Below are 72089 nucleotides of genomic sequence, written 5' to 3' on the forward strand. Positions count from 1 at the left end.
ACATTTCATCGTTTAATAACGATATGAGTTCGGGAGTGCAATTGACATAAGAACTCACCTAAGTAGCGAAGCTTAGAAATCCAATCCTTATTACCAGGTTTGCAATTTGCTCATAACCATATTTACTTTATCACCTCTAAAATTAGAAGTTGGAACTTTGAATAAGCTTTAGTGGAGAAGAGAGAAAGAATATGTTTTGTTGAAGAGGAAAATGAAAGTTAAAAAACGAATGTGCATAATTTTTGAATTAAATATAGGGCTTGGATGAAAGAGTAGCAGAGTCAATTCCTCCCCCGTCGCGTCGCTCGTTTTAGATGGCATGAGCGCGCTCCTTCTCCCTTTCCGGATCCCCGGGGGCGCCATAAATTATGTACTAAATATGCATATTTTTTAGGCTGAATGTGCACTTTATATATATATATATATATATATATATATATATATATATATAGATAGATAGATAGATAGATAGATAGATAGATAGATAGAGTACTAAGTGAAGTGTACTTGAAACATATATTTTGAGATAGGAAAAGAATTGTTCGTTCTATTCGCCTATTAAACTTTTCATTTGAATAATCAAGCTCAACTTTTGTGCCAACTACTTTTCATAATAATGACATTAGAATTCATCTTATGCAATGCACAAAAATTAAGTCAATACCATAGGACAAGAAATTCTGAAACTTTTTTTATTAGTTTGTTAGTTATTTAATTTAGATCAATTGTAGATTAATTTATGTAATATCTTAATGTTTAGGTCAAAATTTGAAAATTAATCTCATCGATATTATTGATCTCATAAGTATATAACAAATCCCATTAATCGAATCACTTTTTCGAACCTGATTGGCGGTTTTAGGGTCTGCTCTCATTAACTGAAATGAGCTGAATTGAACTTATTAGAGCTGAACTGAACTAAACTAAACTAAACTGAAATGAATATTTTATGAGAGAAGTAAATTAAGAGCCGAACTAAACTGAAATGAACTGAACTTATTAGAGCTGAACTGAACTGAAAATAATCTGATGAGAACAGGGCCTTAGTCTCTTCCCTGGACATTCACTAGGAATAAATGCATGTTAGGGTTAGGATTATATTTTCATTGAATAGAGGAGGGTGACACATGCAATATTATGAAAGGCTATCTTTTTACAAGAATTAAGATGTAGATAAAGATGGTTTTGTAAATTAATTTTGACAAGTAAAGTTTAGCTAATCAAAATAGAATTAAGAATACATATGGACTACTTTTCCAAAAACTTCATACATATCGTTCACGTCAATGCTGTGTAAAAAGCTATTTTAATTTAACAAATTGCAAACGAAATTAACCATTTTATGAAGAAAAAGCCCCTAACTCGATTAAGGGTTTACCTACTCGCATTAACTACATGTGAGTATGTGACTTTGAGACATGACTTCAAGCAAGTAGATTCAATAATAAAACTAGGGTTTGTTCAATATCACTGCAATTTTCAACTTTTAGAAAAAATATTAAAAATAAAGTCATATAGTATACGAAGTATTTCATAAAAGGAGTCAAAAATTAGTAAAATTTATTAAAATTATCTTGATTTTAAAACTTACAACAAAAATATACAGACATTTAAAAAAAAAAAAAAACAAAAAAACCCAAGGTACATAAACAATTTATTCACTTTTTTGGCATAAAGAATATTTAAAATATATGAAGTATTTCGAGAAAGAGGCATTCTTGAGGAATGAACTTTTAGAGGAAAATACAAGTTTATCTCCCTAATAAACAAAATAGGTTTATCAAATGGCAAAAAAATAATTGAACAACTTTTTATTGAAAATGAACCTCACAATAGTTGATTTATTTACAGTCATGCAATAATGACTGAAAAATAGGCCCCACAATAGTTGATTTATTTATAAATAAGTCATGGTGATTATCAAGAAGATAAACTATTTTATTTACAATTTTGCCATTTGACAAACTAATTTTGTTTATCAAGAGATAAACTAGGGCTTCCTCAAACTTTTAAACCTTTATCTAGCAAAATTGTTGCTGGTATTTATGTACGAGAAGACCTAATTTGAATTAGTTTGGGAGTCTAAGGTAAAGGGATAAATTCAATTAAGCCATTGTAGGCATGAGCAGTGAAATTAAAATCATGAAAATGGAGCACCCTCCAACTCTCCAAGTATGAATTTCACAGAGATCATTAAAGTGTAAAACCAATTTAAAATTACTCATTCCACAACTTATTCATGTACGACGTAACAACTCTCTTAAAATTGAAGAGATGCATTGAGCGCAAGTTCAGCATTTTGCAGGTATACAATTTTCTGCCAAGTATATTCAAGATCAGCCTTACAGATCAGTGTATCTGAGACGAAAAAAAGCATGAAAAAAAGAGGCAAAAATTAGAGCAAGCATAACATAAAATGTAAGGGGAGGGAAACCAGGAGGGATGACCAAAACAAAAGAAAAAAGATGCAACAGATCAATTTAATCTCTTAGCTTGAATAAACATGTTGCTATAAAATTCTTCAATCAAGATAAAGGGTAAAACATAAATCAGATGGACATTACAATCAGAAATTCAGTTAGACCAAAAGATTAATGGAGATATTGAATGGGATAGTTGGCTCCTTCAACCAGGCGGACATCTTCCACGGCTCATTTAGCAATGTTGTCCAAACAAGTTCATTACCTTTCAAAAGCGAATCCTGTCAAAACCAAATAAACACTGCATTAGAGCCACTATACATGATACATTTATTTAATGTAATACAATCATAAAAATAAAGAGAATGAAAAAGAAGTCACATTACTTGCATATTTACTAGTAGATGAAATCACATAGGCGTACATGATCTAACTTTGAATTTTATTATACTAAGTTCTGATTTAAAGAAACTAAAAAAATATTGCAGAACAAATTTCATAAATTGGGGGGTATAGTAGATGTCTAATCTGATCAGCAAAGCATGGGTGACAGGGAACACTAACTAGAATGGCAGCATCTGTTAATACAATCACATTATTCAGTGCATATGTGTGGGTCGATGCAAATTCATATTCCAGATATTAGGTTTACATGCTTGAAAGGAGAACACTAAAAGTAGGGCCGGCCATATGCAGTAATTCAATTTTCAAACAAGCACACAGCCAATTAAACCTACAGGCCACAGCTAACCGTGCTACGAGGAGGAAGGTGTCGATCTTAGAAAAGCTAAAAAGATCAAATACACAGCCATGAAATAATCAAAACACTTACTATTATCTCAAATCCAATCCAGCAGTCCTGCAGACAAAAACAACAAAATGAGTTAGCACAAGCTACAGTTGCTACAGCAATGATATAACTAGTCAAATGGGAATTCAAGAGAGCTACCTGCCCTGCTATTTAGCGATAAAATTTGGCACTGCCCCTTGCATGGATTGGCACCTGGATTTGAGGATTGCCAAGAATAGATCTATCAGAATGCACACCATTTTCAGCAGGAACCATCAGAGGCTGCTGGCCAGACCTTGTCTCATGGCCATTGCGTTCCAAAGAATCTTTTGACTTGCTCAAAATTTTCACATTGGACAGGCTTCCAGAAACATAGCCAGAACCATTAGAATGACGGCTCTGCATAGCTGGTGAATGTGAACTGTCAACAGAATTTCTCAATGGTTTAGGTTCCAAGGACGATAACTTCTTAACTCGACCAGCATCAGCCATTGGCGTGACAGCCACAGGAGGAAAAAAGGATGAGTAAGGAGATGACGCAGCAGCTGCTGCAGCGACTTTTGCCACTGCTGCTGTAGCAGCAATAATTCCTTGTGCACCTTCACGAAGTTGTATGTAATCCCCTTCAATTAAGAAAAGCTACACACACAAATGAACTGTGTAACCACCATATTCCAGTTTGCATAAAGACAAAAGTATTGGATAAGGGACTTACTTCAGGGTGACTGCTCACAAAATCATCAAGTTTACCATACTTCCTCTTGTAATCATGCCAGTGAAGAGGAGCAAGCATCTTTCCAAGTCTATTTGGAAGCTGTATCAGCATCAAGTTCAATGAAACCACCCATTAGGCTTAAAATTTCTCAACACTTACACCAAAGTAAAAGTAAATTTGACTATTTAGCCCATTTACCGTTGAACTAATACGAATTTTGCCTCCTGCTGGGATAGTTCGAACAATGCAAGCTAACAAAGCTCTTTCATCAAGAAGAGGAGACTCTGATATCTTTCTAGTCGATAACCCATTTGACTGATCAGTTGAGACAAAAGATTCAGTTGAAGCAACGTCATCAGCATTGTTCACAGTAGCTTCAGCAAACGGCACAGTGTGAGCAGATGATTCAGATGGTGATTGCTCGACAGCAGAGCAAGGTTGCTCTGTCACGACATTATGCATTTCAGTCCCATTGTTGGAAATGATGTTCCCAGCATCATTATCGTCGGTCTATAAAAACATGATAAAAGCAAGTAATTAGTAAACTTCTAACACCTAAGTAAGTCCTTTTCCACAGAGTTCACTTAAAATAAATAATCAACTTTATAAGCTTCACACAAAAACAAGAACGAACCTTAATTTCACTAGTTTGATGGAGAGGGTCCAAACGCAGTGCCTCTTGGAAGTGTGAAGAAATCTGCTGTAAGCTGTGCTGAGTGTCAGGGCCAACAAAAAAGCTCTTCTCCACAGATTCAAGAGTCTGCATATTGAAATAAATAATTGTGAATTTTTATATTAAGAAAACAATACATACGAAATCAAATTTGTGAGTCACATATCCCATAGAAATACCTGTGCAACCTCGTTAGATGTAATTTGGCAGTTAGGATCAACTCCTTGGCTGAGATGAGCATTAAGATAATCTGGATGCACGCTTTGTCCATTGACAGAGTACTCATAGCCATAACTCGAATCTGATCTTGAAGGGTTTTCTTCTGCTTGGGACAGTGAGTATTGATTCTGAGAGTTGATAGAATGACCTTCTGAGACGGCCTAAAAATGATATGAACAATGGATAAAATAATATTTTCACCACACCAATTTGATATACAAGAATACAACAAAAATAAGCTCATACCTGTTGGTTCTGCCACTGTTGGAGAGAATTCAGTGCTGGTACTGATTGAAAATGCCCAACATGGGACTGAGGAACTTGTGATGCTACATTGTGGTTAGCTCCTTGTTGATGCATGATATATGGATGCATTGCAGTTACCTGTCCAGGTGGAAGATAGGAAGGCATCCCCATAATGGATGGAGTGAGAGGAAGACTAGGAGCATGATTGGTCTACAAGGAAAACAGGGAGTTGCAGTTAATAACAAAAAGGCCATGAACTCATACAACATATTCAATATCCTTCAGTCATCAAAAAGAAAATCAAGACAAAGCATTCATTGCATATCATCTGATAACACAAACTTGAGGTAGTAGTGACTGATACTATCCATCTTCTTTCGTCCCTACAAACTCCTTTACTTATCAGCACCACACACACACTACTCTGAGTCTCTAACATAATTGGTACCTTAAAAATATTCTAGCTTGCTTTAACTCGAATCCAAAACGTTCTTATGAAGGGTAGAGGTACCCATATTTATGATGGGGGAAGGAGAGAGTTCATTTGCTAACGCTCGATTTAACCTTAAACCCAACTCAAGCTGGCATCAGTGGAGATAGGATTATAATCTTTTTATCTCAAACAAAGTGGGCCAGTTCCCTTCCAAGCTATTTGTGGGTGCTTAAATAGAATGTCATTGATGAATCACTAATCAAGCAAGAAACTACAACCTAGTTGTGGGCAAGCACGTACTTGTAGCCTAGTGGATCACTGGGTCCACATGGTGAAAACGAAGGGTCAAAGTAGAACTGCTTAAAAACAATATAAGTAACATCTGAATGGTCTAATACAAAAGCATTACTAGGCAACGTATAGAACCAACAAGGCAAACAAAGGAGTCCTAGAGCCTAGCGCGAAGCAGAGTTGTGAGGCACATAAAATAAGAATTACTCGTAACTCTTAAAAAAAAGATGATTTGCTCCTCACTGTGCCACTTTGAAGTCACCCCACCTAACCCAAAAAAGGCACTTGACACCTATCACCTTGAGCCTCATTGCCTCGAGCGTGCCTTTTATACACTTTTTAGCAAGTTGAAAATCACTATAACATTACAGCAATTTGCCACTCCATAAGCAGACATGTAAACAAATTAAGTTGTCCATATGGTTCTTCCTTTTAGTGTATAGGAAAGATAAAGCGAGAGGACAAAAGAAGATGGATAGTATCAGATATGTTAAACTGCAAAGAAAGTTGAAAACTCTAAACAGATAAAATAGCCTTACCTGTGAAGATGCATTGCCAGAAGAAACATATGATTGAGAGTTATCTGAATTCCCATTAGGAAGTCCTCCAGAACTATTTGATGCCCCACCACCATTGGCTTCAACGCGAGTTCCACTGTTTGGTCCAATTTGAGAACTATCACTAGAGGTATTCTGTGATTCAGCACTATATGTTCCGCTATTTCCTCTGACACCAGACAGCTCAAGCTGCTGAATGGCCTGCACATGCACCCTTTCCATCTCTGCAAACTGAATTTTGACATTTTCAGATCAGGTTACAATTAAAAACTGCAGAAAGGGCGCATTCAGAACCCCCCCCCCCCCACCTCTTCCCCTAAACACACGCTGTGAGATTGTTGACAATCAAGTTACACATGCATGCAGCAATCTGAATTAGGAACTGGCTAACATGAAACTAAGCACCTAAAACAACTAAATAACCTAGAAAGAATATGATACAGCACTTGTGCAGGAGAACAGAAATGACAAATCAAGAGCATAAAATAATTTCTGAAATAATTATTTTGACTCAAACAATTAAGCAATTCTCTAAAATCAATATAACCTAAATGGCTATCTAAATCATGCTAGACATTATTAAAGTCAACCTGTCTTTGACAACCCAACCAGAGTTGGTTATACTGTTCTGTACGTTCCCGTAGCTCAGCTTGCAAATTACTTGATTGCAAGGCATCTATTTCCTGCACTCGTGCTATCCAAGTCTGTGCATCCCGTATCTGCTCATCCTTGTAGAGGATTGTCTCTTGAGCTACCCTATGCTGTCAAGTAAAATATATAACAGAATCAGAAGTATGCATAACATCAGCAGAGCTTACTGTAAAGAATTGCGAGATGCAGCAAACAGCTAGCTATTTCCTACACGGCTACACCCCCAACCATAAGATAAAATCAAAGAAATTATCCCCTCAAGGTACTTAAAGTAACTTTATTGGGATCTATTAATGAATAAGAACGTGCACATTATTGTTAATGACAACAAAGCATTTAACGGGAAATTACACCACACCTGCTCTTGCAACTCCAACATCTGTCTCTCTTTATCCTGAATATGTTCTTGAAGATCATGTATCTGTTGTCTATGGTGAGCTCTCTCAGCTTCAATGTTATCACGCTCCCTCCTATTCAATGAAGAAAATACATCAATCTTCTAGTGTCACTTAAAGGGGGGAATATTCATCTTGGAGAGAGATGCCAAATTAACCATCTTGAGAAAACACAACTTATTTCATGTTTCATCTATATGGATGATAGAAACAAAGTCAAAGAGCATCAAACCAAATGGATGATAGAAGCTAAGTTAAAGAGCATCAATCCAAATGGTGAGGGAGAGGCAATGATACCATCCTTTTAGTGAAGATAAAAGGTGAAAACAATTTGGAAGATGTGTAACAGAATCTAATCACAATGCACAATAAAATTCAGAAATGAATAGAATTGAAATTGAGAAGCCCCACCTGAAGTTCGCTATTTCTTGGTTTTGCTCCCTTAGAAGATCTTCCTTAGCCCAAGCCTGTCAAAAAGATTATTCAACAAACAAACCTCTAAGCAACACAACCAAAAAATAAATAAATAGACAAATATCCACAGGTAGTTTTTTTTTTTCAAATCAAACTGACCGCTTCATTATCCAATCTCACAGCATGTAACTCTCGATCTTTCTCCTCTATCTTCCTCTCAAGTTCACGCATCGATTGGTCTCTTTCATGAAGTTGCTCCTGCCAAACCAAAACTACCCAGTTCAACACAACACTACAACAAAACAATTACAATACTACAAAATCAAAAGTCTTATTTCAATCAAAACCTGAAGCCTTGCGACAACAGTGTCTTGTTCTTTGAACCGAGCATCAAAGCTATTCTGCATTTCCACAATCTCGGATTTAGCAATCAACTGAGCCCTAAGTTCTATCTCCATTTGCTGCATCTCTTCTCTCTGTCTAGCCAAACTATGAATTCTTTGCTGCAAAATCCCATCTTCCATACCCATAATCCCGTCCATTTGTATTGAGCAAAAGTCTACCCCATCAATGGGCTCTTGTCCCTGCTGTACCTTAACCCAAGTGAAAAAACGAACCACGCTAAATCACTTGTTCACTGAATTTCTCAATACAAGCTCACAAAATCCATCACAACAAACACATAGATTACCTCGTATATAGTCCTTTCATCAGATTGCCCTAATTTCGACCTTTCTAAGTCCTATAAACGAAACAGATGAGCCAGATCATAATCAAAACCCTAAATTTGGTCCATTCAAACCCTAATTTTTCGATTAATTCCAGAAATCACATGCAATTACCCAAACAAACAAACATTAACACCAAATTAAATTCAAATAAAGTACCTCAGTTCCAGAGCTTCGAACGGATTGTTCCGAAACGGCACGCCATTGCTTACGAGATGGCAACTGAGACGCCGACTGAGACAGCGAAGCGCCGCGTCCAGCAGCGGCCGCAGCCTCCATACTTAGGTCAGAAAAAATCGCGAAAAATCAACGGAAAAAAACCCTAAATTTCGGAATTTAATTTTTTTTCAGATAATGCGAAAAACCCTAGAAATCGGGTACATCGAAAAGAGGAATCAGAATCGATAATGCAGGTGAGAAATCGGCGAAACACAGTGAAACAACGACGAAGAAGACGACGACTGAGAAAGAGGAGAGAGAAAGTAAGAGAAGAAAAGGAAGAGAGAGAAAGAAGAGAGAAGATGGTGTGAGTGATTAAGTGAGGAAGTTACAGGGGTTTATTTGCAAATTAAGGGTTTTATAGGGAGTTGAGGAGTGTAAATAATTAAGAAGATCGTTGACGACAAAAGCAAAATTAGAAGAAAATGGTGAATTTTGGACTCCCGCCATTTATAGTGTTAAAGCCCTTAAAAGGGTTTGGCTTGGTTTGTTGTGGTGGCGCTTGAGGGTGTATTGATATTTTTGCATTTCCACCGTCGTTTTTTTTTGGCGTCCTTATGTTAATCAGATAAACACGTATTATATTGACGATGGCATGTTAGGATTGAAAAGTTATGGGTGAAACATATGTTGTAGAACAAGATTGTTTAATCGGATATCTTAATTAACAGAGTAATAAATTATTGTGTTGATATTTTTCCATTTCCACCTTTTGATTTTTTGGGTGTCTTTATGTTAATCAGATAAGCACTATACTAACGGCAGCATGTTAGGTTGGGGAAACTATGGGCGAAACATTATGTAGTAACACAAGATTATTTGATCGGATATCTTGAATTGATGGAGTAATAACTTGTTGTTTTAAAGGTTACATCACTACAGGGGTTGTGGTTGCCCCATGGGTTTTTCCACCTATAAAGTGTGTTGTTTTGTGTGGGTAACTGAGTAATGTGTTAAATATACGATTCACAAATATGTGTCTTATATGTTGAGAAAGTCACTAATTGCAACTAACAATTTAAGTAAAACGGGTGAAAAAACAACTCGCATAGTGAAAATACAATCATAAATGAAGATATAATAGGATAGAGAAAAAAAAAATAGCATAATATGAATACTCCATAGCTTGAAGGCAGCAAAATAACACTTAATCATTCCCATGATCATTAAAGAGTCGTCTACATAACTACAAAATGAGTACAGTAAATTGGTAATACTACATTTTGACATTTTGTTAATATCGTGAATGAAAAAAAAAAAAAAAAAAGCCTTTGAAGTGTTCTAGTATAATGCATAGCATTGTTATTAAAATCCCAATTTAAATCTTAGAATCTTACGATTTTACGATTTATGTAGGTCATACGATTCGATTTACGATTCTACCCGATTCTACATATTTCTCTTAACTAGCGAAACATTATAAGTTTAAAACATGCCTACAACGTTATTTATAAGTATATATTGTCAATTATTGGTTGTTTAGTGGATAAACAACTATTTTCTATTAATAATTAGGCTTAAAACTTAAAATTTAAAAATTTTCAATTAAATTTGGATATGACGTCTTGATTATACATGTCCGTAGAATCTTACGATTCTACGATTCGATTTTACGATTCGATTCTGAGAGGCCCTTCCGATTCAAAGTAGAATCCCGATTTAATAACCTTGATACATAGAACCACACAAACTCTCATCTGCATGATTGCTTGTTTTTATGTTAGACACAAATTAGTAGAAGATTGTTTAATTGATTTATTAAATCACAAGATTAATAACATTACTAATAGGTTACTCTTTACGAGAACTGTGTTTTCCTAATGTGGTTTCTACCTATAGAGCGTGTTGTATTAAGTGGATAACAAAGTAATTTGTGTACACATGAATCGCGAATACGTGTCTTACATGCCGATAAAATCATTTTTAATCACGTTGTACAGTTAAATATAACAGTGAAAAAAACCACTTACACTAATTGAGATAGATTAAGAATAGTATAATTGCAAATTGTTGGTAACAAAAACATATCGGAATTCACATGATTTTCGAATTTCCTAATCAAATATAGTTGGCTACAAAATGAGTGTGTTAGAGACTTAGAACTTAGAAGTATATCTTTTTTAGAGCACCGTTAAATAAGTTTGTCACAAGTGTTAAACTTTCATATGTATGATTGCTTGTTTATAAACTAATTTGTTGAGACATACATCTCATAAATTTACTACCCGCTCGACAACATTATTATTGTATTTATATTTATATAAACTAAAAATATATTTTGTTTAATTTCCTATACTATATGCTGGTGGTGCTCACTCATTGAATGTCAAGAATTTCATCAGTTTTAATTATTGATAATTTATGCATTTTAATTGATATCTAAAATACTAGAGTAATGAATTACTAAAAATAGGTCACCTTGAACTTTGTATAAGATTAATGTATACGCACCTTGATTTTTAGGTATAAAAAGTATTGTATTGCGGGTGGGTGAAATATACCTACACGATGCGGGGATGGGATATAAGTTCTTAAATCAAACCATTTTACCATATAATATCACCTTGATAGGTGGGTTGGGACACAAGTTAAAAACAAGTGAAATCGGTTTGCATCTTGCATGTTGACAAAAACTCACAAAAAAAATACAGTTTTGTACAAATATTTCTCAAGTATGACTATATGTTTTACATGTCGAGAAAGTCATTAATTTCAATTAAAAAGCGAACAACCAAAACACGTTGTGAAAAATTAGATAGAGAAAGAAAGAGTGTAATAATAAATAACTTGTTGGTATAAAAAATGAGTAAAGTTTTATTTGTCCGTTCAATTGTTGACAAGCATCTTGTAAATAACACTTAATCATTCCCATGATCGTTAAAGAGTCATCTACATAACTACAAAATGAGTACAGTAAATTGGTAATACTACATTTTGACATTTTGTTAAGGAAAAATTGGCTGCAACACCCTGAAGTATGACTTAGGTGCACTGAGCACCCTAAACTTTGCGTAGTAGCTAAAACACCACCAATTATGGTGATAGGTGCAATGGTGCCTTAAATGAAAATTTTTGGCCACTTATTTTATCGGAGGAGGTGAATCCATGCGTGCTAAGTGGATGGAAGACTACATAACTGTTCTAGAGAGTGAAGATTCGCCTCCTTTCGGTGAAATGAGTTCCCGGGAATTTTCATTTGTGGCATGCGTTGCACCTAAAACCATAGTTGGTGGTGCTTTGGCTACTACGTAAAGTTCAGGCTGCTCGGTGCACCTAAGTCATATTTCATGGTGTTGCGGCCAATTTTGCCTTTTGTTAATACCATAAATGAAAAAAGTTTTTTAAATGTTCTAGTATAATACATAGAACCAAACAAACTCTCATCTACATGATTGCTTGTTTTTATGTTAGAGACAAACATGTCAGTAGAAGATTGTTTAATTGATTTATTAAATCACAAGATTAATAACATTACTTTAACAGGTTACTCGTTGTATTACGTGGATAACAAAGTAATTTGTGCATACACGAATCACGAGTACGTGTCTTACATGCCGATAAAGTCATTTTTAATCACGTTTTATAGTTAAATATAACAGGCGAAAAAAACCACTTACACTAATTGAGATAGATTAAGAATAGGATAATTGCAAATTATTGATAACAAAAACATCCCAGAATTCACATGATTTTTGAATTTCGTAATCAAATATAGCTGGCTACAAAATGAGTGTGTTAGAGACTTAGAACTTAAAAGTATATCTTTTTTAGAGCACCGTTAAATAAGTTTGTCACAAGTGTTAAACTTTCATATGTATGATTGCTTGTTTATGAACTAATTTGTTGAGACATACATCTCATAAATTTACCACCCACTCGACAACATTTTTATTGCCTTTATATTTATATAAACTAAAAATATATTTTATTTAATTTCCTATACTATATGTTGGTGGTGTAATGAATTACTAAAAATAGTTTACCTTGAACTTTGTATAAGATTAATGTCTATCCACCTTGATTTTTAGGTACAAAAAGTGTGTATTGCGGGTGGGTGAAATATACCTACACGATGCGGGAATATAAATTCTTAAATCAAACCATTTTACCATATAATACCACCTTGATAGGTGGGTTGGGCCACAAGTTAAAAACAAGTGAAATCGGGTTGCTCCTTGCATGTTGACAAAAACTCACAAAAAAATACAGTTTTATACAAATATTTCTCAAGTATGACTATGTGTCTTACATGTTGAGAAAGTCATTTATTTCAATTAAACAAGCAAACCAGCGAAACACGTTGTGAAAAATTAAATTAACACATAGGTATGTAGGGGTGTAAATGAACCAAGCCGATCAATATACTAGTCGGGTTCAAGCTCGATTGAAGCTCGTTCATGTTTGTTTAATTGATAAATGAGCCGAGATTGAACAAATTTTAAAGCTCGTTTAATAAATTAGCTTGAACACGAACATAGATATGCTCGTTTAGATAAATTCATGAACAACTCGTTTATTTATGTCTGCGAACTACTCGTTTATTTATATTCATGAATTATTGATATATTTACAATTGTTAATTTAATAATTAAGATTTAATTTTTAGGTTTATAATTAGGATTTAATTATATGCTATTTTTTGAGATTTTCAAATGTTAAAGTACAAAGCTCGTTTATTAGAGAAGCTCGTTTATTACTAAACTCATTCATGAAGCGCTCGCTTATAAACTCGTTGAATAAACGAGCCGTTCACGAATCGTTCGCGAACATATAGTGTACTAAGGGCCTGTTCTCATTGACTGAACTGAGTTGAACTGAACTGAACTTATTAGAGTTGAACTGAAATAAATATTTTATGAGAGAAGAAAATTAAGAGCTAAACTGAATTGAACTGAACTGATTAGAGTTAAACTGAACTGAACTGAAAATAATATGACGAGAAAGGGCCTAAATGAGCCAAGCTTGAACAGATTTTTGAGCTCGTTTAAAAGCTCGGGATTGTGCTCGGACTCGCCTAAATTAAATAAACTTGAACATGAACATGAACAAGGTAGTACTCAGCTCGGCTCGGCTCGGCTCGGCTCTTTTACACCCCTACAGGGCTACAGGTATGTAGATAAAAAAAAAAAAAAGAGTATAATAATAAATAACTTGTTGGTATAAAAAATGAGTAAATATTTGTTTGTCCGTTCAATGGTTGACAAGCATCTTGTAAACTTATTATATCTACTATAATTATCATATTTTTAAAAATAATGATGTTAGTTCTATGCGTTATCCATTTACTATATGATTATAGCATTTGTCCACTTTATCGTTTTTTTTTATATTTTTTTTTATTTTTTTTCTTTTTATCTTTATCTTTTATTGGTTCTTATTAAAATCTATTCTATAAAAACCCAAGAAAAATCAATACATATATTTTAGTTCATTCCCAATATATCTTCTCTATATGCTTGCAATATAATTTTAAACTTAATAGATACAAGGGGTACCTGTAACAATATAATCCCTAAGTCAAGTATATTAACATACACATGCATCATCGATCAAATTTGCTAGAAGTATTTATCTACCTTAGCATTTAAGATCTATATGCACAATATAAATGCGTAACATTATGAAAATATACAATACAATTTGTTCGGCACTGCCACACTAGCTAGCACTGAACAAGTGAAAATCATTTTATTTAGAGAAATTAATCATACACATGCGTAAAACTAAACGGGTCAATTTTTATTTTTTAAAAAAATGTCAAAGCTTTTATGCATCATGGTGATTATTGTTATTATTATTGTTACCCTAATGAACAATCTATTATATTAATCACAAATCACAACCATATTTTTTCAATAACCCGTACAACATTCATTTCAACTTAACATATCACTTGGTTCACATGAACCCATAAATTTCTTATAAATATTAATGCATTGTATTTCATTTGGTTATGCGGCCCATGGCATTATGGCTAAATTATCAAAAAATTAATTGTATCAACAACACATGTTGTACTAGACTAGTAACTTTACATATGGTTATTGTGTGATTTGCAATTTTTCAGTCTTACACATATGTTGATCATTAACTAATCTAGGTTTATTTTTCATTAAAATCCGTTGTTACACTCGTATAGAGAGAGCAGGTGAAAGTCTGAATTGTGAAACACGTTCATTATATCTAACAACGATGTAAGTTGATCATCAGTTAATGTCTGTTTATTATTCAATCGGTTATAGCGATCTGATCCACTATTCTTACTACATATAAAAAGTAGTCAATATACATTCATTTCATTCAACAACACAGATCAAACGTATTACTGAGTAATAAATTTACATAAATTTTGACAACTAGACAAATATTAAAAACACAACAAAAGCTCACACACGCTAACCTCATCACCCCAAAGTTTCTACATGAAGCATGGAGTTACTATAAACAATTGCTATGAATCTTACAAGAAAGACTGAATTAGTATGAAATCAATTGAGTATACGAATTAAACAACTAAACTATAATAAAATTGTCAAAACAGCCGACCATCCCTAACATACAATACCTTCCTCCCTTTGACCATTCACATAACAAGACCCAATCAAATATCAGTCAACCCCCCCCAACCTCACACATCAAACGGTGCAAAACCCATCATTCACCAAAAGTAGGTCACCGCCATGTCACCTTAAAAAATAAAGCTCCAAACTTTAAATGTCAACAACTTCAACTTCTCCCTCTACTTTGAAAAACTCTCTTCTTTAGCTCACTTTCTCTCTCTAAACAAAAAATTAAAGATTAAAACTTTTTAATTTTTTTTTTCATCTCATTTGACGTGATTTTCAACAAATCCTGGCCGTTCGATGGGGCTCTGTTACAGCAAGAAGACTACTTCAGTGGCGGTCAACGACGCCGTTTCATCCGCCGTTGAAGAACCAACTCCGGCGAGTGTACAAACGACGCCGTTTCATAGCCCTTTCCCCGCCGGAATCAACCCATCTCCGGCGAGAACTCCGGGAAGGAGAATGATGAAATGGCCCTTTCCGCCGCCGTCTCCGGCGAAGCCTATAATGGCGGCGTTTCGGCGGCGGAGGAAGGAGAGTGGTGGGGTTACGCCGGAGAGGACGGTGGAGCAGGAAGGTGAAGGGAGGATGAGAGAGACAGAGTTAGAGAGAGAAAGAGAAAGGGGTTTAGACAAGAATTTTGGGTATTCCAAGAATTTTGGGGCAAAGTATGAATTAGGGAAGGAAGTGGGTCGAGGGCATTTTGGTCATACTTGTTGGGCAAAGGGTAAGAAAGGGGATGTTAAAGGTGTTTCTGTTGCTGTCAAGATTATTTCTAAAGCTAAGGTGCGGTGGTATGTGGCATTTTGGTTTGTTTGATTTTTGATTTTGATGGTGAAATGAGGACTATGTTAATGTATGTTGGATTGTTGGTGGTTTCGAGTTTGCGAGGTTGTTCATGTGTGCGAAATTGATCAATTTGAATATTAACATAGGGTTTCTTGTTGGATTGTGTTTGATTGTTACATTTTTGTCTGTTTGTACCTGGGGTTGGAATTTTTGGTGGGTGTTTTGTTTTTGAGTTTTTAATTATGAGATTTGGACTATACTTATGAGTATGTGTTTGATTTGGTTGTTGCTTGTTTAATTGTGTGACTATTTGTTTATTAACTGATGAAATGTGGTGTGTATGCATATATAATTTTATATGTTGATTATGATTGATGGTTTTGTAGCATTGTTAAGAAATTCTTTGGTAAACTTATTTTGTATGGCTGCAGAATTTGATTTAGGATCTCTTTTTTTGTAGTCAAGTAATCATTTGATTTGATATTCTAGATTAAAGGGTTGTAATGGAAATATAAATGAGGTTGGTTTCGGTCATGTATAGTGAAGGGAATTAGAAATTATCTTGATGAGCTTGGGGCTCATATGGAGATTTTTGGTTCCCAAAGCTTCATATTTGTCTTGTATATCTCGAGTTCATTGGTTGATTTTGTCATTGTTATTCTCTAAATGCCAAGCTAATGCAAAATCAGTACAATTTGAGGGTGCATTTTGTTTGGTTGCTTGTATATCGTTCGAAAGTTCTAACTACATCTGTGTGTGTAGCAATTGATATATGTTTTGGAAATGCTGGGCTAATATAACAGACTTGGAACGTCTTATTAATTCAGTGGCAACATCATGATACAGGGATCAGTTTATGTTTTGCTTCTATCTTGAGACTCTTAACCTTCGATGATCTCCATTGATGGTAGTTTCTAGTGGAGTTCTATTGATTTGTAGGGTATAATTTATGAAGTAGGTTTTAGTATGATTATTGTTGTTTTGTTTGTACAATTTTTTTATTTTCTAGTTCTTCTTAGATTAATGAGTAATAATGAATGATACTGATGCCTTTGAGCAGATGACTTCAGCAGTTGCAATTGAAGATGTTCGCAGGGAGGTGAAAATGTTGAAAGCATTGTCTGGCAACCCGCATATGCTCAAATTTTATGATGCATTTGAGGATGCTAACAACGTCTACCTAGTCATGGAGTAAGTGCTTCCTGCATTCTGTATGCTTTACGCTTAACGCATGTTTTGACTTTTGAATCAGTTGCTATTGTATATGCTTTTGGCATTTTGTTAGATTTCGCATGACAACATTTTATTGGGATTTGCTGACAATTGCAGCATTCTGTAGACTTCAAAGAAATGGTGTCTAATTTTAACTTGTTTTATCTTCTATTTGTCAACCATTATTATCTAAGATGCGATGTCCTCTCTTTCAGAATCACTGAGGATACAAGTGACTTGAATAATAAAACAAGAATCAATACAGTTATAAGGCACTTAGACACTTATTTCTAATACATTATGACACATCTATAAATCTATTTTGGCTTGCAGATTGTGTGAAGGTGGTGAGCTATTAGATAGAATTTTGCAAAGGTAAAGTTTTTATGCAGTCTCACTGATTCCCAGGAAGATTTTATTTTTTTATTTCTTTTGGCAGGTGGGTGGGTGGGGGGGGGGGGGGTTATATGAGTTTCTTCTATAAGCCTCATTTTGCTTGTTTAATTCTCCAGAGGTGGGAGATATGTTGAGGAAGATGCCAAGGGAATCATAGTGCAAATATTATCCGCAGTTGCATTTTGCCATCTTCAGGGTGTTGTGCACCGTGATCTAAAACCAGAGGTATGGAATTGTCATTGTGGTGCTTTTAGCTAAGGAATTACTTGGAGGTTTGTTAACCACAGGACTTTTCTTGGCAGAATTTTCTTTTTGCTACAAAGGATGATGATGCGCTCTTAAAGGTTATAGATTTTGGTCTTTCTGATTATGTTAGGCCAGGTAATGACAGCTTCATCTTTTATTATTTGCAATAACTACTACAAAGTAAATAAGATTTGAAGTTCTACTTTATAACTTTGGATTAATCAATTTTGGAAAGTTTGACAAGAATAATTCCTACCTTATGGCCATCAACTTTGAATAATTCCCAAAATAGACTTTAGTCGGAATTAATTGACCTCCCACTACTTAAACTCAGCTCTTTTCCACCCCTCACTCTCAGCATTTGGTACCCCATGCCTCCATGGTAATAAAACTGAACCGGCTGAATGGAAAAGTCATCTGTAACTAAAACAACAATATATAAATCAACAAAAAATAGAAAAGGTTGCAAACTTTTACAATTTTATATTCAAGATAAGTGAAAGATAGAATGATGATAATTAAGTGGAAGGTGAGCATATAATTAAGTTTGGGTCATACTATTTGGAAGCGCCACAAAAAAACTAATATTGTCTCTGTGATTGATTGAAGGATCATTAGATCCATTACTAATAACTGAACTCAAGTGTCCACAAACAAAACTTTTAAGCTGCATTAATAAAGTCAAGGAAGCTGTAGTGTGAGTTAAAATGAGAAATCTAGCTAAGTCACAATATGGAACAACAAAGAGCCCTACTCCCCAAATAAATAAAAAAAACCTATTACTATGCTTAATAAAGATTCAAATAAACTATGTGCTGCTTACACTAAAAATACCTTCAAATCAGCCTTCTGCCAACCAATGGCTTTTGAAACTGTCATACGAGTGTTTCTCAATGAATTCAGAAGCATAGTCATGCTTGAACTAAATTGAGGAAGTTGCTTATATTAGTTCATTGTATCGCAAGATTCGCAACTTATAGAGCTGCTGATATTAAAAAAAGAGAAGAAATCACTTATGCTACCAAAATCTGGCATCTGAGCTGCTAGGGTGAGAGTGGATTGGTGGTTGCTGGGGAGGGGGTTAACAGTTTTTTTTTTTTTGGTTGGGGGAGGTGGTGAGGCTATATTAACCCAATTGGAGATATAAGTTGTTTTCTGTATTCAATTAGGACCATTTGTGAGGACACCCCCTAAAGTTAGGAATCTAGGAATCTTTTTACGGAGTATTCAATAATCAAGTGATGGAATTTATTTATAGCTGATGTCTTAAAGTTCAGAAGTTGATATTATTCTTATTCAAAAAATGTTTAATGTTATTACTTATGACCCAGCTGCTGTGGCTTAAGGTTGATCTGATGTGTTAAATATTTGTGGACTAATTGGTGGACTTATTTTACATTGAGAATTGATTCATAGAACTTATGATGTGCAGATCACAGGCTTAATGATGTAGTTGGAAGTGCCTATTATGTTGCACCTGAAGTGCTGCATAGATCATATAACAGTGAAGCAGATATGTGGAGCATTGGTGTCATAACGTACATCTTGTTATGTGGAAGCAGACCTTATTATGCACGAACTGAATCAGGAATATTCCGTTCTGTGTTAAGGACTGATCCTAATTTTGACGATATACCTTGGCCCAATATATCAGCAGAGGGCAAAAATTTTGTCAAAAGGCTACTGAACAAGGACCACAGGAAAAGGATGACGGCAGCACAAGCACTAGGTGAGTACTATCTTTTGCTTGGGTTTATGTAGATGGTTTATGGCTTCCTTATATCTCACATGCCTAGTTACTTTCCTGACATAACCACTGATGACATTGCTTGCAGCTCATCCATGGTTAAGAGATGAAAACAGACCTCTTCCTTTAGATATATTCCCAATCAAGCTAGTAAGGTCATTTATGCGGGCCACCCCTCTCAAACGAGCAGCTCTAAAGGTGAGAACCTTTATCTCTGATGTTCACCCACTTTTGTAGGTTTGGCATGTCATAGGCTAAACTAAACTTTGTCCCACATCGGAAGGGAATCATTAGATCTATAATGACTAGCATTTGCTCTCATAAATAAAGAGTTGTCAGCATTCAGCAATGTGTCTATTAAACACATCAACTCATTTGAGTGCTGAATTGCTACTCTATCTCAACACGATCAAGGATGCTAATTCTGTGAAACATTTTTTGTGGTCCGGTGGTCCCTCAAGATATTGGTAGGCTGTAACAGATGACCGTAGTAGTAATGAATCTGCATGTAAATTTGGAAAGTTTTTCCTATGAGTTAATGACAATGCCCATAAATATAGAAATTGATCTCCCCTTAACTTGTACGTCGTATCACTCTGCATAAAATCCGTTACCATTCAATAACTATATGCGTAATTGCAGGCTCTTTCAAAAGCTCTGACAGATAATGAGCTATTTTACCTCAAAGCACAGTTTAGGCTCCTAGAGCCAAAAGATGGGTGTGTGTCTCTCGAGAATTTTAAAGTGGTAAGTGCAACCCCCACCCTCAGATTTCCGACTGGTCTACTCAGATAGATGAAAATTCTAATTGAGCTTACTTCTTTTTTCTTTTTATTTTTTGTTTTAATCATGTCACTCATTTACAGGCCCTCGCGAGAAATGCAACCGATGCCATGAAAGACGCCAGAGTTTCTGATTTTTTGACTATTGTAAGACAGTTTGATATGTCAAAGATGCCTATTAGCTAATGTTTATTTACTTGATACGTTGACAAACTAATTATATTAATGTGACTTAAGTTACATTTTTAATCATTAATTACATTAAAACCAAGTAATTTTTTTAGTACAAGCTTACAACTTGACCCTATTATTGTAGATGGAACCATTTTCATCCAAGAAGATAGATTTTGAAGAGTTTTGTGCTGCGGCAATCAGTGTATATCAGCTTGAGGCTCTTGAAGACTGGGATAAAATTGCTACCACGGCGTTTCAGTATTTTGAGCAGGAAGGTAACCGGAGGATCTCAGTTGAGGACTTTGCAAGGGTACGTACTTAGTTAATCAACTTTCTCCTATTCTTTCTGTGGTTTCAAGTTCTGATCATTTTTGCGCATTATGTATAGGAATTGAACTTGGGCCCGACAGCTCATACTTTAGTCAAGGATTGGATACGAAGCTCTGATGGAAACATTAATTTTATCGGTTACACCAAATTCTTGCACGGTGTTACAATACGTGGCTCCAATACAAGACGACAATAGCTTTTTGAGTAGTCTACTAGCAGGGTATGCAGTTTGTACCATCACAAATGAAATTCTGTTGGATTCTAATACGGTTTTACCTGTTATTTGGAGTGATGGGGTTATGGAAACCCCTTGGCGGGGAGCAATTGAGCTCCCCCACCTCCACCCCTCAATTTTTTAACCCCTGATGTTGTAAATTTTCAATATGGGGGGTTGCATATATAGTGACAACCTTGCAAAATCTGATTGTAAAACATTCAGCTGTTTGATACAGCCTGTATATTAGTTGTTTCAGCATAGAAGATTAGAATCTGATGCTTGAAGGCTTCCTGATTTACTCAGAATGTTTCATACTTTAAATTTGCTTTTGTAGTTCCCTCTTGTACACAGGAATTCTTCGCTATCAGCAGATGATGATTGTATGGGTAGCCCCCTCCAATGTTGGTGTTACTTGGCCTGTCTGGCTGTATCAGTTTATGCTGATGTTCAATTGTTCAGCGGCTTCTAATAATGGAGTTATACTCATGTAGGGCCTTGAATGGCGAGTACAACATTGTTAAGGTTCTATTGAACATTGTAGGTAAAACTCTAAAAGGAACAATCTCCACACAAAAATGTACTCTCTCTTTTTTTTTTTTTTCTTTTTTTTTTTTCTCCAAGTGGCCCACTTTTCAGAAGCGGCCGTTTTTTTTTTAAGTACTCCTTTTTCTATATTTAAAAATTTCACTCACATTATATATTATTTCTCTCTTCCCTTTGACCCTATATAATATTTTCTCATTCTCACATTAATACTATGTTTGGATAGAGAAATGGAGGGAAAGGAAGAGAAGATTAAAGAAAGGATGTATTATACTTTGTTTAGATACCTAATGCAAGGAGGGAAGGGGAAGGAATTAAAAGGATCTATTTTCCTTCCCCTTTTTATAAACCAAATCTCTTCTCTATTGTTGGAAAATTTAGAAAGAAAATAAAAGGTCAACTTGTTCCTCCCCTCACCTTCCTTTCCCTCCCCCTTTTTCCTTTCCCTCTCTTCAGTATTATTATCCAAACATAGTGTAAAGCTAGTGGTCTTCTACTCCTCCATTCATATATCTCTATATTACTTTTCCAAAAGTTTTATTCCTAATCATACTCTACTTATATAGCTCGTATTAATTTCCTCTTTTGCCTAAATCTCTGCGCACACCTCAAATACTTAGAATGTGTTCGGTACCACTTTCAAATACTTAGGCTGTGTTTACTTTGAGAAAATACAAACATTGTAATTTTCATCTTTTTGGTCAAACATACCCACTTTCTCTCTCCTCAACAATAGAGTTTGAGGAATTTTTTAACAGTGGAGGGAACACGAACACCTACCATTTGAAGTTAATCATGCTATTAAATTATACTTTCTCTGTTTCTATTTACTCCATCCGTTCCTCAATAATTGCAACACTAGATGTTGCACAAAGTTTTAGGAAATTGATAATGTGGGGATCAAAAGGTGAATTTTATAATATAAAGTATTGTTAGTGAGGATATATATAATTGTTAATAGAAGAGAAATAATAAATAAAAAAAATATACTATAACTAGGGTTGGCAGGAGAGAGAAATAATAAAATATTAGTGGATGCTTACCAAATAAGGAAGTGTTACTATTATGAAACAGATGTAAAAGAAAAGTATTGCAATTAGTACAAAACGAATGATGTACTTAACTAACATCATAATATACTATGGGCCTATTCGAATTTACTAAAAACAACTGAACTGAACTAATTAGGGTTGAACTAAATTGAACTGAATAGAGCTTAAATGGATTGTTTATGAAAGAAGAAAATTAGGAACTATACCGAATTGAAATGAACTGAAATTAAGCTGAATATAACAGGCCATATATCTGGTAAGCTTTTGGGAGATAAATTATCTAAATTACTCTTATAAAATGCATGTGTGGAATATATCCCGAGGTAATAAAATAAACCATGTGCACAATTTCTTTCATCTCCTTAAAATTTATGCCTTGTGGGTCAAGTAAAAAAAGTTTGAGGAAGTATATTTTTCTTAAGATTTTTTTGTTAAATTGCGAAATCACCAGGTATTGGTGGGGCTCAACATGGTGTTTGTTAGAGCATTAATAATGCACTAGTTCTTAAAATGTAGTACTTATTCTCTTTCTTATTCCACGTCATCAATAATGCACTAGTTCTTAAAATATACTTCTTATTCCCTTAATGTAACTTAAAAAATGCACTATTTCTTAACACAGGCCATTTTCTCTACTAAAGAAAGCTTTTACTTTTTAAAAAAAACATAAGCCATGCAAAACACAAGAAATGTAGTAATAGCAAATGCCGTTTTGAGCCTAGTCAGCAGTGGTTTTTAATATTAAGAGCTATTCCTTATTTTTGAACCCCCAACCCCAATTGCTAAATAAGAAACTTCCATTTCTTACCTAAAAACTAGTTCTTAAATTTTCTCTCTCCTTAAGAACCACCTAAGAACCCCAAATGTTAATGCTATTATGGTATTGGGTTCGTCCGTCATTGATGATGAGAAAGGTCGGAAAAGATAAGAAAGGTCGAAAACGGGATGATGACGAAGGTAAAAGCTGAGTCAGCAGAAAAACAATAAAATATTAAAAAGCTCGCCACATTGAGAGAAACTTAAACATAAATGTTTCTCAATTCTCATATTGAGAAACATAAATGCAATTATGAGAAACATAAATGCAAGTCCTTTCTTTTCTACTCGAACTTGAAATACTGGAGTAATAAAATGCTAGATTATCTTCCAAAGATTATAGTGTCCCAAATTACCAATCCATCATACAAATACCAAACAAGCTTCAAACTTTAATTGCCAACAACTTCAACTTTTCCCTCTACTTTGAATTACTCTCTTCTTTAGCTCACTTTCTCCCTCTAGTATTAAGATTAAAACCTTATAATTTTTTGACGTGATTTTCAACCAATCCTGGCCGTCCGATCATGGGGCACTGTTTCAGCAAGAAGACTACTTCATTGGCGGTCAACGACACCGTTTCATCCGCCGTTGAAGACCCAACTCCGGCGAGTTTACAAACGACGCCGTCTCGTAGCCCTTTTCCCGCCGGAATAAGCCCTTCTCCGGCGAGAACTCCGGGAAGGAGAACGATGAAATGGCCCTTTCCGCCGCCGTCGCCGGCGAAGCCTGTAATGGCGGATTTACGGCGGTGGAGGAAGGAGAATGGTGGGTTTACGCCGGAGAGGGCGGTGGAGCAGGAAGGAGAAGGGAGGATGAGAGAGAGAGAGAGTTAGAGAGAGAAAGAGAAAAGGGTTTAGACAAGAATTTTGGGTATTCCAAGAATTTTGGGGCAAAATATGAATTAAGAGAGGAAGTGGGTCGAGGGCAATTTGGTCATACTTGTTGGGCAAAGGGTAAAAAAGGGGATGTTAAAGGTGTTTCTGTTGCTGTCAAGATTATCTCTAAAGCTAAGGTGCGGTAGTATGTGCCATTTTGGTTTGTTTGATGGTTAAATTGTCAATGTATGTATGTGTTGGTGGTTTCGAGTTTGCGAGGTGGTTACGTGTGTGAGATTGATCAATTTGAATATTAACATAGGGTTTCTTGTTGGATTATGCTTGATTGTTACATTTTTGTATGTTTGTACCTGGGGTTGGAATTTTTGGTGGGTGTTTTTGAGTACTAAATTATGAGATTTGGACTATACTTGTGACTTTGAGAGTATGTGTTTGATTTGGTTGTTGCTTGTTAAATTGTGCAACTATTTGTTTATTAACTTATGAAATGTGGGTATAATGTATTTGTTGGATTATGATTGATGGTTTTGTAGGCTGTAGCATTGTTAATAAGTCCTTTGGTAAACTTATTTTATTTGGCTGTGGAGTTTGATTTAGGATGTCTATTTTTATAGTTAAGTAATTATTTGATTTTATATTTTAGATTGAATGGTTGGAATGGAAATATTTACAAGGTCGGTTTTGGTGCTATATAGTGAGGGGAAGTAGAGATCATCTATATGAGCTTGGGACTAATATTACGAACTTAAAACATTCTAATAATCCAGTGCCAACATCATGATACAGGGATTGGTTTATGTTTTGCCTCTATCTCGAGACTCATAACCTTCAATGATCTTCATTTATGGTTGTTTCCGAGTGGAGTTTTATTGACTTGTAGGGTATAATTAAAAAGTACAAGTATATTTTAGTTTTAGTATTTGTATTGTTTTTTAGTTTTTTTTTTTTTTTTTTTTTTTTTTTTTTTTTTTTTTTTATCTAAATCTTCTTGACTTTATTGAGTACGGAGTAATAATGAATGAAACTGATGACTTTGGGCAGATGAATTCATCAGTTGCAATTGAAGATGTTCGTAGGGAGGTGAAAATGTTGAAAGCATTGTCTGGCAACCCGCATATGCTCAAATTTTATGATGTATTTGAGGATGCTAACGAGGTCTACCTAGTCATGGAGTAAGTGCTTCCTGAATTCTGCACGCTTAAGTGCTTATCGCATGTTTTGACTTTGATTCAGTTGCTATTGAATGTGCTTATGGCGTTTTACAGGGATTTACAGATGATAGCAGATTGTAGAATTCATAAAATGGCGTCTAATTTTAATTTGTATTATATTCTATTTGTCATCCATTATTACTTAAGACATGATGCCTCACTAAGGATACAAGTGATTTGAAAAATTAAAAAAGAATCAATATAATTGTACTTAGTTTGGCACTTAGGCCTTTAGCTATATTCGAGTTTTCTGATCAGTCTTTTTGAGTGGTGAAGGAATTACTACGTAATATATTATGACACATCTATTTTGACTTGCAGATGGTGTGAAGGTGGTGAGCTATTAGATAGAATTTTGCAAAGGTAAAATTTTGATGCAGTCTTATCGATTCCCATAGGAGTTTTTTTTTTTTTTTTTTTTCTTTCTTTCTTTTTTTCAGGGGGGTGGGGGGGAATGGCGGGCTTGTATGAATTTCTATACTTATTTTCAATTTTAGAGAGAGATATGTCGAGGAAGATGCCAAGGGAATTGTAGTGCAAATATTATCTGCAGTTGCATTTTGCCATCTTCAGGGTATTGTGCACCGTGATCTAAAACCAGAGGTATGATATTATCATTGTGGGTTTATGCTTTTAGCTATAAGAAATTACTTGGAGGTTTGTTAACCACCAGAGGACCCTATTTCTTTGCAGAATTTTCTATTTGCTACAAGGGATGATGATGCGTGCTTAAAGGTTATAGATTTTGGTCTTTCTGATTATGTCAGGCCAGGTAATGGCAACTTCATATTTTTAGTATTTGCAATAGCTACAATTAAGTAAATAAGATTTGAATTTCCTCTTTAACTTTAGCTTAATAAAATTTGGTAAATTTGACCAGAATAATTCCCACCTTATGGCCATCAACTTCAAATAATTCCCAAAATGGACTTATTGACTGCTATCTTACATTGAGGATAGATTCATTAAGCTTCTTTTGATGTGCAGATCACAGGCTTAATGATGTACTTGGAAGTCGTTTTTATGTTGCACCTGAAGTGCTGCATAGATCATATAACACTGAAGCAGATATGTGGAGCATTGGTGTCATAACGTACATCTTGTTATGTGGAAGCAGACCTTTTTATGCAAAAACTGAATCAGCAACATTCCGTTCTGTGTTAAGGGCTAATCCTAATTTTGACGATATACCTTGGCCCAATATATCAGCAGAGGGTAAAAATTTTGTCAAAAGGCTACTGAACAAGGATCAAAGGAAAAGGATGACGGCAGCACAAGCACTAGGTGAGTACTTTCTTTCGCTTGGGTTATGTAAATGGTGTATGGCTTCCTTATATCTCATAAACCTAGTTACTTTCCTGACATAACCACTGATGACATTACTTACAGCTCATCCATGGTTAAGAGATGAAAGCAGACCTCTTCCTTTAGATATATTCCCGGTCAAGCTAGTAAGGTCATATATGCGGGCCACCCCTCTCAAACGAGCAGCTCTAAAGGTGAGAATCTTTATCTCTGGTGTGCACACACTTGTGTAGGTTTGGCATGTCATAAGCTAAACTAAACTTTGTCCCACATCGCAAGAGAATCCTTAGATTTATAATGACTAGCGTTTGCTCTAATAAATAAAGAGTTGTCAGCAATGTGTCTATTAAAAACTTCGAATCATTTGAGTGCTGAATTGCTACTCTATCTCAACAAGATCAAGGATGTTAATTCTTTGAAACAACTTTTATGGTCCCTCGAGATATTGGTAGGCTGTAAAGCCCGTAATAGACAATGATAGTAATGAATCTGCATGTATATTTGGAAAGTTTTTTCTATGACATGCCTATAAGGCTATAATTATAGAGATTGATCCTCCCCCTAACATGTATTACTCTGCATAAAATCCGTTACCATTCAATAACTATGGGCATAATTGCAGGCTCTTTCAAAAACTCTCACAGATAATGAGCTCTTTTACCTCAAAGCACAGTTTAGGCTCCTAGAGCCAAAAGATGAGTGTGTCTCTCTTGAAAATTTTAAAGTGGTAAGTGCAACCCCCACCCTCGAATTTCCGACTGGTCTACTCAGATAGATGAAAATTCTAATCGAGCTTACCTTTTTTTTAAAAAAAAATCATGTCACTTTTTTTACAGGCCCTCGCAAGAAATGCAACTGATGCCATGAAAGAAGCCAGAATTTCTGATTTTTTGACTACCGTAAGACAGTTTGATACGTCAAAGTTGCCTATCTAGCTAATGTTTGATTACTTGATAATTGACCAAACTACTAATATTAGCGAAACTAAAGTTAACATTTTTAATCATTAATTACATTGGAACCAAGTATTTTATTTAGTAAAGGCTAACAAGTTGAGCCTTTTAATGTAGATGGAACCATTTTCTTCCAAGAAGATAGATTTTGAAGAGTTTTGTGCTGCGGCAATCAGTGTATATCAACTTGAGGCTCTTGAAGACTGGGATAAAATTGCTACCACGGCGTTTCAGTATTTTGAGCAGGAAGGTAACCGGAGGATCTCAGTTGAGGACTTTGCAAGGGTATGCATTTAGTTTATCCACTTTTTCCTATTCTTCTTGTGGTTTCAAGTTATTGTCTCTTATCATTTTCGCGGCATTATGCATAGGAATTGAACTTGGGCCCAACAGCTCATACTTTAGTCAAGGATTGGATACGCAGCTCTGATGGGAACATTAATTTAATGGGTTACACCAAATTCTTGCATGGTGTTACATTAAGGGGCTCCAATACAAGACGACGATAGCTTTTTGAGTAGTCTACTAGCAGGGCATGCATTTTGTACCATCACCAATGAAACTCCTTTTGAATTCTAATACTAGATTATCCGTGATTTAGAGTGATGGGGTTATAGAAACCCCTTGGTGGGGAGCAATCGCGCTCCCCCACCTCCACCCCCAAATTTTTGTAAATTTTCAGTGTGTGTGTGTGTGTGGGGGGGGGGGGGGGGGGGTGGTTTGCATATATTTTGACAACCTTGGAAAATCTGACTGTAAAACAATCGGCTGTTTAGTTCAGCCTGTATATTAGTTGTTGCAGCATAGAAGATTAGAATCCGATGCTTGAAGGCTTTCTGAAAAACTCAGAATGTTTCATACTTTGAAGTAGCTTTTGTAGTCCCCTCTTGTATGCAGGAATTCTTCGCTTTCAGCAGATGATGATTGTATGAGAAGCCCCCTCCAATGTTAATGTTACTTGGCCTGTCTGGTTGTATCAGTTTATGCTGATGTTCAATTATTCTGCGGCTTCTACTAATAAAATTGATACCCATGTAGCGACTTGAAAGAATTTCGCGAGCACAAGAATGTTACGGATCTATTGAACATTGTAGGTAAAACTAGAGGTGTCAAAAGAACACCTGACCCGATCTGAAACTGATCCGAAAAATATCCGATTTAGATTTGGACTCGCGTTGACATAACAATTTAGTATGACTTAATTTTAAAAATTTACCCGATCCGATCATCCGAATTGACACTCCTAGGTAAAACTCTAAAATGTACAATATCCACAGAAAAATGTACTCCCTCCACTTATTTTTTTCAAGTGGCCCACTTTTAAAAAATGACCGGTTTTTTTTTTAAGTGTCTTATTTATTAATTTAGAAATTCCACTCACATTATATACGTAGTATTATTTCTCTCTTCCTTTTGACCCTATTATTATTTTATACTCGGCAATATTTTCCCTTTTCAATTAAAGTGATTAAATCTAGTGGTCCCTCTTTTATGTTTCTCTTTCTTTTCAAAAGTTTCATTCCTAACTATACTCTACTTATATCGAGTACTTCGTATTAATTTACTCTTTTGCTTAAAATGTTGCACACACCCCAAATACTTTTTTTTTTTTTTTTTTTGACAAAGGATACAAACAAGGAATTACACATTAATACTAAAGCAAATAGAATTAACCGCCGCTTCTCCAGCAATTAGATGAGCCTTGTGGACGCGCTGACGATCCGCCTTATGAATTCGGCAAACTCGAAACCTAGAGGCAAGTTGTAGAATTTTCAGAATAAGCCAAATATAATCGATATAACCTTGCCCCTCCCCTCGAAGCAGGGAAACGAGAAGATAGGAATCAGTAAAAACTGCGAGGGACATAAAACCTTGAGCAAACGCCCACTGTAGCCCATACATGCAAGCCAACGCCTCCGCATGTAAGGCCGAGGAACACACCCCGAAGTGGCTACCTCCAATAATCCTATCATCCAGAGAGTCTTCATTATCCAGGCACCATCCCATTCCTGCACGTCGAGAAACTTTGGCCCAAGCACCATCTATCTGAAGAGAAAGAAGAACACTCCCATGCGGAGTCAGGCCAAGCTGAGCCATGTAAAACCCGGGCGGTAAAGAAAGCCCACCCGCTGTGGCCGCAATAGAAGGGATGCTAGAAGTGGCATCTGAGGCGACAAAAATTGCATGATTATCCATTACCTCCTGAAACAGAGACTCAAAAGGCCGAGCCACAGAAGAATCCCTAAAAATCCTGGAATTACGACATAACCACAAGCTCCAAAGCGTACCAACAAAGGTACCTACGCGAGTACTAGAAAGACCATCCTGACTGATAAAAAGTCGGATATAATCTTGGATCCAATCTGAGAGAGAAAGGGCTCCATAAAATTCTGAGCGAATGCCGAGGCATCCACCCCTCCAAACCGAACGTGCATTAAAGCACATTCTGAAAAGGTGTTGTAAATCCTCCGGTTCCGAATGACAAAGGTCACAGCAGACATCTTGAATCGGAACTCCTCGATGATTGAGTTCTACCTTAACCGCAAGAGCGCGGTGTAGCACTTTCCATAAGAATAACTTCCATTTAGGCTGCACCGGAAGAGACCAAAGAACCTTCCAGAATGAATTAGAGGCGGAAGGTATTGAAGGAAGGGAAAGTTGTTGTTGAAGCATAGCATACCCAGTTTTAACCGAGTATTTTCCAGAAGGGGTACCCGACCAAAAGCGAAAATCAGCCCGAGTCGTATCAGGGGCCTCCATAGCCAGGATTGTAGAAGCATCCGCAGGAACAAACCAATCAACAACTTTAGTAGTATCCCAAGCCATGGACTGAAAATTGATGAAAAAACTGACAGTGGGAGGGGGCGAATGTGGCATAAGAATTGCTGGTTTGAATTCAGGAATGCTGCCGTTAACCCACTTGGCTAACCCTGCTAGAGTGGACTTGCCATCACCAGTTTTCCAGTTACAGCAGGAATTCAGCAGAGTGTTCGCCTTGAGCAAACCCCGAAGGCCGTAGGAGTGGTGTCCAGAATAACGCGGCCCAGAATTAGGGGTGTTGGAGAGAAAGGTCGTGCGAGCACTAAAAACTTTAGAAACTAGCAACTGCGGGTTAGTAAAGAATCTCCAAACTTGTTTCATGAGCAAGGACTTGTTTAAGGACGACAAGCAGCGGATGCCCAAACCACCGAGGCCACGAGGAAGGTGCATGGTATCCTTATTTACCCAATGCATACCTTTAGTATCAGAGTGCGCCCAGAAGAAACGCAATAGTAAAGAGTCAATTTTCCCAGTCACAGAGACGGGTAATTCATAACAGGCGAGAACATGGGAAGCCATAGCAACAAGGATTGAGTTAATAAAAATTAACTTCTGCGTTTGGGAGAGGCGTATGGCATTTAAACAATTAATTCTGCCCGTAATTTTGTCGATGAGAAACTGAAAGTGATCTTTCTTTCTTCCAACGAAGTCAATTGGAGCCCCCAGATGATGATCGAACACCCGAACATGCTTCATTTGAAAAAGCGATTTGAAGCCCTGCTGGGCCGCCAAACAGATATTAGGGCTAAACTTAATCAAGGATTTCGACAAGTTTAGTTGTTCGCCTGAGATCTTAGTAAACCGCTGAATAATGTGCATGATATTTGTACAAGCTGTAGACGAAGGGTGGAAGAAGATGAGCGCATCATCCGCAAAGAATAAATGGGAGATAGTAGGGCTCCGTCTAGACAACTTGATTCCTTGAAAGAGCTTCAAATCCTGTCCCAAATGCAGCATACGAGAGAATATATCCATGCAGAATAGGAAAAGGTACAGGGAGATGGGGTCACCCTGGCGAAGACCACAATGTGGTTTAAAGGTTTCCGATGTGGTGCCGTTAATCAAGGATTTGTAAGACACCGTGGCAAGACATTGCTGGATAATCTGTAACCAACGATCCGGAAACCCATAGGCTTTAAGAACCTGCAAAAGAAAACACCAGTGGATTCTGTCATAAGCCTTGCTCATATCAATTTTTATCGAAGCGAGCCAATTTGTGCCAGATTTCGAACTATTAATTTTCTCCATTAGCTCATGACTCATCAAAATATTATCCGTCATGATGCGGCCTTGAACAAAGGCATGCTGAGAATCTGAGATGAGAGAGGGAAGATAATGGCGCACCCTTGCCACCAAACACTTAGAAGCACATTTGTACAATGTATTGCAAAGGCTGATAGGACGTAAATGCCCCACCTCTGTTGGTGTACCAATCTTAGGAATCATAACAAGAAGGGACTGATTCCATTCTTTTAGTAGAAACCCCGTGAGGAAAAAGCTTTGAATGGCAAAAACAACCGAGTCACCCACGGCATCCCAGTGGGATTTGAAAAATTCGACTGTAATTCCATCCGGACCCGGAGACTTACTATTCCCTAAAGAAAACATAGCAGTGCGAATCTCAGAAGAAGAGAAGGGACGATCCAGGTTTGCAAGCTGAGAAGAATTGAGTCGTGGAAGATCTAATTCTCGTAGAACAATATCAATCTCCGGATCATAGGGAGGCATAGAATCACATTGAAAGGTATCTTTTAGGGATTTCACTACCACACGCTGGACATCCGTCTGGCCATACTGAAGAGTTCCTAGGTCGTCAAATAAGGAACTAATCTCATTCTTCTTTTGTCGACATTTAACCTTCGAAAACAACAGTTTCGAAGGACAATCGCCTTTAAGAATCCAGTTTTTCTTACAGCGTTGTCTCCAGAATTGCAACTGCAACAAAATACTATCTTTTGAAGTAACAATATTGGTCATGTAGAGAGAGGCATCAGGGAGAGATTGAACTAGCTCACCCTCAGTAGCAAGATTCTTCGTAAAGTTTTTCCAATCTATACCCCAAAATTTCTTGTTGTTGAGACACCAGTTCCTAATAAGAGACTTGACATGTTGCATGTTCTTAGAGAGAATGAACATTGGCGAGCCATTGATATTGCGCTGCCAAGTAGAACGAACAAAGTCATGAATATCTTGATATTCCAAGCACCAGTTGTCCAGTTGGTAAGGACGGTTAGACAGTTGAATGAACGGAGAGTCATCAAAGAATATAGCAGCATGATCAGATATTAGAATCGGTTGATTGATTAACCTACTATCAGGATAATTATGAAACCAATCAGAAGTCATGTAAGCCCTATCCAGTCGCTGTAAAATCAGTTGATCGTCATCCCTATTATTCGTCCACGTATACGGAGGACCTTTAAAGGGAGTAGCAAGTAAACTTGATTTCAATCTAAAATCAATAAAGGAATCCCAACCTTTAATAATATTAGACCCCCCCAACCTATCATAGTGATGCTCTATTTGATTAATATCTCCAATAATCAAACAATTAGGGGCAATTGCAAGTAAATCTAAAATCAGACCCCACACCTGAGGCCTATCTTCTAGAACAGGAGCACCATAAACAAACATCACGCATTTACTATTTCCATTAGTAAGTTTGACATTACAAAGTACAACATTTGAGCAACAAAAAACACAAGTAACATCATCCGCACCATAACCAAAAACTACTAAACCCCCGCTAGTACCTACTGCATCAACCCCAAAAACTGAAGTAGGACTAGAAGTACTAAGATAGCTAGTCACAAAAGCCACTGAAACCTTAGTTTCACAAAGAAAGAAAAAGTTAGGAGCAAAAGAGTGTAAAAGCCAAAACACATAAGGAAGCTTAGGAGAAGTTTGATCATTTAGTCCCCGGCAATTCCAGGATGTGATCTTCATTGAACCTTGGGGGGCTGTGAAGGGCCAGCCGCCGAACCATAAGTAGTAGAAAACCCAGAAGACAAAGGCAGCGATTTGGTGGTAGCACCATCACCAACCTTAGACGAAGTAAACCCCTCCAAAGTTTGCTTGCGGATCTTTAAGGAAGAAGAGGTGCTAGAGTGTGTGCACTTCCTCTTGCTGCCACCAATATGCTTATGCTGTGAAGGTCGGCACGCAAATGCAGCGGAAGCGCAACCCAAGTGAGCAACTAAGGACACATCCGAGCAGCTCTTGTGAAGAGGCTGCCCACGCAAGTCAGAAGCAGGCATTGTATATCCATCTTTGTTATGCACATTAAGAGCTCGAATTTTGCGTCGTTTCTGAGACCAAGCTGACCCGTAATAGCCAAAATAAGGGTCCTGATCATATGATCTGGAACGGGGAAAAGCATTCGAGCAAGCCCGTTTGGAAGGCCCACTGTCCGAGCAAGACGGAGCTTTCCCTTTACCTGTTATATCTTGCGGCAGGGGAGCAGCAGCAGCTCCATTTGAAGAATGTTGTGCCTCTTTTGTATCCTACAAAGACAGATTTTGAAAAGTGGGAGGAATAGCAGTTAAGGCAGGTAAAATATAGCACTCCAAACAAGCATCTTCATCTTCAGAACTGCTCGAAATCAAGCTCTCCTCCAAAGCAGCAGACATTCGAAACCCCCCAGCATAGGAATTGCGTGGTTGGGCTCGAGTAGGTGGTCGAGTAAAGGGATCGTATGGGTCACCCTGAGGAAAACCAGCCCCCTGCTGCTGCTGCCGCGCCTCCTCTGCGCGGTTTTCTTCAGCGAACCTGGTGGAGTATGGGTTATGGTATGATTCAGGCGTAGTAGGATCGGTTTTCGAGGAAGCGCTGCTCGCATTCCCCAGTTCATAAGCAGAGCCGTACAGAGAGTGATCCGAAGAAGAAGGAGAAACCCCATGAATTGGATGTGACATATACCCATTCTCATAAATCCCATTAATTGGGATAAATTCGGGTTCAATATTGTCATTATCATCGCCATTAGAAGCAGCGCCATTCCCATTACCCTCTGGCTGATTATCATCATCCCCACCCGAAGAATCAGAGCCCGAGCTTTCAGAATCATCGTGCTCCCCATTCGCATCCTCACCCAAATCATCATCCCCATCTTGATTGGAATCCGAAGTATGGTGGTCTTCCCCATCCGCACCTGAGTCACCATCATTATCATTGCCATGGTTATCATCAGCATCAGAATTTCCCGAGTTGCTGCTCGAACTACTGTCATCATACTCAAAGTCCTGAGCTAGGATGAGCAAATTTACCCTGGTATTGCGAGTTGTAAAAACATCCTGAGTACCCTCTATCATGTTGGTGTAAAAGGGTCTAGTGTTTTGATTATATAAGACCGTGTACCCTTGTGCCTCAAAGGCTTCCAAACGAGAATGAATCTTCCTAGTAGCCGCATAATCCGAGGAAAGACATATTTCTTTATCATGACCCACAAGTCCACATTTTTTACAAAACCGAAACACACCTTCATAACGGAAATAAATCCAAAGCGGCTCAGCTTCACCGGGCACAAAACAACCTGGAACTAAAGGCTTAGAGAGATCTATAAGCTGTTGTCCCCTGTATTCCGGCTCCTCCGGAAGGCCATCCCCATCATAATCTAAGGTTTCTACAACCCCCACCAGCTTGAGCGTTTCGACAGCCCATTCCGGGTCAAGTAGCCCAAAAGGAAGACCATAAACCCTAACCCAAAGCCTAGTAATATCAAAATTAACATTCCCAGGAACAGTAAACCTATTGCACCTACGAACGTTGCAAATACGACCATCCAAAACGAAAGTGTGTTGCTCAAGTAAGGCCTCTACGTCCGCCAAATTTGAACATGCAAAAACATAGTAGCAACCAGTACGATGAACAACAATATTACCTCGTGAGAGCCACTGAGTATCGACCATCTGTTGCACCATGGATCGACTTGGAGGAGTAGGCCCAAAGAAACGACCAAGAACCGCCTTGTTCCAATCGATATTTGTTAAATAATGCTCCAAAGGCTGATTTAAATAGACCCCCGATTGGTAGACAGTCCAATAATTGACATGCGCCATTATGACGAGGACAACAAACTACAACTACAAGCTAAAGTAATAAAGAAGAGTAGTTATTGAAGTATGGAGTAAGGAAAACAGAGAATATTGAGAAAGTGATAGAATGAGCTGAGAAAGGATGAGAAAAGAATTAATTCCTTATAATTCCTTATTAAAAAAACCCCTAAGGGACACTAATCACTTCCTGGGCCTTGTACAATTACACGTGGTAATCAATGGGGTAGGATTAGTAACCAAGAAGAAAGGTGGGGCTGAAGAACTTAACCTTTGGCGGCAAGTAAATTTCGTACTAGGAAAGACGAATTAAAAAAACCTCCAAAAAAAACTGATTGGAGCATGGAAATAAAGAATCCTAACAAAGAGATAATAAAATATAGTAGACAAAGGATCTTTGTGGACAAAGAAGGAGTGAAAATAGTGTGGAAAATCAAGAACACCCAAGAACAGACTTCGAACCCTAGAAACCTAGGAAAACGGCAGTGGAAAGTTGAGAGGAAAAAGAGCTGCTTGCTTGGGTTATCCTTTTTTAGTACAGGAAACAATTGATGACCCCACCCCAAATACTTAGAGGTTGTGTTTTGTATCACTTTGGAATACTGAAGCTGTGTTTTCTTCGAGAAAATACAATTTTATCAACATGAGAAACATTGTAACTTTCGTCCTTTTGGCTAAACATACATTTACATTAGAGGTGATCATTTGCGGGCTTGGACGGGTAGCGGGCCGGGCTTATGCTTATTTTTTTGTCCAACGGGCTTTATGTAGCAAACCCGAACCCTTTTATGCGGGCTTGATACTTTGTCCATGCCCGCTTGTTAAACGGGCCGGGCTTGCCCGCGGGCTAACGAGCCTTAATTTTTGTTTTATTTTTTATAACACTAACTAATCTTTTTATTATTTACTTGTGCTAAAATTATTTTGGTATAGTTGTCTTATAATTTTTTGTTCACAAATGGTAATAGAAATTTTAAAAAAGGTTGAAATTATGACATATGTTATAAATATATGTAAGATAAAACTTATTTAATAAATGTTAATGATAAAATATAAAATTAAAATTAATAATTGTAACTAATAAAAGCTTATAGTTCAATATAGTCTCTTTGTATTTATTTTCAAAAATACACAAAGTATGTCATAACTAACTAACTAAATAAAATTATTAAAATAAGAATGTTATTATTATTATTATTATTATTATTATTATTATTATTATTATTATTATTATATATTAATAAACGGGCCGGACGGGCTAGCCCGCGATACATATTTCTTGTCCATACCCGCCCATTTATGTTAACGGGCCGGGCCTAGCCCGCCCAAATATCCAATTTTTTTCAAAAAGGTTGTCCAAGCCCGCCCTTTTTGCGGGCCGGGTTGGGCGGGCTTAGCGGGCCGTCCTGCCCATGAACAGCTCTAATTTACATACCTACTATTCTCTTTCCTTATCAATGGAGTTTGAGAATTCTTTAACAAGGGTGATCTAGGAATTCTTCAACATTGGAGGGAACACTCTCAAACAATGACAAATACTTACGACTTACCATTTGGAGTTAAACATGCCATTAATTTAAACTTTTTCTATTTTTATTTACTCCATCCGTATCGTAATAATTGCAACACTAGACTAGATGTTGCACAAAGTTTTAGGAAAAATATAGGATGAAGAATATAGAGACCAAAAGGTGAATTTTATAATATAATGTATTGCTAGTGGGAATATATAATTGTTAATAGGAGAGATAAATAATAATAATAATAATAATAATAATAAAAGTAGGATTGGTAGGAGAGAGAAATAATAAAATAGTAGTGAGTATTTACTAAATAAGAAAGTGTTGCAATTATTATGAAACGGATGTAAAAGAAAAGTGTTGCAATAATTATAAAACGGAGGAAATACCTCCTAAAACGTAAATGTCATACTCCATATTATTTGATACATATTATACTTCCTCCATTTCTTATTAGTTGACGCGTTTTATTTTGGCGCGTATATTAAGGAGGAGTATTTGGTAAGATTTTGGGAGATAATTAAATAACGATAATTAAATAACTCTTATAAAGTGCATTTGAGGGACAAATTTTGGATAAAAAAGTATAAAGAAATCTTAGAAAATAACACCACAAAAAAACCCAAAATTGGATTATAACGCTATAAAAAAAAGTTTTTATTATAACACCATAAAAAAAACCCCAAAATTTGATTTGACCACCACTCAACGGATTTTTAGATGGAATCCGTTAGTGAGGCCATTAATTGATATGTGTCAATAGCCTATTGGTTTAAAAAATTAAATTAAAAAAAAAGAAAAAGAAAAATTAAAAAAAAAAATTCTATTCCCTAACCCAGCTAGCCCCACCACCGGCGCCACCTGTCGCCGGCACCCCTGCCTCCACCAAAACCGGCGACATCAGCCCACCACCCATCCTTACCTTCCCCCTCTCCGAAAATCCCCCCTTGTCCCTCCCCGAAAACCACTTCCCCCTCCCTGAAAACCACCACCTACCCAGCCCTGCCTAGCCTCACAACATCAACAACACCACAGCCGCCCCCATAACCACCAAACACCCTCACTCACCGCTCCAACCCACGCAAACCCCTCAACATCACCAATCGTAACATCCCAGCACCGTAGCAACACCGATTTGTGCTGGGTTTGGGGTTAATTGCAACCCACGAATCGTTAATTGCAACCTCGATTATGGAGGAAAAGGGTGGTTTTCGGGGAGGAGGAAGGGGGGAAGGGGTGGCTGGGTTGATTCTGGCGGTTTTAGTGAGGGTAGGGGGTGTCGGCTGCTTGGGTTAGGCTGACGGCGGCAGGGCTGGTGGTGCCGGTGGTGGGGCTGGCTGGGTTTGGGTATTTTTTTTCTTTTTTTTTAATTAATTTTTTTTTTTAAAAACCAATAAGCATTTGTCATGTGTCTATTATGACCCCACTAACGGATTTCATCCAAAAATCTATTATCAGGTGGAGAAATCAAAATTTTGGGTTTTTTTATTTATTTATTTATTTTTATTTTTTTTTAATAAAAGTTTTATTTTTTGTGGTGTTATAATCCATTTTTAAGGTTTTTTGTGGTGTTATTTTCTAAAATTTCCAAAGTATAATAATGTGCACAATTTCTCTCCTCTCTTTAAATATTGTGTCAAAAGCTACGGGTCAAGTAAATTGACTAAGGGCCTATTCTCATTGAGTGAAATGAGTTGAAGTGAACTGAAGTGGATTGAGCTGAACTGAAATGAAATGAATATTTTATACGAGAGGGAAATTAGGAGCTAAACTGAAATGAACTGAACTTATTAGAGCTTTGAAGTGAACTGAAAATAATCGTATGAGAACAGGTACTAAGAGAAAGTATATTTTTCTTTTGGTTTTTTTTATTAAATTTGACGGTGAAGGCATCAGAGATGGTTATGTTAGTGTTGGTTTTTTTTTTTTCTTTCTTTTTTTTTTTTATGGTGTTGGACATGATGTTTGTTATGGTGTTAGGGTTCGTTCGACATTGATGATGAAAATGGAAGGAGGATGAAGAAGGCGAGTTAAAAAAAACAATAAAATAATTAAGAATTTGCTATTATTTACAATATTTGCCATTGTGAGAAACATATACTACCTCCGTTTCTTTTTAGTTGACACGTATTCCTTTTAAGGAAGTTTTTTTTTAGTTGACACGTTTCCTTTTGGGGTAACTTTTTTACCTTGCATTTACAAGGTACCCCACTTGCTTTTTCATTCTCTCTCACTCTCTCTCCTCTCCTTAATATATGTGCCTAAATCAAACGCGTCAACTAAAAAGGAACGGAGGAAGTACATAGACAACATAGTACATAAATGTTTCTCATGTTGAGAAACATAAATGCAAGTATGAGAAACAATGAAACATAAATGCAATTCCGTTCTCTTCTACTCGAACTTAAAAATTAAAATACTGTGTGCTCCTTAAAAAAAATTGCTAGATTATCTTCCAAAGATTATAGTGTCCCAAATTGTCAATCCATCAGACAAATACCAAACAAGCTTCAAACTTTAAATGCCAACTTCAACTTTTCCCTCTACTTTGAATTACTCCTTCTTTAGCTCACTTTCTCTCTCTAGAAAAAAGGTTTAGACTTTTTAATTTATAATCATCTCATTGGACGTCTGATCATGGGGCACTGTTTCAGCAAGAAGACTACTTCACTGGCGGTCAACGACGCCGTTTCATCCGCCATTGAATACCCAACTCCGGCGAGTGTTCAAACGACGCCTTTTCCTAGCCCTTTACCCGCAGGAATGACCCCTTCTCCGGCGAGAACTCCGGGAAGGAGAATGATGAAATGGCCCTTTCCGCCGCCGTCGCCGGCGAAGCCTATTATGGCGGCGTTTCGGCGGCGGAGGAAGAAAAGTGGTGGGGTTACGCCGGAGAGGACGGTGGAGCAAGAAAGAGAAAGAGAAAGGAGTTTAGACAAGAATTTTGGGTATTCCAAGAATTTTGGGGCAAAATATGAATTAGGGAAGGAAGTGGGTCGAGGGCATTTTAGTCATACTTGTTGGGCAAAGGGTATAAAAGGGGATGTCAAAGGTGTTTCTGTTGCTGTCAAGATTATTTCTAGAGCTAAGGTGCGGTAGTATGTGCCATTTTGGTTTGTTTGATGGTTAAATTGTTAATGTATGTATGTGTTGGTGGTTTCGAGTTTGCGAGGTGGTTATGTGTGTGAGATTGATCAATTTGAATATTAACATAGGGTTTCTTGTTGGATTATATTTGATTGTTACATTTTTGTCTGTTTGTACCTGGAGTTGGATTTTTTGGTGGGTACTTTTGAGTATTAAAATTATGAGATTTGGACTATACATGTGATCTGAGTATGTGTTTGATATGGTTTGTTGCTTGTTAATTGTGCAACTATTTGTTTATTAACTGATGAAATGTGGTGTTTATGTGTATAATATTATATGTTGGATTATGTTTGTCTGTTGATTTTTTTTAAACATTTTTAAGAAGTCTATTTGAGCCAAACAGATATTTTCGTGACAGTCCCAAGCCTGGATAAAGGAGGAGGGTTACGGTAGGCCAGTGACAGCCAGTATAAAACTTCGTCACATCCCATGACATGAGCCAAACAGATATTTTCGTGGGGGCGTTCCCTACTCAGCGACGCGCTGCACTTCCTAGACCCGGGTGTAGTGATAAGTATGCAAGGGTTGCTAGGTCGTCGCCCAGAAGCGACGCGCCACATTGCCCGAGTGTGGTGTCAAATGAGCAAGGGCGTGCCATTGGGGCGTTCCCTACTGAGCGACGCGCTGCACTTCCCAGACCCGGGTGCAGTGATAAGTATGTAAGGGTTGCTAGGTCGTCGCCCAGAAGCGACGCGCCATATTGCCCAATTGTGGTGTCAAATAATCAAGGGCTTGGAGTTGGGATCAGGAGGGAGCGTGGGAGAAAAGAATTTAGTTTGCGGATTGGTTCTTGGAATGTGGGGTCTCTTACGGGAAAATCAGCAGAATTGGTAGAAGTAATGAAAAGACGACGCGTGAACATCATGTGCCTCCAAGAGACAAGATGGACAGGAGAAGGAGCTCGAGGCTTGGTTTTGGGGTATAAGGTATGGTATGTTGGGCAAGAAACGAGCCACAGAACAAGGAATGGTGGAGCTAGGAACGGAGTTGGTGTGGTTCTCGATGAGAGGTTGGCAAAAGAGGTGATCGAGGTCTATCGGAAGAACGATAGGTTGATAAGGCTGAAGTTGCTATGTGGCAAGGAGATTGTGAATGTTATCAGTGCTTATGCTCCCCAAGTGGGTTTAGATGCAGAAGAGAAACGACAATTTTGGGAGGACCTAGACGAGGTGGTGCAGGGTGTCCACCACTCAGAGAAGTTATATATTGGAGGGGATCTAAATGGGCACGTTGGGGCGAGCCGAGATGGCTATGAGAGTGTCCATGGAGGCTTTGGGTATGGGCAGAGGGACGCCGGTGGTGAAGCTATTATGGATTTTGCCCAATCATATGATTTAATTTTGGCTAATACTTGGTTTAAGAAGAGGGATTCACACTTGATAACTTTTCGGAATGGCGCAAATGCAACTCAAATAGACTTCCTGCTCACAAGGAGCATAGATAGACAAAGTTGCATAAACTGTAAGGTTATCCCAGGGGAGAGTGTGGTCACCCAACACCGGCTATTGGTAATGACTATTCGTCTGAAAGAGAAGGCGAAGAAAAAAGTTAGACAAGAAGAACCAAGGATAAGATGGTGGACCCTAAGGGATGCAAAAGCTAAGGTTTTTACAGAAAAGGTAATTGAAGAAGCGGATTGGGATGGAGAGGTGGATCCGGACAAGACTTGGTTACGAATGAAGAACTGTTTCCTAAGAGTGGCCAAAGAGGTCTTAGGGGAAGTAAGGGGAAGAACTTCGGTACAGAGAGATACTTCGTGGTGGAATGAAGAGGTGAAAGCAGTAATTAAGCAAAAAAGGGAATGCTATCAAGCCTTAGGAAAATGTAGGAGTGATGAAACCTTTGCAGCGTATAAGGAGGCTAAGAGTAAGGCAAAGGCAGCTGTTCGCCAAGCAAAAGAAAAGGCATATCAGGAGGTTTATGAAAAGCTTGATTCCAAGGAGGGAGAAAGGATCATTTATAAGATGGCAAAGAGAAGACAAGAGGCAAGGAAGGATATTGGCATGGTGAAGTGTGTCAAAGATAAGAACCAAATGGTCCTAGTGCAAGAGGAGGGCATCAAGGACAGGTGGAAGGGGTACTTCGATGAATTATTTAATGGAAGTAATGGAGTTGTGATAGGAGATACCTCTATGAGTGATGAAGAAATCAACATGGAGTATGTGCGAAGGATTAGGAGAGTAGAGGTGGAGATTGCACTGAGGAAGATGAAACCTAAGAAGGCGGTTGGCCCTGATGGGGTACCGATAGAGGTGTGGAGGTGTTTGGGTAAGATTGGTATTGATTGGTTAACAAACCTTTTCAACAAGATATGGACGGCTACAAGGATCCCACAAGATTGGAGGAAGAGCACCTTGGTCCCGGTTTATAAAAACAAAGGAGACGCTCAAGATTGTTCTAACTATCGAGGAATTAAGCTTATGAGCCATACTATGAAGTTGTGGGAAAGGGTGATTGAACAAAGGTTGAGGGCATGCACAAGCATTTCAGATAACCAATTTGGTTTTATGCCTGGGAGATCTACTATGGAGGCAATCCATTTGATAAGACAAATGATGGAGTTTTATAGGGTAAAGAAGAAAGATCTTCATATGGTCTTTATTGATTTAGAGAAGGCATATGACAAGGTGCCAAGAGAGATACTTTGGTGGGCAATGTTGAAGAAAGGTATCCCACGAAGGTATGTAGACCTAGTTAAGGATATGTATCGGGATGTGTCAACAAATGTGAGGACATGCGGAGGGTTGACAAAAGATTTCCCTATTACAATCGGATTGCATCAAGGGTCTGCATTAAGCCCTTTTCTTTTTGCAACGGTTCTAGATGAATTAACTAGACCAATTCAAGATGAGGTTCCATGGTGTATGCTGTTCGCAGATGATATCGTTTTGGTGGATGAGACTAAGGATGGGGTTAATGTCAAGTTGGAGCAATGGAGGCAAAGGTTGGAATCTAGAGGGTTTAAGCTAAGTCGGAGTAAGACTGAATATTTGGTATGTCGTTTTGGCACTCAGAGGGGGACAAGCAATGAAGTGGTGAGTTTGGATGGAAAGGATTTGACCATGAGTGAATGTTTTAAGTACCTAGGGTCGATCATCCAGAAGAATGGTGACATTGATCAAGACGTGACCCACAGGATTAAGTCAGGGTGGCTTAAATGGAGAGCGGCCACGGGAGTGTTATGCGACCGCAGCATTCCCTTAAAGTTGAAGGGAAAATTCTACAGGACTGCCATAAGACCAGTGTTGCTCTATGGTACAGAATGTTGGGCTTCTAAGAAAGAGCATATTAAAAAGATGGAGGTTACGGAAATGCGCATGTTAAGGTGGATGTGTGGAAACACTTTAAGAGATAGAATCAGAAATGAGGTTATTCGCAAGAAAGTAGGTGTGGCGGGCATTGTAGATAAATTAAGGGAAAATCGTCTGCGTTGGTTTGGACATGTAAGACGGAGACCCGAGGGTGCACCGGTGCGAAGAGTGGAAGAGTGGGACCATGGAGGGATTAAACGAGGAAGAGGGAGACCAAAGATGACTTGGTTGGAAGGAGTGAGGAAGGATATGAAGTGCATGGATTTACGTGAGGATGAAGTTTTGGATCGTAAGGGATGGAGGAGAAAGATTTATGTTGATGACTACACGGAATAATCAAATTTGGTTCATGTTAGCCGACCCCACTTTTGGGATTAAGGCTTTGATTGATTGATTGATTGATTATTTGACAAACTTATTTTATTTGGCTGTGGAGTTTGACTTGGGATCTTTATTTTTGTAGTTATGCTATCATTTGATTTGATATTTTAGATAAAAGGGTTGAAATGGAAATATTTATGAGGTTGGTTTTGAACTTTTGATGCTATATAGTGAGGGGAAGGAGAGATTATCTATGTGACTAAGCTTGGGACTAATGTGGAGATTTTTGTTTCCCATTTTAACCTTGCTTGGTTGTTTGAGAAGTGCTTATATATAATTTAAAAGTTCTGGTTCACCTGTGTGTGTGTGTGTAGCAATTGATTTATATTTTGGAAATGCTGGGCTTATATACCGAACTTAGAACATCTAATTAATCCAGTGGCAACGTCATGATACAGGGATTAGTTAATGTTATGCCTCTATCTCGAGACTCTTTGCCTTCAATAATCTCCACTGATGGTAGTTTCTGATTGGAGTTTAATTGAGTTGTAGGGGTATAATGTATGAAGTAGGTTTTAGTATAAGTATTGCTTTTTTTAATTATCTAGTTCTTCGTAGGTTTAATGAGTAATAATGAATGAAAGTTATGGAAATGATGCCTTTCTGCAGATGACTTCAGCTGTTGCAATTGAAGATGTCCGCAGGGAGGTGAAAATGTTGAAAGCGTTGTCTGGCAACCCGCATATGCTCAAATTTTAAGATGCATTTGAGGATGCTAACAACGTCTACCTAGTCATGGAGTAAGTGCTTCCTGAATTCTGCACGCTTAACACGTTTTGACTTCTGAATCAGTAGCTATAGAATAAGCTTTTGACATTTTGTCAGATTTTGCATGATTTAACATTTTACTGGGATTTGCAGATAAATGCAGCTTGTAGAATTCATTGAAATGGTGTCTAATTTTAATTTGTATTTTTCTTCTATTGTCATCGATTATTAATTTATTTATCTAAGACACGAAGTCCTCTCTTTCATATTGTACTTGTGCTATAGTTTGGCACTCAGGCCCTTAGTTATAATTTTGTTTTCTGATCAGTCTTTGACTTACAGATTGTGTGAAGGTGGTGAGCTATCGCTAAGGTAAAATTTTGGTGCAGTCTCATTGATTCCCCGGGGAGGTTTTTTTGTGTGAGTGTGTTGGGGGTGAGGGGGATTGTATGAATTTCTATACTTATTTTCTATAAGCCTCGTTTTGTTTGTTTAATGCTCCAGAGATCGGAGATATGTCGAGGAAGATGCCAAGGGAATTGTAGTGCAAATATTGTCTGCAGTTGCATTTTTCCATCTTCAGGGTATTGTGCATCGTGATATAAAACCAGAGGTATGGAATTGTCACTGTGGCTCTATGCTTTTAGCTAAGGAGTTACTTGGAGGTTTGTTAACCACCAGAGGACCCTATTTCTTGGCAGAATTTTCTTTTTGCTACAAAAGATGATGATGCGCGCTTAAAGGTTATAGATTTTGGTCTTTCTGATTATGTCAGGCCAGGTAATGACAACTTATCTTTTAGTGTTTGCAATAACTACAATGAAGTTAATAAGATTTAAAGTTCTACTTTATAACTTTGGCTTAATAAATGTTGGAAAATTTGACAAGAATAATTCTCACCTTATGGCCGTCATCTGTGAATAATTCCCAAAATAGACTTAAGTCGAAATTAATTGACCTCTCAATCCTTGATTTTACTTTTTAAACTCTGTTCTTTCCCACCCCTCACTCTCATCTTTTGGTTCTCCATGGTAACTTAGATAAGTTTTAACTTTTAAACTGAACCAGCTGAATGGAAAAATCATCTGTAACTAAAGCAACTTTACTTAAATCAACACAAAATAGAAAAAGTTGCAAACTTTTACTATTTGATTCAAGATAAATGAAAAATAGAATGACGATAATTTAGTGGAAGGTGAATATATACGAAGTAATTAAGTTTGGGACATACTATATGGAAGCACCACCATAAAAACTTTTACTGTAATTGATTGAAAAATCATTAGAATCATTACTATTAACTGAACTCAAATGTCCACAAACAAAACTAATAAGCTGCATTTATAAAGTAAAGGAAACTGTAGTGCGAGTAAAAATGAGAACTCTAAGTCGCAATATTTCTGAACCTGTCATCTGAGTGTTTCTCAATGAACTCAGAAGCCTAGTCATGCTTGAACTGAATTGAGGAAGTTTCTTATATTAGTCTATTGCATCGCAACTGATAGAGCTGCTGATATTGAGACAAGAGAAGTAATTACTTTTGCTTCCAAAACCTGGCGTCTGAGCTCTCTGCTAGGGTGAGGGTGGAATGGTGGATTGGTGGTTGCTTGAGAGGAAGCAGCAATTTTTTAATTTTATATTTATTTATTTATATATTTTTGGGTTGGGGGAGGTGGTGAAGTTGTATTAGGAGATATAAGTTGTCTTCCTTATTCAATAGGGCATAGGACCATTTGTGAAGACACCCCCTAAAGTTAGGGAAAATTTAATTTAATAATCAACAGGTGAAATTATTTATAGCTGATGTCTTAAAGTTCAAAATGTGATATTATTCTTATTAGAAAATTGTCTAATGTTCTTGCTCATGAGTTATTTAATCTGATGTATAAAAGTTTGTGTACTGTGGACTTATTGACTGTTACTTTACATCGAGTGTAGTTTTAATAAACTTCTTTTGATGTGCAGATCGCTGGCTTGATGATGTAGTTGGAAGTGCTGTTTATGTTGCACCTGAAGTGCTGCATGGATCATATAACACTGAAGCAGATATGTGGAGCATTGGTGTCATAACGTACACCTTGTTATGTGGAAGCAGACCTTTTTACGCAAAAACTGAATCAGAAACATTAAGTTTAGTGGTAAGGGCTGATCCTAATTTTGACGACATTCCTTGGCCCAATATATCAGCAGAGGGCAAAAACTTTGTTAAAAGGCTACTGAACAAGGATTATAGGAAAAGGATGACGGCAGCACAAGCACTTGGTAAGTACTTTCATTTGCTTGGGTTTATGTAAATGGGTTATGGCTTCCTTATATCTCATATACCTAATTACTTTCCTGACATAACCATTGATGACATTACTTGCAGCTCATCCATGGTTAAGAGATGAAAACAGACCTCTTCCTTTAGATATATTCCCGATCAAGCTAGTAAGGTCATTTATGCGGGCCACCCCTCTCAAACGAGCAGCTCTAAAGGTGAGAACCTCTATCTCTGATGTGCACCCACTTTTGTAGGTTTGGCATGTCATAAGCTAAACTAAACTAAACTTTGTCCCACATCGCAAGAGAATCCTTAGATTTATAATGGCCCTAGCATTTGCTCTCATAAATAAAGAGCTGTCAGCAATGTGTCAATAAACACATCAACTCATTTGAGTGTTGAATTGCTACACTATCTCAACACGATCAGGGATGCTAATTCTTTAAAAACAACTTTTATGGTCCCTCAAAGACATTTGTAGGCTGTAATAGATGACAGTAATGGTGATTAATCTGCATGTAAACCTGGAAAGTTTTTTCTATGACAATGCCTCATGTATTAATCTTCATATAATCCGTTACCATTCAATAACTATATGCATAATTGCAGGCTCTTTCAAAAGCTCTGACAGATAATGAGCTCTTTTACCTCAAAGCACAGTCTATCCTAGAGCCAAAAGATGGGTGTGTCTCTCTTGAGAATTTTAAAGCTGTAAGTGCAACCCCCACCCATAATTTTCCAACTGGTCTACTCAGAGCCTCAGATAGATGAATATTCTAATTGAGTTTCCCTTTTTTTTTTTTTTTTTAATCACGTCACTTATTTACAGGCCGTCGCGAGAAATGCAACTGATGCCATGATTGACGCCAGAATTTCTGATTTTTTTACTTTTGTAAGACAGTTTAATATGTCAAAGTTTGATTACTTGATAATATTAGTGAAACTAAATTTACATGTTTAATCATTAATTACATTGGAACCAAGTTTTTTTTTTTTTTTTTTTAAGTAAAGGCTTACAAATCGAGCCTTTTAATGTAGATGGAGCCATTTTCTTCCAAGAAGATAGATTTTGAAGAGTTTTGTGCTGCGGCAATCAGTGTATATCAGCTTGAGGCTCTTGAAGACTGGGATAGAATTGCTACCACGGCGTTTCAGTATTTTGAGCAGGAAGGTAACCGGAGGATCTCAGTTGAGGACTTTGCAAGGGTACGCATTTAATTGATCAACTTTCTCCTATTCTTCTTGTGGTTTCAAGTTATTGTCTCTTATCATTTTCGCGCATTATGCATAGGAATTGAACTTGGGCCCGATAGCTTATGCTTTAGTCAAGGATTGGATACGAAGTTCTGATGGAAACATTAATTTTATGGGTTACACCAAATTCCTGCATGGTGTTACAATACGAGGCTTCAATACAAGACGACAATAGCTTTTTGAGTAGTCTACTAGCAAGGCATGCATTTTGTACCATCACAAATGAAACTCCTTTTGGATTCTAATCCTGGATTATCGGTGATTTGGAGTGATGGGGTTATGGAAACCGCTTGGTGGGGAGCAATCGCGCTCTGTCACCCCCCCCCCCCCCCCTCCCCCCCTCCCCTCCACCCCCCAAATTTTTGTAAATTTTCAATATGGGGGGTTGCATATATATTGACAACCTTGGAAAATCTGCCTGTAAAACATTCAGCTGTTTTATACAGCCTGTATAATAGTTGTTGCAGCATAGAAGATTAGAATCTGATGCTTGAAGGCTTTCTGAAAAACTCCGAATGTTTCATACTTTGAATTAGCTTTTGTAGTCCCCCTTGTATGCAGCATTCTTCGCTTTCAGCAAATGATGATTGTATGAGAAGCCGCTTCAATGTCAATGTTACTTCATTTACTTGGCCTGTCTGGCTGTATCAGTTTATGCTGATGTTCACTTGTTCAGTGGCTTCTGCTATTCTGCTAATGTTTAGTGATGGAACCACTTTTTAGTACTTGCCGTTTTTTATTACTGAAAGCTGTACTTAAGTTGTGTTCTCTTTCGACTTGAACTTGATAACTATACCAAAAATTGCTAAATTAATAAAAGATTATCTTCCGAAGATTATAGTGTGCCAATCCATCAGACAAATGCCTAACAGCATCAATTAGTGGGCTTTTGTAGTTTGGGGCTTAACAAGATCATAGGCGGTCATACTTATGTGAACTTATATGAAGCCCAAATTTAATTATCTTAAGTTTCAAATTTTATAATAAAAATAAATAAATAAAATCTTATAATATACCATCTCCGTTTCATATTATATGTAATGATTACACATTTTTTACTTATATTTTATGTCAAAAATCATTGCAAATAATTTGAAATGAATGTACGAGTAGTATTAAAATTTGAAGAATTTTTTTAAGAAAACTGTATACAATTAAGGCTCACCATTTATATTGGATGGGTACATCAAACTAATCCTACTACTTTATAATGTATCTCTAATTAATGTAGACATCTTTAATAGACATGATAGTAATTTCTTTGCACTTGTTCCACTTGTTATCATTAGCCATCTTCCAACTAGAGTAAGAGTCATCAAACCCCAATTTCATTGGATATCTAACAATAAAGTCCAAATCCTAAGTGAAGTCGAATCGACTATTAAAACAAAAACACTTAAAGCATACCATATTAAATCCAAAATTATGAGATTTAATGATAATATGACAATTACTTATAGACGGGGATATTACTTAATCTTACATGTGACATGGTCATCCTTTCAAAAAATTCAAAGAGTGACAAGTGCAAGTAGACCTGTCAATTCAGGTCAACTGGTCGGATTAAGGTTAGATTTCGGGTCATGCTAAAAACTATCTTAAAAAGTATCAAAACATAATGGCATTACAAATTATGATAAATGGATCTGATTGGATCGGGTACATGTTCTCTCTCAATAATTTCGGGTTTGAATTTAGGTCGGGTCAGGAATTGACAGTTTTAATTGTAAGTGCTATTTTAGGCTAGTACATGACAATTAAGTGGTAGTTTTAGGGCCCATTTGGTGTTAGAAGTCAAGCCAGATTGACATTGGTAGGGACTTGGCTAACGATTATGCCTAGTTTGTGCAAGTTTTTCAATAGACAGATTATCTACTCATTATTTCTCCAGAAATTTCTTATTCTATTCAAATATATACAACTGTAGAAGTATATATGCTTTTCTCTAGTTGGCCAACATGCAAGTGTGTTCTTGTTTTTCTTTGTTCCTCTAAGACTGATCTAGTTCTTGTTGTTTTTCCATTTCGTCCGTTATTGATAAAGTCGAAAAACTTTGTGAGATTTTTGGTTATGTACAATAAACAAGTGTTGGGTTTTATTTCTTTAGTTTTTGTTTGTGTTGTGTGTATGTTCATGCGTGCAACAAACAAGTGTTGGGTTTTATTTCTTTAGTTTTGTTTGTGTTGCGTACTTGTGTGTATAGTGATTCAATGTATGTTCATGCGCGCATGATCGTGTAATATGTAAGTTTTTGTGAACTTCATGCCAATTATGACTCTTTAAGATCATGGTTATAATATATAATGTTAGGTTCTATCAGATCATGCATCACCATGTAAATTAAACTAAGGGTCTGTTCTTTTCAGCTTATTTTCAGTTCAGTTTAGTTCCTTCGGTTTTGTTCCAATAGGTTCAGTTCAGTTTAATTCTTATCTTAATATCCTTCTCTCATAAAATATACAGTTCAGTTCAGTTCAGCTCTAATAAGTTCAGTTCAGTCAATCAGAACATGCCCTAAGTAGTAAGTACTATCAATTTTTATAACCACTTTAAGTGAATAATTTTAACAACTTTGTCAAAAATCGTATGACAATAGGGCATGAGTGACACTTTAGTTAAGCAAGGGTAAAGAAGCAATACTATTATTGTTTGGATGTTACTTTCATGTTTTGGTGTTTTGTCCTCCCTCTTTGATGTGAGTAATGCCATAGTGCTTGATGGATTTGGAGGTTGGTGCTTGGATGATGGTTTTCCATTATATCTATATATTGAAAAATTAATTATAGAAAAAATTACAAGTAAATACGTAATAAAAATTTAGGCATGTAATGATCTAAGTTGTTAGCTTTTGTGGCTATGTTACGGATGATATAGTCATCCACTATAGCTAGATTAATTGATACGGACTTAATTGACAAATTTCAGAGCACATTTTATTCGATGAAATCTATACTTCGTATATATTAGTATTATTTTTGAATCGGAATCAACATGCCATATCAACAATAGATTCTTCGTACTATCTCGTCACTCAAAACTCAAAAGGATCCAAAAACAGTTGCACATTTTTTCTTATCATGTGTCTACATTGAAAAATCGAGTTTTGGATGATTGTTAATTTGGAGCTAATAAGCACACAAACAAACAAACAAACAAACAAAACGTTGGATAATTGCTAAAATGGAGCAAGTAAGTACACAAGTAAACAAACAAATACTTCTGCTACATACAATAGTTAGGATGAAAAAAGAAAAACAAACAAACATCCAATAAATCAGGACAAAAGCGACATTAAAACTATATATGTGCTTGAATTTTGCAATTATTTTGGGTGGTTTGGTACTTTGGTTAATCATTTGATTTGTACCTTCCTTAATATAAGGCGTTATTATTTATTAAGCATGCTTAGTTTATTCCATTTCAATGATTTAATCTCCATATCTTTTAATTATGTCGCCAGTTATGTGGCTTTCAGATTTGATCAAGAAACTTATATTATAATTACATTAATTAATCAGAGTATTAATTGGTATTGATGAAGAGTTTCATGATCACATGCAGATGCAGTAAACTTTAATCATGTGTACGAATATGTATAAATAATGAATTTAAGTATGCTGATGTTAATTGTTATACTTTGTAATTCGTTTTTATTTTATTGCACCATCAGGACTTTTACACTATTCACTTAATTTTCTTTGACCATCATTTGTGATTTATACATTAGGAAAAATATAGTCATGTGGGATCCAGTTAGATTCGAATCGAACTTTATAATTTTTACAAATGTATAATTGAAGATATTGATAGCTAAAGTAATGCATTGGCAAGCGTGAAGTCCCTTATGGTGCAATAAAAAAAAGAACGGAGGAAGTATATTATTTCACTCTTAATTAGCAATATATTATTATTTCACTCTAAATTAGCAATATACTACGTATATATTTACAATTTTTTTTTTTAATACATAAAGCAACTAAACTTTATGATATTATTGATCTCTTAATGGACAATTATTTTCTGAATAGATAGAAATAAAACAATTTCTGATTATTACTATCTATGTTTCTTTTTGTTCTGTACATTTCTTTCACGAGTTCATTTCTTTTCACTCTTTACATTTTTATATGTTATTCCATTTTTTCAATTATTTTAAAACTCTTAAGCCGTTTGGCCATACAAAATCAAATGACATACGAAGCACTTTATACCCATATGCTTCGCGTTTTACAAGTTACAATGTTTTTTTTTTTTTTTTTTTATCCCACTTTACACCCACATGTACGAATATTACTTAGAATATTAAGAAAGGGAAGTAGAGTATTGTGTATGAAATTATGGAGATGATCGAAGGTATATATTTACTTCTACGATTTAAGATACCCTATATTCGAAAGATAACACTTCCCAAGCAAAAATATGGAGATGGAATGTGTATGAGTGTGAAATTAGGCACATATAGTCATATACTGACATCTAAGCCCACAAAATTGATCTAGTTTAGTTGAAAATGAGGTAAACAATACCAAAACAAATAATTTGATGCTTCAAAATATCTTATAATATGATTGAAAGTCAAAAATGCAGTGTTTTCCATGTTTGTTGGGTCTAGGGTGTAGAATTTTGAGGCATCACTTGGATTCCAACATGAATAGCTGGTTAAATGTAGCTCTATCAAATTAAGGGAATAGGATTCCTCTTTGAACATTGAATAAGAAGTATGGAAAATAATAATGTGATAAAGTAGATGAGGAATACCATAAAGTAACCAAATTCCTCCAATCCCCTCATACCTTTCCAAAATAATACTTTAATCTCAAATCATTAGTTTTCATTAGGGATTAAGCAATCAACTATCTAGCAATTTCCTCCATTTAGGCTTTGTTTTAAGGGTAACAGCCTCACTGATTATATTAAGGCCCGGTGCATATTAACTTTAATAGTATTTTATTAAGACAATTAACTTTATAACATATTGAACAACTTTTTTTTTTTTTTTTTTTTTTTTGGCCTTGCTGATTTAAGCAAAAATAAACAATAAATTCTTGAAGCCATTGTCACAAGAGCAATACAAATTACGTACAAATGAAGTTAGAGCATTTAAACATGTGCCTATCATACACTGGCCCGAACTCAATTTTAACCATTAGGCCAATTGAACTATTCTTCTGAGAAAAAAATAAAATAAAAATAAGATAAGGAACACAAAAAACCTCACTAAAGGATCTATTCCCTACTTCGTGATGCATTAGACAACAAATGAAGTTACAACAAACCATGATACTAAAGCAACCACAGATACTAAGAGATATAAGTTGAAACTTTAACCAATTAATTAATTGTACATTAGTTGTGTGATTGATAGCCCTTTCAATCTCATTAGATATAATAAAACTATATATACATGGAACTTTGAAATTAATTTTAATCTCTTGTCTCCACATACAAAAAGCATTTTTATTTTGTTTGCTGGTAAGGTGAACAGTCCTAATAATATAAATTTTACATGTCATAGGTTAGCTAGCTCAATTACATAGGTGGGCTCAAACTTGTAACCTCAAAATTACAAAGTAAGTTTGCCGGCCACTATCTCATAGTTTAAGAGCATAACTTTGCCTAATCTAAGTTCTAAGGAGGATTTGAAAAATACTAATTTACTACGGAGTAATAAGTTTAAATACCTCTTGTTTTTTTTTTTATAAAATAAATTGTTATAATACCTTTAATTAAGGAATATTTCGACATTACAAGTATCATTTTCGAATAGAGGTAACATCATCTAATTTTTTAAGAAAATCTAGCTACCGCTATAATATACAACATAGTATTAAGATTTTAATTCAACTTTTATATCCAGTTATCCACTAATCTATGACAAAGTTTAATTTAATTAAGGACAAACCATGTATTATTCTTATAAACATCAAAAGAGAAAGAAATATTCCTATAATTTCGGAATGTACTTTATAATAATGATGCCCATCTCACATGGGTATTTTTTGGTTGTGATTATTAATTATGAGGAACATTGTTTTGTGACAATGTTTGTGGACGAGGATAAAAGACTATACATATAAATTAAATGTCAAAGCTAGCTTTATGATGTTTGAAGCATGTCCCAAAAACATGAAATCTAATTGATTTTCAAGGCAATCAAAAACTTGGTGACCCAAAATGTTTGGGTCCATTTTTATAATTTAGAATAATTTTAAGGGACAATGAACAATTGTATGTTATAGATTAGTGTTATTTGTCCCAAACTACAAGCCAACAGTCATGAGACTCATGACCCCACCCAACTATGTGGAAATGGAATTAAATCTATCCCTTGACAACCAAACACCACCCAACTTTTTACATAAATTCTGGAGTGGAAGAAATTTGTTGAGCTTAGATTTTATTTTTGTATTTTTAATTTTTATGTTTTTTAGTTTGAACTGTCCAAAAAATAAAAAAGATTTTTTTGTTACTACCTTTGTACTTATTCTTGTATAACCACAAAAGGCAAGACACCTCCTTGTCAATTACAGTTAGATAATTGTAATAAAACTTCCTAATTTTTTTTTTTTTTTTTTTTTTTTTTTTTTTTTTTTTTTTTTTTTTTTTGCTGCAAATTGCAAGCTAAGTAATCCCTCTTTGCGTTCACATTCTCAAACAATTTTATGACTCTTCTTTGATTTCGCTCTTGAAATCTTCCACTTTTTTTGGCTATTGTTGATGTCACATACTAATGCCTTAATTAACAAATAAATACATATTATAGAAAAAAAAAAAAGCCAAAATAATAAAATAAAGTATTTTAAAAAGATCTATCAAAAATAATCATTGGACACACTTACGCAATTTGAATTGATGCATTTGAACAAGCAAGCCACATAATAATTAAAGAGAAAATCATAATAATACTATATATATATTTAATATCATAAAATTTTTTCATCATTGTCAACTACAATTAATCACTTGAGTTTCAATCTCACGCGCAAAAACAAATCAAGAATCTAAAAATTTACATCTTGATAATAATAATCAAATAAAACTTGAATTCCAAACTTTCAAGAATCAAGATCCTTTACAAATCAATGACACCCCAATAAAATCAAGCCTTAAAGCACAAGAAATTATGATGATGATGATGATGATTATGATGATGATGAGGGTTCATCATTCGGTGATGCTCACGATCAATCATGCCTTGAACGTTACGAAAATGCTCCACGTGGCATGGAATAGTGATTGGACCTTTTTGATCAAATCCATATTCTTCTTCAGCTTCCTTAAGGAGTTTGATGAACAAAGGATGATTTATGTACACAATTGGTATTATAAACCTTTCAAGCTTTTCCTCTCCTTCATGCCCTACTAAAACTGCCATGCACCCTTTTGGTACGCTCTTGATCTCGTCCTTGTCGCCGCCACCCATACCGCGATGATTGTGGTGGTGGTGGAGGAGGTGTGAGAGGTGGAGGTTGAAGTTCATGTGTTGTCTTTCACCACTACCCATTGCAAGATATTTTAGTATGAATGAACAAAAAGATTTGGTTTTTTGGCTTTTTTTGAGATTAGGTTTTTTGTAAGCTAAGGTGTAAATTTGTGTTATAAGAAAGAAAGAGAAGAAAAAGGCCAAGGATCGGAAGAAGAAATAGTGAGAAGAAAAAGAGTAAGAGAGGAGTTGATTAAAGAAGTTGGGATGTTGCTCATGATAATTTGTAAAAAAACATATAGGAATTTTTCTTTTTGGTTGAGATGAAGAAGACTTTGATGCGTTATGTGGTTGTGTATTTATAGGTGGGGTGAAGGGTTTTTGGCCTTTTAGGGGTAGAAAAGGGAATTTCTATTTATTTTTTTATTTTATATTTTTTTTTTGGTTGAGGTTTCTTAAATTGCACACCAAGTTTTTTTTATTTTTGTAAAAATTTTTAAATTTGAGATTTTTTTTTATTTTTTTTTTTAAGATTATGCTATAAATAATCTTTAAATTTTTATCCTATAAAAAAATAAAATTATCCTATATTTTTGGGTATTTTGAAAGGGTAGGTTTTCTTAAGGGAGAATAAAGAGACTTGGGGGAGGGTTGGTGGGATAAAATAATTTAAATTGACTAATTGACTTTTACTCGGTATTTTCTAGCACATCAACGGCAAGTAACTGGAAATTTGGATTGCCAGCGTGGCAGGGTTCATGGAACATTGGTGCTATATCTAGAGAGAGAGAGAAAAAAAAAAGGATAAAAATAAATAAATTCCATTTTTTTTTCGAAGGAATAAATCGTGTGGGGTTGCACCATAATAAATAAAAATGAAAAGGAAAGTAAAATATCGAGTGGGAAAATAAATATTCTTATGTGGTGTGTGGCTCTAACATTTACATGTTCTCATTTTTCTTTTCAAATAGTGGTTTTAAGAAATCACCTTTTTCATATAAGAAGAATATTTATATATGTATGCCAAAGGAGCTTTTAATATTAATTATAACATTAATTTATATTTATATACTATGATTATTTAGTTTATAGAATAACTAGATGGAAAAATTGTCCGGAATAATCCCACCTTTAGACCGTCCGTTAAAAATAATCCCACCTATGAGTTATTTTTAAATAATCCCACCTTTATCCTCATTCTGCTCCCAATGGTCCTAAGTGACCAGTTACCTATTACAAAGGTAATTTTTTTTTTTTTTGTTTAAAGTACGCATGTCACCATATAATTTGTCTAAAATTTTAAATAAAAAAAATAAATTAAAAAAAAAAAGGAGCAGTCCTCCACCAAACCACCAGGCCCAAACACCGAAATACTCCACCAGACCATCAAATCAGAGCTCACGTGACGGGGGAAGGGGAAAGGTGGTCTGAGCGGCCGAAATAGAGGTAAGGGAGAGTGATGGGAGGCCGAAATCGTGGATTCGTGACTCGTGACGGAGGGAGGAGGTTTAGCGGCGTGACGGAAGTTTAACAATGTAACGAAAGGAGGAGGATTTTGGTTTCGTGAGGGTTCGAGGGTGGTTTAGGGGGAGGTTTTGTGAGGGAAGGAGGGGTTTGAGGGTGGTTCAGGGGAGGGGGTTCGGCGGTGGTCCAGGGGAGGGGTGGCATAGGAGGTCGGCGCGCTGAGATTGGTGGCAGGGGAGGTGGTTTGGATGGTGGGTGGTTTCTAAAATTAATTATTATTTTTTTTTTATCTTTTTTTAAAATATTTTTTGGACTAATCTGGTGCCAACACGTGTCAAGTAACTTGATATAACAAGTTAACTGACCGGTTGGGACCATTAAAAAAGATCGGGGGGTAAAGGTGGGATTATTTAAAAATAGTCCAAATGTGGGATTATTTTTAGCCGACGGCCTAAAGGTGGGATTATTCCGGGCAATTTTTCCTAACTAGATTTGTTTCCGTCAATAAAATAGATTGACTAGATTTGCAATGACATAAGCCTTGTCACTTCACCTTATAAAAATAATATTAAGTAAAAATAATTTCAATTTAGCAAAAATTAGTAACTTTAAAGAAGAAATATAATACTTCCTCAGTTTTTTTTATAGTTGCAACACTTCTCTTTTCACGCTTGTCGATGCATGTTTTCAATCGTTAATATCTTTAATTCCCGACATGTAAAAATTATAAACATTTGATATTAAAATTGTATAAATCGAGACGAATCTAACAAGATTCCACATGACTATATTTTTACTTAAGTATAAATTGTCAAAGTTAGTCAAAGCAAATTGAAATACATGAATAGTGTAAAAGTCAAACTGTTGCAACTATTAAAAAAACGGAGGAAGTAGAAAAATAAATTTAGTTCAACAAAAATAATTTTAATTTAGTAAAAATAATTTCACTTTTGTAAAAATAACTTTTGTTCAGCAAAAATAAGGTAAAATCAACGAGCCCATAATAAAAAATTATCTTGGTTGAACAAAGGGGTTACTTAGTGAAGCAATAATGATAAGGGGCTTACAATGGTATGGTTAATGGACATACATAATTATATTTCATAACAGTGTGATAAATATGAGATAAATCATTTTTTCCAACTCTATCCTTATATGTTATATGAAGGATATACATGGGGCAGTAAAAAAAATTATCACTTGCCATTGAAGATTTATTTATTTGTTACTTTATTTTTTTTTTTGAACGAATTTTTTTATTACTTCTTCTGTTCCTAAATATAGTTTTCATTTGACTTATTTGGGTCCAATTTTGAAAATTTTGACCATAAATTCTCGTTATTTATACTTCCTCTGTTTTTTTTATAATTGCAACACTTCTCTTTTCATGCTTGCCGATGTATGTTTTCAATCATTAATATCTTGATTACCAATATGTAAAAATTATAAATTTTAGATATTAAAATTGTATAAATCGAGACGAATCTAACAAGATCTCACATGACTATATTTCTACTTAAGTATAAATCGTCAAAGCTAATCAAAGTTAAACACATGAATAGTGTAAAAGTCAAACTGTTGCAACTAAAAAAAAAAATGGAGGAAGTAAGAGATTATATGTTCATATGAGATCTTATTTGATTTGTCACATTGTATATTTTATTACTCTATTATCAAGTTTTATTTTATAATTTTTATGTATATGAAAATAGAGATATAAACATTTTAAGACACATTTTGGAGACCGTAAAAAGTCAAAAAGAATAATACAACGTATTTAGGGACAGAGTGAGTATTATTATTATTATTTTTATTAAGAAACCTTAAAGATTTATTTTACTACATTTTTTTTATGTCCAATTATTTTACTACACACTATTGATGAAATTTGGTTTTTTTTTTTTCCTTTAACAAATCAATTCATTAATCAAAAGTCAGCATTTTTAAATGAAATCTAAATTATCCTAAATTTGATTATCATCCTAATTCATAAACACTGAAATATAATGTATTGGAAATAAAAATGTACTGTAGAAATTAATATTAAAATCTCTAGTAGGATCGTGTTTTCATGAAGAAATGTCAAACAATAGTGGGAAACAAATAAAACGTTTTTGGGTAAAGTCAATATACATAGGCATTAGTCCAAATATAATTAATTACTTGTAATCAATCATCAATCAATCAATCAATTACCTTATACTAAAAGCGAATCTAAAATGACATTTGTCATTATCTTGTGAAAAATTTCCCTGCCTTTTTCTGTTTTTTTTTTTTTTTTTTTTAAATTATTGCAGCAAAATCTTTAAATAAACTATTTAAATTTTATGTGTTTTCTTTCCAATTTAATCATTTTCCATATATACCCAAAGAAAATATTTCTAAGAGCAACTCCAATGGCAAGCTAATTGTCAAATTAGTTTGCCATGCCACATAAGATTTTAAGCTAATTATTATTTTAGTTCTCTTTTGCTTCAATGGCTAACTATTAGCTTAGTAGTAGTTGCTGAATAGAAAATACATGGAAAGAGCTTAATTGGTGCAATGAACATTTTATTTTGGCAAGTTTAATTCCCAAGCAAAGCTAATTTGCTTAGCCAAGCCAATTAAGTTTTTTAGCTTCAATGGTCAAGCTAGTAGTTAGGGAATTATTGAAATTGCAAGCAAGACCCTAGCTACAACCATTGGAGTTGCTCTAAATATCTTTTATATACTTTATATTTTATAACATTATTGTCAAAAATATTTAACAACCGTGCATTGCACGGGATTTTAACTTAGTATATTTCTACAAGAAAAAAAAAAAAAAAAAAAAAAAAAAAAAAAAAAAACATGAAAAATTAAAACCCACTATGAACAGAGATTAGCTTTTAGAGGCTCAAAGTTGAAAAATGAAAATAAGCATATGATTTACTCGAAAATTCTTAATTAATCTAAGATTGGGATTTGGGACCCATAACAAAGAGTGGTGAACGCATGATATTAACTTTAGACCAATAATCAGGGGCCATTACCACTAATCCCGCCGACAATGACTTCTAAACCACACGTAATTGGATCTAAATGACAATTCCTTTCGAATTGAGGTTCAAGCCATTAAGATAATAGTGCCATCATGCTTGTTCTTGTTCCTATAAGTTGTGCCTAGGAGTGATGCAACGAGATTGTTGCCAATATCACTATCCCATTATAATTAGTATATATAAGGCCATTTTAAGCCATTACATTATAATTTTGACATAGATGGTCCAGTTCTCGTATGCACCGGCTATGATTATGTGTGAAAATGGAGATGGTGTATTCTTAGATTTTAAAATTTAGGTCTTCTTCTTTTTATATGTAATCCGTTTAAAATATTGCATTACTACCTACCTCCATTTATAAAATTTTACATTACTTTAAGTTTTGCATTATTCATTTATAAAATTAAATTTTACCAATTATTTTTGTCCATATATTGAAGGAAATTAATAAATTATGTCAATTACTAGCTAATTAGCGAAATTATTATTGAGGTAGTTTCGTTGTATATTTTTCATAACATATATATTCACTTTTCTTTTTATATTGCGTGATACAATATTTATAATTACAATGTTAATTATTAAACTAGGATATATGTAAAATCATATTGACTGACAAGTGACAACTAGTGGAGTAATATATGTGTACAATTCAAATAAGGACAACGGCTACAATTATTTGGCTATGTCATTCAGCTTCATATTATCACTATGATTGCTTCAATTTTCAGTGACTAATTGACTAAACGTTATTTATATCACCAATTCACAACTTCAATAATATTGAGGATAATCTTAACTTGAAAAGCCGAATGGGATGAGAGGAAAAAAACACAATGTTGTGACGAGGGATCGGTTGACAAAATACTTATATAATGAATTGACGAGCATTATAATATAATCTTATCCTTTAATTAAGTTGTTAATAACTTGATGTTATATGTATGCATGTCTTATCCATTTCTTGAATCTTTATAAAGCTGGGAACTTCTGACATAACTTTTACTAATCTAAGTCCCTGTTCACTTCACCTTTTAAAAAAATAATATTAAGTAAAAATAATTTCAGTTTAGTAAAATTAATTTCAGTGCAGTAAAAATAATTTCAATTCAGTAAAAATAAGTTTAGTTCAGTAAAATTTAGTTATCTTAAAGAAGAATTATAATAGAAAATCAGTAAAAATAATTTCAGTTCAGCAAAAATAATTTCAGCTTAGTAAAATTAATTTAAGTTCAGTAAAAATAATTTAAGTTCAGCAAATATAATTTTGTTTCAGTAAAAATAATTCCAGTTTAACAAAAATAAGGTGAAGTGAACGGGGCCTAGAACTTAAAACTTAATAATAAGTAATTTGATTAAAAAACAACCTTATTGAATGTTTGTCGTATAATTAGGCCCCGCTCAATTTACCTTATTTTTGCTGAACTGATATTATTTTTACTGAATTGAAATTATTTTTACCGAACTTAAATTATTTTTACTGAACTGAAATTAATTTACTGAACTGAAATTATTTTTTACTAATTTTCTACTATATTTCTTCTTTAAGTTTACTGATTTTTACTCAACTGAAATTTTTTTACTCAACTAAAATTATTTTTGCTGAATTGAAATTAATTTTACTAAACTGAAATTAATTTTACTAAATATTATTTTTTTAAGGTGAAGTGAACAGGGCCTTAATCGGTCATATTTTGTAAAATATAGCGAATATTATATATATTTGATTAGTGATCACAAAATACAAGCACATGGACAAATAAATGAAATAATATACGAAGTACAAGAATAGTTATTTGTACCAATTCAATTTCATACTTGGTATACAATCACATTTGAAACCAAGCTAAACTTGATTAAGTGAGTAAGATTGTACCTTTCAACCTTAAGGTTGGGGGTTCAATCCCCACTAGAGGCACTACCTTTCCCCCCTCACTATAAAAATGTCTGACCTGTAAATACTGAACCAATGCAACAAAACCATGAGATATTTGATTAGGGTCCTTACATGTAACACGTTGGACACTGAAATTTGAAACAAAATATCTAAACGAAAAAAATTCGGAGTATTTTGTAATAGACATATATTTACACTAAACATGATAGCTAATTCCTACAAAATCATCAACGGAGTAATTAATAAAAATAGATGATGTCCATAAAAAACGATGGGAATAACTATACATTGATGATCGCATGACAAATATACACGTTGAAGCTAAGTATAATATTTTTAATGGTACTGATGATGAATCTGATCAACTTTCAACTTTCAACTTTCACGATTTTTTTGCTTTAACATTTGAGAGCCAGATGATTGAATTGGGAGTGCGGGGAGGGTAAGAGAATCTCTAGTTCCCTACTTCCTATCAGTCAATCACAATCACTTATTGGTAGAATTCAAACCCTAAGTCACTAATAAATCGGTAAGAATTCAAACTAAGAATTTTATTTACCAAGTGAATCAACACTTTATTGACATTTTAAATTAAAGTCATAGTACTCCGTACTTGTAGTGTCATATTTTAATAACAAATGAAAACAAAGATAATTTCCCTGTATAGTATGAATTTCGTAAATGCAAAGGGCCAAGGATGACCAAAATGACATGCATATAAATTGAACCCCCAAAACATGTGTTATTTTATGACGTGCCAAATTTGTTTTCTGGAAGCTTATTGGTCAAACAAATAACATTACGGAGTATTAGTTTGAAACTTTGAATAACTGTACATAGTGATTTATTTGTATATTCTCCGTAAACTATATGATTATGTCACAATAATATACTTGGTATATACCGATATACGTATGCAAGCACAAAATACAGAGTTCTTGTTAGCGTGATGAAATTTTGCTAGAAGTTTCTGATTTTTATTCTTTACAAGTATTAAATATGTTTACTTGAATGTTTGAGTTGGAAAATTTATTAAAAAAATATAGTATAGGGGAAAACTTTATTTAGGATTAACCAAATAATAAAACAATGAAGTTCACGACTTCATGTATATGTTCACGTATGATTGACTTGGAAAAATCATCAGCTGATTATATCATGTCGTTTTGTTATAATTCAGAAGTCAAATTAAAAGCTGTTGATTCCAAATATTTTTGAATGGAATAATGGAATTATCACAAGAAAAGTAGGTAATTCCTAATGTTTATGAGATTTTAATCCGATGAGAAGATCAGTACATTATTATAATTGTGCAAATATTGCCACTCAAAACTCCAAAAATGACGAATTTCATTTTCTAGATTGGCTAGCTAGCTTTATTAATATGCATGAACTTTGTTACCTCTCCAAAGATAAGCTAGCTAATTAACACGACAAGGTTTGTTTTTAGTGTTAAAATTTTTTAAAACTTATATTCCGTATTAGACAATTTTATGGTAAGATAAACAATTAAATTGATAAAAAATACTCATAACAATAATTAAAACAAAAACGTTAAAAGTTAATTTTGTGAAAAATGGGCAGAAAATCTCATGATTAAACGTTACTCATATTAAATAGTACTCCGTAGCAAATACTTAACAATTAATATATAGAAATTGACAAATAAATAATTAAGATGTCTTAAACAGAGTCTTATACTCTTATTCAGCTAGAAGACCATCTCATATAATGTTATTATACTTTTATACATAATGTTGGAAAGAATTACTATGTTATATGTACTCCTAATTTATGAGGAATTGAAAGCCAAGTGTAAATCGTGTTAATTATCCCAAATTGAATCTCTTTTTGTGACATAGTAGTACGAGGATAATGATAATTACTATTTAGAAAGAAAGATACAAGTTTGAATTTTTATTTTTTATTTTTTTTTATGTTTTACTAGGATGATCCAAGTTAATCTAAATACATTCCTATAATCGTCATTTACTATAGTACACTAAACACCCAATAAGGATATATAAAAAGTTAAAAGAAACACGTAATGTACTTTGGTCGCTATTTTCTATTCTATACAAGTCCTAAGGCGAGAATAATAATAATAATAATAAAGTACTAAGTAAATTATCATCATTATTATAAATTTAATAACTATATTTCTTCGTATATATTATTTTAATATATCAACCATAGAAAGAGCACAGAGACAAGAAAAACAGGTAATATTTGGCATGTGATAAAAGACAGTCACAAATAGTTTTTTTTTTTTTTTTTTTTGAAGCAAAGTCAGAAATAGTTAGTTGCAAGAGAAGTCGGAGAAACGAAGGAGGTGGTCTACATTCTACAACTCTATATACGCATTAACACATGCATGAGCATTACACGGCCAACACACACGGCACCGCTACATTACGCCTTAACTTAGCTTTGGCTACTTGGCTTGATTATTATTGCCTTAGCTTACTCGACAAGAATAATCATTAGTTTTTGCGGTGATCTCAGACAACTACCGTTCACATTCACATTTATACTGTGTTGTGCATACATATTCAAATATTTGCTGTTTTTTCCATTTTTATTTTATTTAGACCCACCTTTTTCAACTGTCACAAGCAATGTGCACATTATCTTAACTTGCCCTTCCAGAATTCTATACTACTATCTATTCTCTTCTTATTCGTTTCCTCGTCATGGCATATAATGCTATGCTACATTGCTACTAGTCCTACAACATACCAAGCTTGTGACTGAATTTACCTTCCTTCCATGTGGGCCGTGGCGCTACAATACACTTCCTCAGCTTTGTTCATCAATAGTTGACACGATTTTTTTAAAAAAATATTATTGTCAATACATAAATTTATTGGTAAATATTTAATAACATGTTTTAACCAATATCAATCAAAATCTTAATCCCATAAGTGGGGTCGGCTACATGAACCAAATTTGATTATTCCGTGTAATCATCGATAAAGATCCTTAACATGTCTTAACCTGATTTAAAAAATAAATAAATAAATAAATAAACTTGTTTGATTTCTTTAGGGATAGTAGCCATTGCATAGTCTTTCTTTATTTAGATACTACATATTTGATTACTTTCTAAAAAAAAAAAAAAATTTGAATATTTGATTTTGACGGTCAATAAAATAATTTTGACCCAAGTTAAAATTTAATGTAGTAACAAATACTTTACATAAGGATGTGGAGTTGGCTTGATGGTAGCACTCCCATCTCGTAACCTCGAGGTTACGGGATCGATCCTTGCCTCCAGCATATGCTGGAATTTCCCCCGCCCCCCGTTGTACCCGCCCTTGTGGCTCATATGAATCAAAAAAAACAAATACTTTACAAGTTTGCAACAATTAATGAACATAATTAAATAATGAAGCATTATATGGTGGTCAAAATTTAAAGATTTATAATTCAATTAGTGGGTCCAAATTGTATCAGTTTCTCCAACAACCAAAATTGAGAAATTTCTCATTCAAATTATAGAAAGCAATGGTTTGCTTTCCTCTATTTTAGACTGGTGTTTTTGTACTCGGGGTGCTTCCTAACTGTTTGAGGTATTAACGTATGTGGACCAGTTTGCCTAGCCGTCCAACCACTGAAGTATTCTTAAAGTTTCATATGATTTGAACTACGATGTTACGGAGTATTAACTATAGTAATCTTCTTTGTTCTTTTTTTTGAAGAAAAATCTTCTTTGTTCTGTTTTTTGAAGAAAAGTCTTATTTGTTCTTTTTTTTGAAGAAAAATCTTCTTTGTTCTTAATGAAGATAATAATCCTATAGTTCCTAACTTCCTCCAAACAAAAATTAAAAAAAAATTATTCACGGATAAGTGCTTGTTTCTTTCAAATAAATGTTTCTTTCAAATAAATATCTTAGTAATGTGTCTTTCAAAAAAAAAAGAAAAATATCTTAGTAATGTTTTTTTAGTGACAATATGAACAAATTACGGGCAAGAAAAACTATGGATGAATATGATATTTTTTGTATTTTAATTGTTGTCACGTCACTTGAGAACTTAGCGTTGGAGTGTAAGCCTACCATCCTATAGCTTTGCTAAATTCCACCATACAAAATCCATAATTTATTCAACTTTTTTTTTATAAAAGTTAAGAACTATGAATCATTTAACCTTCTGGCCCATGGTCTTAATTGGCCCAATAAAGAAGTCCAGAAACCCTATCAAAGGAATTATAGCTCAAAATATTCTTTGGCAAAATTGAGATAATATGTGATTTAAATTTGCAAAGTAACATATCATGTGTGATTTAAATTTGCAAAGTACTCCCTTTGTCCCTTTTTTTTTGCTCCATTGGACTTTTCACGATCTTCGAGACGCGTGTTAAAACGTATATATCTCAAGATCTATAAGTGTAAAAATTATAAAAGCTTGATATTAATAAAATATATAATTCGACGAATCCAACAAGATCCCACTTGACTATATTATCTCTTATACATTAATGGGAATTTGTGGTCAAAGTTATTAAAAGTTGACTCAAAACTTAACTATGGGGCAAAAAAACAGGGACAGAAGGAGTAACAAATTGCAATATAGAGAACAAAGTAACACATCATATGATTCATATCACATTACATTCATTTACCAACAAATGAATAAAATTGAGTACTTAACAAAGAGTTTCAAGGAGCTTTGAGTGACAGCCCCTTTTATAAACCTCAACTTACACACTCTCCAACAAAAAACATTACAAGAAATTTAAGAATGACTAAAACTGGCAATAATTGGGATGACAATCAAAAGTATAATCACCAACAATGCAATAATCCCAATACACATACACTTCCTACTACCCCTTTGATAATCCTTAGCCTGCTTCAAATTCTTTGTACCATCTTGCACATAATTTGATGCATTCATAACATGATGCTCAATATCATCCAATTGTTCCCCTTGAGTCTCCACCATCACAGCCATGTCTAAGAACACTTGGTGTAGCTCCAAGAGGGACCTTTCGATTTCCTTGGCCGCGTCATACCGGCCTTGGATCTCAATCACCGTCTCCACCACCTTGCCTCGACCGTGCTCTTGGATGGCATGGGATAAGATCTCTCCTTCCCCGGTCCCATTCGATATGATCTTTTCGATCACGTTGTCCTCCGGGTACTCCCCTGTGACAGTGTAGTAGCACCTTCCTATTGTTTCCTTGTACTCTGACATCATTCTTTGCCTTAGGGCTTGGAATTCCATCATTAGCTCCTTTAGCTTCTTTCTTAGACCGTTTGTCACACATGATCTAGTCCTGTAATTAGAAATAAAAAAAAAAATGTAAAAAATATCAAAATTACCAATCATCAATAATTCACATGAAACCCTAACCTCCAAAAATTATCAAAATTCAATTTTTTTTTTTTCCAATTTTATATCAAATTCAATCTTAATTACCAAAATCCATCAAAATTGATACTTTTTTTCAATCTACTATGATCTGATATTGGAACATTATCCTACAGATTTCCCAATTTTAAGCCAAATTATATCAATTTCCATCTCAATTACAGTACCAATTAAACCCTTTATACATCAAAAACCCATCAAATTTTTTTCATTAAAAATCACAAACAAATTGTAAAAAACTAAAAAAAAACCCATAAATTGCAAAATTAGTAGTTCATACCGATCAATGGGGGTACCCAATTCAGACGAAAGGCGACGATTCTCAGCAGTAGCACGATCCATCTGTTCAAGCCGAGCCTTAATAGCTTTAGCCCTTTTGAGCACAGACACAATATCAGCATTAATACGGCCTCGAAGCGCCTTCAAAGCTTCCGGCTTATGCAATGATTTACTTTCCTCATTCGCCGCTTCAAGGGTAGTTAATATGTCTTTAATCAACCCCATCTCAGCCTTCACCTTCTCTGCCTCTTCCAAAAATTCCTCCATTTTAGGGTCTAAATTTGCTCCTCCTATCCCCATTTCCAAATCTTGTTCGACGTCTTTCGATGCCGCCTTCTTCAGATCAACGTAGCTCAGAAACGATTTTGTCATCAAATCATTCATTTTTTGTAGTTATTTTTTTGGTAACAAAAAAAAAGATGGAATTTTTTTTTCACCTGTGATTTGGTACTTAATTTGGAAGAAAATCTAAAACTATTTATGTTGAGATCTGATTGAAAGAGAGAGAGGAGAGAGAAAGTGAGATTGGTGTGTTGAGAAAATGAGGAAAGAAAGGAAACAGAAGTTATATTTTTGACTGAGAGAGTTGAAGGAGATGACCGTTGGAGATTATCAAATATTTGAACGTTGTATGTTATTGCGTAAAGGACTATAATACCCTTAGGACAAAATTGTTGTTTAACGTTTAGAATTGAGATTTTTTGCTTTGGGAAGCCGAGGGCTATTTGGTCATTTGAGGTTATTTAAATTTTGTAGCCGTTGTGGTTTGAGATGGGTGACATGCTACAGCTATGAAGGCCTATGGGAAATGGGCTTGGAGATTGTGTAATTGGGTTGGGCCGCCAAAACCCAAACCATAATTTTTGAATGGATCACTAGACTTAATTAGTATTATGTAGACCACGTCTATACTATTGAACATTTCGTTAAAAAAAAATTGAACATTTTTCAAAAAATGAACGTTTAGTAAAAAAAAAATAATATGAATACGTCACAAAAACTGAACATAAACATGCAATTTTTATGTTCATATTTTATTAAAAAATGTTCATTTTGTATACAGTAAATGTTCAGTTTATATTACAAAACTATTGAATTATTACGAGTCAGAAAAATTTCTTTCAAAATTTGTCTGACTCGTAATAATTCCAAATTTGCAATTGTTCAGATTTCTTTTTTATTAAATGTTCAAAATTTGTTATAATTCATTTTTTTTTTTACTAAATGTTCAAAAGTATAGGCGTGACGTTTTTTTTTTTTTTTTACTAAATGTTCAAAATTTGCGATGTTTAGATTTTTTTACGAAATGTTCAAAATTCGCGATTGTTCAGATTTTTTTTTACTAAATGTTCAAAAGTATAGGCGTGATGCATTGCGATTGTTCAGATTTTTTTAAACTAAATGTTCAAAATTTGCAATGTTCATGTTTTTACTACACGTTCAAAATTTGCAATTGGTCAGATTTTTTTACTAAATGTTCCAAAGTATAGGCGTGGTGCACCTATTTCTAGGTGCACCTATTTCTAGGTGCATCTTAAAATTTGCGCACTAGACTCACAAATTCTCAGCTATATACTAGTACAACTAAGCTAGCTGCAATAGCTATAACACTTGAAAAATGAAAATATTTCTTTTTTCCTTCCTTTTATTTGAACTCCCTCTCTTCTTCTTTCTTACTTCAATTAATTTTCTCTTTCTTCTGTTTTCTTTTCCATTCAAAATTTTCTCTCTCCTCTTTTTTTGCTTTCCTTTTTCTTTTAATTAAGTTAATTTTCTTTCTTACATTACTATCCTTCAATCTTTTGTACATCGGAAATTTTCCAATTCATCACCATTGTAGCATTTTTCATCGTCATGTTTGTCACGATTGTGAATCTTGAGGTAAATTTAAGTTTTTTTTTTTTTTAATGTGAATGTTATAAAATTGTTAATTTCTATCTTTATATTTGTGATTCATAATCTACCATGTTATAGATTGATAACTATGTCCTAAAGTATATTCGAATGACTTTATTACTAAAGTAAGCAACTACGGAGTATTTCAAAATGTTCTCACGATTTTATAAGAAGAGGTCAATATTTGATGATCATGTTGCTTTACTGAAGGCTTTCAAGCAACTACCTCTTGGAACTCTTCAACAACTGTCTTGAGAAAGTTGAGACTATGCAAAAATTGGATTGTTTCTCTCAAAGGGACATGAGTGTAATGATGGAACCTTAATTCAAGTTTATGCATTTGCTAAAGACTTTTTATGTAAGTCTTATCATAAGTAAAATCTATATTTCTTACTTCATATATTGGTGCTAATGAGCCATTTAATTCAAAATTGGTCTTTAATTGAATTTCCAAAAATGATAAATAGTCATATCCGTCACAACTGTCCACTTTATACGACCAAGGAGATTCCACCTCAAAAACCATATGGCGATGAGGGGAGTAACCCCTTAGCCTTATAAAGTGAACACAATTATCTTCTTTCTTCAATGTGGGATATACACATCTCAATACAAACTCTCACTTATAAATGTGGGATAACACACCACTCACATGTGGGTTTTTTCATGGGCTTAACACCCCCCCTCACATGTGAGTTGTCCATAATATTGGCCTAGATCACAACACAACCCAACCTAGTTCTGATACCATGATAAACGGGCCTGGGTCACACTCGTCACAACTGTCCACTTTATACGACTAAGGAGGTTCCACCTCAAAACCATATGGCAATAAGGAGAGTAACCCCTTAGCCTTATAAAGTGAACACAATTATCTTCTTTCTTCAATGTGGCATATACACATCTCAATACAAACTCTTACCTATAGATTCTACCAATGTGGAACAACATAACATACCACTTACTGGGTTTTCTCATGTGCTCAACACTCCCCCTCACATGTGAATTGTCCATAATATTGGTCCAGATTACAACACAACCCTACTTGGCTCTGACACCATGAAAAACGGCCTGGACTATACCCGTCTCAACTGTCCACTTTATACGATCAAAGAGGTTCCACCTCAAAAACCATATGGCGATTAGGGGAGTAACCTCTTAGCCTTATAAAGTAGACACAATTATCTTCTTTCTTTAATGTGGGATACACATCCCAATACAAACTTTCACTTATAAATGTGAGACAACATACCACTCACATGTAAGTTTTTTCATGGGCTTAACAAAAAAAGAAAAAAAAAAGTTGGTTTACTTACATATATGCGGATATGAGCTAGACACAACTCTAGAGATAATAATAAATACTTTCTCCATTTTTTTTTTTTAATTACACCAATAGGGGTTGGGCACAAGTTTTTTTATAGTAGAAAAAAGATGAGAAAGAAAGTTAAAAATACAAGATTGCTCATGTAATGATATAATAAATCAAGGTTTAAAAGTAAGGGTACATTTGGTACTTGTAGTGTGAACAAAAATATTTCTTTTCCTAAAATAGAAATGATACAATATTTGTGATATTTCCTTAAAAGTCAAGTGGTACAATTTTTAAAAAACAGAGGAAGTACACAATATCTTTTAAAAAAATAATAATAAACATACACAAAGGATAAATGAAAATTTTTTCCTAAAAAAAAAAAAGGATAAATGAAAATTAACCAATTAAAAGGGATTATTATTTACGAAAATTAAGCAAAAGTTTTGTAAGTGTGATAAGCACAAATTCCATTCTTTCCAAATAGAAGTAATTTAATTGATGCAGTCGGAAAATTGTGATGGACAAGTTCAAAGGCCAAATAGATGGTGAGTTTACCAGATTTACTTGTCACAATGTCACATCTAGCCCTTTGAAACATTCAATATTGGGTTGTACGTTGAGTTTAGTGTAGAGGATTAGAGATCCAATATTATTGATTGCCTGAGTGGGCTACAAGCCTTTAACATCTTCAATGCTTGTGTTTATTTGGCAAATTAAAGATAGATTATAAAGTGTCAAATTTGTTTTGGAATTACATATGCATATTGGCTCAATCAACAATAACAACAAAAAGAGGGAAAAAAAAAAAAATTGATCAAATTGTCTTCAAAGTTGAACCAAAAAGAAAAATTGAAAAACTTGTAACAAATTTCTGATTGAACTTTCAATTGTTATGTTAGTACTTGGGGATTCATAGTACTTGAAGCATACATAAATTTACATTTGTGCTTCATTTGGTGACAAAAAAATTTCCTCTAACTTGTGACTAATTTGGTTAGTGCTCGAATCTTATATACACAAAGATTAACTAAG

The 72089-nt window shown here is 35.0% G+C and overlaps 5 protein-coding genes and 2 pseudogenes across 9 annotated transcripts; 3 read left to right on the forward strand and 4 right to left on the reverse strand.

Annotated features, from left to right (window-relative positions):
• Positions 1-2456: 2456 nt before the first annotated feature.
• On the reverse strand, positions 2457-9151 carry LOC145562663 (uncharacterized). 4 transcript variants are annotated; one of them, XM_081623023.1, is made up of 16 exons: positions 8692-9151; positions 8496-8546; positions 8152-8388; positions 7964-8062; positions 7802-7857; positions 7354-7465; positions 6935-7105; positions 6327-6575; positions 5064-5273; positions 4778-4978; positions 4560-4685; positions 4124-4435; positions 3926-4024; positions 3370-3849; positions 3253-3279; positions 2457-2701 (listed from the first exon to the last, which is right to left on the reverse strand). In XM_081623023.1, the coding sequence occupies exons 1-14, from the start codon at positions 8809-8811 to the stop codon at positions 3382-3384; spliced, it is 2511 nt and encodes an 836-aa protein (XP_081479149.1). In that variant the 5' UTR covers positions 8812-9151; the 3' UTR covers positions 2457-2701; positions 3253-3279; positions 3370-3381. The 4 variants fall into 4 exon arrangements, with proteins under 4 accessions (XP_081479149.1, XP_081479148.1, XP_081479147.1 ...); XM_081623022.1 differs by having other exon boundaries at positions 8152-8391; XM_081623021.1 differs by having other exon boundaries at positions 8152-8397; positions 8692-9150.
• Positions 9152-15353: 6202 nt separating this feature from the next.
• LOC145564278 (CDPK-related kinase 6-like) lies at positions 15354-21514 on the forward strand. Its single transcript, XM_081624599.1, has 11 exons — positions 15354-16100; positions 17164-17294; positions 17649-17690; positions 17828-17936; positions 18014-18092; positions 19390-19686; positions 19793-19902; positions 20347-20451; positions 20571-20633; positions 20803-20970; positions 21049-21514. Exons 1-11 carry the CDS (start codon positions 15615-15617, stop codon positions 21184-21186), a joined length of 1728 nt encoding a protein of 575 aa, XP_081480725.1. The 5' UTR covers positions 15354-15614; the 3' UTR covers positions 21187-21514.
• A 2631-nt stretch (positions 21515-24145) lies between these two features.
• On the forward strand, positions 24146-28435 carry LOC145564279 (CDPK-related kinase 4-like; annotated as a pseudogene).
• A 1132-nt stretch (positions 28436-29567) lies between these two features.
• On the reverse strand, positions 29568-33692 carry LOC145565521 (uncharacterized). Its single transcript, XM_081625496.1, has one exon. It carries the CDS (start codon positions 33690-33692, stop codon positions 29568-29570), a length of 4125 nt encoding a protein of 1374 aa, XP_081481622.1.
• A 6021-nt stretch (positions 33693-39713) lies between these two features.
• LOC145562665 (CDPK-related kinase 6-like) lies at positions 39714-48652 on the forward strand (annotated as a pseudogene). Its single transcript, XR_014094423.1, has 11 exons — positions 39714-40407; positions 44769-44899; positions 45210-45233; positions 45372-45480; positions 45569-45647; positions 46833-47129; positions 47236-47345; positions 47740-47841; positions 47960-48022; positions 48169-48336; positions 48422-48652. The product of XR_014094423.1 is annotated as a CDPK-related kinase 6-like (transcript).
• A 6831-nt stretch (positions 48653-55483) lies between these two features.
• LOC145565523 (auxin-responsive protein SAUR32-like) lies at positions 55484-55888 on the reverse strand. The gene has a single exon (XM_081625497.1). It carries the CDS (start codon positions 55886-55888, stop codon positions 55484-55486), a length of 405 nt encoding a protein of 134 aa, XP_081481623.1.
• A 10875-nt stretch (positions 55889-66763) lies between these two features.
• Positions 66764-68410, reverse strand: LOC145564280 (syntaxin-related protein KNOLLE-like). Its single transcript, XM_081624600.1, has 2 exons — positions 67848-68410; positions 66764-67472 (listed from the first exon to the last, which is right to left on the reverse strand). Exons 1-2 carry the CDS (start codon positions 68228-68230, stop codon positions 66929-66931), a joined length of 927 nt encoding a protein of 308 aa, XP_081480726.1. The 5' UTR covers positions 68231-68410; the 3' UTR covers positions 66764-66928.
• Between the last annotated feature and the right edge of the window lie 3679 nt (positions 68411-72089).

This window comes from Chenopodium album, chromosome 10 (assembly GCF_948465745.1).
Source record: "Chenopodium album chromosome 10, dcCheAlbu1.1, whole genome shotgun sequence".
Taxonomy (NCBI): Eukaryota; Viridiplantae; Streptophyta; class Magnoliopsida; order Caryophyllales; family Amaranthaceae; genus Chenopodium; species Chenopodium album.

Coding starts and splice junctions, on each gene's coding strand:
- LOC145564278 (XM_081624599.1), top strand. CDS start 15,615: ATGGGGCTCTGTTACAGCAAGAAGACTACTTCAGTGGCGGTCAACGAC. Junction 18,093..19,389: donor TTCTGATTATGTTAGGCCAG/GTAATGACAGCT, acceptor TATGATGTGCAG/ATCACAGGCTTAATGATGTA. Junction 20,452..20,570: donor CTCTCGAGAATTTTAAAGTG/GTAAGTGCAACC, acceptor ACTCATTTACAG/GCCCTCGCGAGAAATGCAAC.
- LOC145565523 (XM_081625497.1), bottom strand. CDS start 55,888: ATGGGTAGTGGTGAAAGACAACACATGAACTTCAACCTCCACCTCTCA.
- LOC145564280 (XM_081624600.1), bottom strand. CDS start 68,230: ATGAATGATTTGATGACAAAATCGTTTCTGAGCTACGTTGATCTGAAG. Junction 67,473..67,847: donor TTGGGTACCCCCATTGATCG/GTATGAACTACT, acceptor TTCTAATTACAG/GACTAGATCATGTGTGACAA.
- LOC145562663 (XM_081623021.1), bottom strand. CDS start 8,811: ATGGAGGCTGCGGCCGCTGCTGGACGCGGCGCTTCGCTGTCTCAGTCG. Junction 7,858..7,963: donor TGAGATTGGATAATGAAGCG/GTCAGTTTGATT, acceptor TCTTTTTGACAG/GCTTGGGCTAAGGAAGATCT. Junction 4,025..4,123: donor AAATTCGTATTAGTTCAACG/GTAAATGGGCTA, acceptor ATGCTGATACAG/CTTCCAAATAGACTTGGAAA.
- LOC145565521 (XM_081625496.1), bottom strand. CDS start 33,692: ATGAAGATCACATCCTGGAATTGCCGGGGACTAAATGATCAAACTTCT.